The sequence below is a fragment of the Symphalangus syndactylus genome, chromosome 22, assembly GCF_028878055.3.
Source record: "Symphalangus syndactylus isolate Jambi chromosome 22, NHGRI_mSymSyn1-v2.1_pri, whole genome shotgun sequence".
NCBI lineage: Eukaryota > Metazoa > Chordata > Mammalia > Primates > Hylobatidae > Symphalangus > Symphalangus syndactylus.
The window spans coordinates 11,243,338-11,313,495 of NC_072444.2; the positions used below are offsets into that span (position 1 = coordinate 11,243,338).

The 70,158-nt window shown below is 46.6% G+C and overlaps 3 protein-coding genes and 1 pseudogene across 15 annotated transcripts; 1 reads left to right on the plus strand and 3 right to left on the minus strand.

Moving 5' to 3' along the window:
- Window positions 1–977: 977 nt before the first annotated feature.
- On the minus strand, window positions 978–5,493 carry HMGN2 (high mobility group nucleosomal binding domain 2). The gene is made up of 6 exons (XM_055261218.2): window positions 4,316–5,493; window positions 3,421–3,465; window positions 3,216–3,245; window positions 2,811–2,861; window positions 2,287–2,382; window positions 978–1,839 (listed from the first exon to the last, which is right to left on the minus strand). The coding sequence occupies exons 1-6, from the start codon at window positions 4,328–4,330 to the stop codon at window positions 1,804–1,806; spliced, it is 273 nt and encodes a 90-aa protein (XP_055117193.1). The 5' UTR covers window positions 4,331–5,493; the 3' UTR covers window positions 978–1,803.
- Window positions 5,494–5,635: 142 nt separating this feature from the next.
- On the minus strand, window positions 5,636–48,024 carry DHDDS (dehydrodolichyl diphosphate synthase subunit). Of its 12 annotated transcripts, none has more exons than XM_055261202.2 (9): window positions 47,843–48,024; window positions 47,210–47,327; window positions 41,590–41,706; window positions 36,679–36,821; window positions 33,122–33,238; window positions 31,900–32,001; window positions 19,302–19,416; window positions 16,784–16,891; window positions 5,636–8,058 (listed from the first exon to the last, which is right to left on the minus strand). In XM_055261202.2, exons 2-9 carry the CDS (start codon window positions 47,270–47,272, stop codon window positions 7,822–7,824), a joined length of 1,002 nt encoding a protein of 333 aa, XP_055117177.1. In that variant the 5' UTR covers window positions 47,273–47,327; window positions 47,843–48,024; the 3' UTR covers window positions 5,636–7,821. The 12 variants fall into 12 exon arrangements, with proteins under 12 accessions (XP_055117177.1, XP_055117174.1, XP_063487585.1 ...); XM_055261199.2 differs by having other exon boundaries at window positions 5,636–8,061; window positions 47,843–47,932; XM_063631515.1 differs by having other exon boundaries at window positions 47,701–47,867.
- On the plus strand, window positions 22,310–22,886 carry LOC129471985 (large ribosomal subunit protein uL22-like; annotated as a pseudogene).
- Window positions 48,025–50,485: 2,461 nt separating the features above from the next.
- Window positions 50,486–69,393, minus strand: LIN28A (lin-28 homolog A). 2 transcript variants are annotated; one of them, XM_063631142.1, is made up of 5 exons: window positions 69,262–69,292; window positions 68,601–68,797; window positions 54,726–54,910; window positions 53,742–53,968; window positions 52,240–52,965 (listed from the first exon to the last, which is right to left on the minus strand). In XM_063631142.1, the coding sequence occupies exons 1-4, from the start codon at window positions 69,290–69,292 to the stop codon at window positions 53,752–53,754; spliced, it is 630 nt and encodes a 209-aa protein (XP_063487212.1). In that variant the 3' UTR covers window positions 52,240–52,965; window positions 53,742–53,751. The 2 variants fall into 2 exon arrangements, with proteins under 2 accessions (XP_055117190.1, XP_063487212.1); XM_055261215.2 differs by having other exon boundaries at window positions 50,486–53,968; window positions 69,262–69,393.
- Window positions 69,394–70,158: the final 765 nt, after the last annotated feature.

The window sequence follows — 70,158 nt, forward strand, 5'->3', positions numbered from 1 at the left end:
ACCTAGAATGAATGACTTCAGCAATAATGAAAGTAAATGGCTGGTAATTGGCTAAATGGACAAATGGTATTTTATTCTGAGTAAGTCTCTCAGAGATGACTTTTGTCTAGTTGAGGGTCTGAATCCTGACTCTGCTGCTCACTAGATGTACACATAACCTTCAGCAAGTATCATCTGTGCCTGATTCCTCATCCGTGAGTGTGATACGTATATTACACAAACATCTCAACACTTGAGAGAGATAATACACAAAAAACCTCAAGAACTTAGCGATACTTTTTTGACTAAGGGAATGGACAAGGCAATTATGGTCTCCAATTTACTTTATTCCTGTCCAACAATACAGCCAGGTCTGTGAAAGCAAATTCAAGGTGCAAACATGAGTTTGTCACCAGTTCCATATTCTAACAAATAACTTCTTGCCATTTCACTTAGAGAAACGTTGGGTTCTCTGCATCTCCAAACTAAAGGAATCAGGAAAGACCCCACTGTCTTTGTTTGCAGGTCTACTTAGGAGCAAAGCATCATCTACTTTACAAATGGACAATTGTGTACACATTCAGAGACACTCTCTGACATGAGTCTATTAATTTGCTAATTTTATGGAGGTCGCAAATGCAGATGGAAGTAGAGAGGCTCCTGTCAGCTACCCAGCCAAAACCTCACATCTACCAAAAATTTGCATTTAATACACTTCATGTATTCGGAGTCATGCAAAAAACAAACACTGCAGGGAATGCTGCATAACCAAGTACAGAAATCATTCCATACGCCCAGCCTTTCACCATCAGCTAAGTCTACGCCTGGAATCCTTCCTAACTGCACCTAGCACTGTGTGTTTTGGAAACTGACTATAATGATCAGTGAAAGATCATCATTAGACTGTACACGGAGTACCTCAAAGGAGAACACACCCTGTTCCAAGAGACTTGGATAAACCAGGTTACCCCACTTGTGGGAAAAGATCAGAGGCAGCATTCCAAGCCAAACTGTATCCAGCTTTATTAAAGATACTTTCCATAAACAATCATGGTATTTCAGGCAGGACATGGGCAGACAATCGTTAACAGTATACAACAACTTTCAAACTCCCTTCTTCAATGGACTACCAAAAATCAGAAAGCCACTATAAAACCCAATGAAGTCTTCATCTGATGCTCTGAACAGGGAAAGTTTAGAGTGAGGGTTGACATTTCACATTTAGCATGTTGTTTAACAACTTTTCACAAGCCGACCCTGACTTTCAGGAAGTGAAATGAAAATGGCAGACTTTATCTGAAGATCCACAATCTAGAAATGGAACCACTGCTCTTTTGACAGGTGCCATCTCAGTGGCATCAGTGGAAAGTCCAGATTGCCTGACACACTGGTAACCAATGACTAGGGGTCAGGTCCCAACAGATGTCTGGGCTTAAGGGAGTTAAGTCTATGCTGAAAGATGGAAAGGGAGAAGAGGACATAAAAACAAATTTGTTTTTCCATACCACAAGGCTTTTGTGCCAAGGTGGCCATGTGTGTCAAAGTCAGGGAATCCCTCCTCCTGGGAGCCAAGAGGAAGTCTCTCAAAACTAGAAGGGAAAGGTGTTTTCTCCACATCAATCCAGCTTTGGAGACATTCTATTAGTGACATATGCCCCTTCCCCCAAAAACAACAATGAAGTGTTCTGTGTGCTAACAACATAGCTTTAAAAAAAAAAAAAAAAAAGTAAAACAAAATTCTGCATTTTTATAAAACTTGATAAAAAATAGTATTTCAAACTGTACAGTCACCAGAAGTACACAGTTATCAAAAATGCACACACTTCACTTGGCATCTCCAGCACCTTCAGCTTTCTGTGCCTAAAAGAAAACAGACAAATTAATGCAATGCGTAGATTTCAAAACTATCTTTGTTCACATTCCACCTACAGCATCACTTTGCTCCCAGGCCAAAGTTCAGGTTTCAGGTACTGAGACTCAGTATTTCTTCTGAGAATGACTTACTAGGTAACTTTGCTAAGTCACCTCTCCTCTGGGCCTCATTGTAAAATTGAGGTAGGAAGAACACCAGAATTAGAGACCTGAGGTTACTCCTAGCTTGAAAACTTGATGTAGTATAAAACACAATGCCCTTCAGCTGACAGCAGAGATTTCAAGAATCCAGGATTTAAGTTAACAGGAAAGCCACAAGCAGACTCTGGACCAAATGGTACATTTGAAGTGATGCAAGAAAAGGGCAATTAAATTTTTGATATCAGCAACTAACTGAATGAGCAAATCTAACAAAGGGTGAAACAGGAGTTATACCTGGTCTGTTTTGGCATCTCCATTTTCTGCAGGATTATTCCCCTCCTTGCCAGCATCAGCTTTTCCCTTTTTCCCTTTGGGTACCTTCTCTCCCTTCTGAAAAAGGGGAAAAAATAGAACTGTTTCTCCCCATTTCATATTACTAAGGTATGGTCTGCAAAGTTCTGCACAAGGTAGGATTGCTTACTCAAGACAAAACACAAACCCTCACCCATTTGACAAGAACAACTGATCAAAACTAGGCTAAATTATCTGTAATTTGCTATAATCTTTAGTACTTAAAATTTCCTAACAGAAAAATGAATCAGTTTAAACCATGGGGTATTTAATATTTAAATGCAGATTTTCCTACAAACTAACGACAGAATTCTTGATCAGGAAACCAACGTTATGAATGACAGGGACGAAGAAAGCTATCCACACAGTTTATAACCTCCATTAATGGAGGCACCATTATGCTAATTAAGTTAAGGCACTAAGGACAGTCCTCATTCTGTGAAATCAGTTCCAGTGTTAGCACTTACCTTTGCAGGGGCCTTTTTAGGCTTGGGCTCTGGCTTTGGAGGAGCAGGTTTCTTTTTTTTTGGCAGGAAGAGAGGAAAAAGTGAACATTAGTACAATGGACTGAAGAAAACCACCCACAACCAACCAAAAGTACCAAGAGTAGAGAAGTTTCTCCTCCTCCTCAAAGTTTTTGTGATTGGCTTTCTTCTAGAATGTTGGATCTCCAGCAGCCCACTCAAATGTCCCACTTTGGCTACAGGCATCAGAATTTCAGAACCAGCAAAACCCAAAAGGGCAAGAGTCCCAAGTAGAGGCAATCATTCAAAACCAGGCACTAACCATAATTCATGGGAAGCAAAGGGAATTGTTTTTTGATGTTTTTTAGTTTCAGGGACAAATACGAAAATTCAAAAGCATACACTTACAGCAGACAACCTCGCGGATCTTCTCTGTGGCTATTAAAGACAACGAGAAAGTTAGAAATAGGACAGGTAAGTCGCTTTGGAAGTTTGGTATCAATTTGCTCTAGATTATAGGAGTGTAAATTCAGGACACAGGTTACAGTTAATCACCGAGTCCAGTGGCCTCTGCTAGTCCAAGGCTTTGACCCTTGAAGAGAGAATGACTTACTTCGTCCTTCACCTTGGCTTTATCTCCCTTAGCATCCCCTTCAGCCTGTAATAAGAACAAAAAACTGCAGCTTTTGAGGTGGTTCTTAGTTATTTCCTAAACTTTAGAGTGCTAACAATGAAAATTAAAGCAGTCGTCCACACAACTTTTCTAGGACATAAACAAGTGAGTGAACCCGACGTTCGTATAAGAACGAAGCGCGCGCAGGAGCCCCGGCTCGCCGACCCCGAGAAGCGAGGGCTGAGCCGGAGCGCAGCCGGGGAGGGCAGCCGAGCCCGCACCACCGCGCCAGGCAGGAGCAACAGCTGCAGATGGCGCAAACAAACCCCCTCCGGAGGCGGAGCCCAGCGCCGTTACTATGGCAGCCGTCGAGGGCGGGAGAGGGAGGCGCGCGCAGCCCGGGGAACTCGTGGGCGGCGGCAGCGCGCGTCTCGTGCGCGGGGAACGTGGGCGAGGGGGCGGGGCTATACCGCACAAGCCCCGCCCCCTCACGGCGGCGGTTTTTTGGCGGCAGCGCTTTCCCCCGCCCGCCAACCCCGAGCGCCGCCTTCCCGCCCTTTCGGGTTTGAATTGCCCGCCCGCAGGGAGGGGAGGGAAGGGGCCCTGGCGATGGGGGAGGGGGCACGGGGCGGGGGCGGCGAGCCCGAGGAGAGCGGGATAAACAGCCGCCAACATGGCTCCTCCCGCCGCGGCCGCCGCTCCTCCAATATGGCCTCTGGCGCCCGCGGGCAGCCGAGCCGCTCAGGGTTAGCCCCGAGCTGCCCGACACCGCCTCGAGCCCCCGCGCGGGGAGGCTGCGCTGGCTCCTGCTCGGCGCCGATTCTCGCTCCCTGCACCAGGGAGGCGGCGGCGGCGGTGGCGGCGGCCCGGCGCCTGGGGCCCTCGCGCCACGTACCTTTCTCTTGGGCATGGTGGCGACGGCGGCGGGACGTAGGTGCTGGACGCGGGATGCAGCGGCGCGCGGGCTTTGGTCGGTCCGGGGGTCGTTCTCGCCTCTTCTTCTTCACACTGCTCAGGCTCCGGGGGGTTTATAAAGTTTTTATAGCGCTGGGAGCCCCGGACCGGTTAGAACCGGATTTCACCTCCCGCCGCCGTTCATTGGCCCAGCTGGGGTCACGTGGGCGGGGTTTAAACTCACCTCCTCTGGAGGGAGTGAGGAGGGGGGTGTGTGTGGGGGGTAGTGCGCGGACACGGCGGCGCGCCGAGGGGGTGGGGGCGCAGTCGGGGAGGCGCGCGTCGAAGGCAGTAAATGAGGAGGGGTGCGCAAGTCGGCGGGCTCCGGGTTCCGGCTCCCGCCAAGAGCTGTCTTTTGCAAACTAGCAAGTTCCTTCCACCTTATGCAACCCAGCAACCCACTTCTCCAAGCCGTGCGACACTCAGGGCGCATCTCAGCGGCTTTCCTTCCTGCTCCCGCTGGGGGCCCCAGAAGAGGGGTTTGCGAGGCCTGGCTGCACTGCCCTGCTCCTCTGGAAGCAGGAGGAAGCGCGCGGCTGGAGGCACAGGCTGCAGTTCCCAGGGCCCAGGCTGACGCCGAAGTGGGAAAAAGGCGGGGAAACGAGCTTGGCGCAGCCGGACGTGCATCCTTCCGAGCTGCCACTTCGGGAAAGCCTTTCGTGCACCTCACCTGAAAGACGGTCCCACTCGAGGTGGGCTAGGGGTTTCAGGGGGAGATTTTCCATGCAGAGGTGCCTTTTGGGTGCCGTGGGTCAGGTAGGAGCTGTCCTTTCAGCACCCGTTGCGCAGCCGCCTCCCCAAATGCTATCGAAGCCCCCACCCCCAACGCCTGTCGGGTAGCTCCCTTAAGGTCCCTGTATTCCCAAACCTCCGGACCCCGCCACAGTAGGGTGGAGAGCGGCCGTCGAGGTCTACCAGCACTCCCCTCCCCCTACACTCTACCCCTCTCGGAGACATTTTGCCCAGCTGCCCCAACCCAACGCGACCACCAAGCCTGGGCACTGCAGCCGCAGCTGGCGAAATCCCTCCTTCCACACTGTCAAGCTGGCTGCCTTTCACTTGCGCGAGGAAAAGGAGGGTGGAAGAAAGCGCCCGGGGATTAGGAAACAAGTAGAGGAACAAGTGGTGTGATGGCAAAAGGGCTCTTCCAGTGCCCCCTAGTCCAAAGCCAGGGTCTTGGAGCTAGCCAAGTGCACCTGAGGGAGGGTAGGCAATTGCAGCAGCAAAACAAGGTGTTCTTCCGTTGCAGTTAGCAAACAAGTTTTACATCTAAGAATCTTTAAAAATTCTATTTGAGACCCAGAACACAAGAATACGATAGATGTCCTCAAATGGGGGCTTGGCTCACAGGTGGAAGGACACTAAATTGGTCCCATCTGATTTCTTGAGGCAAGGGTTGAACCTGGCTTGTACAAATCATACCTCTCCAAAGCAACCACGAGTTCTACTATTTTGCAGCCCTTGCTGCTGGGCGACGACAACGACCTCTCTGCCTCTTCTTTCCACCCCTGCATCGCCTCCTGGGGCAGCTTCTCCCTACTCCACCCTGTGTACCTTTCCCAGAATACAGAACCTCAGGCCAAAGAGAGATGCCAGCCCCATTAATCACCTCTACTGTACCCCAATCATATTACGGAAAGTCAGACCCAGGAGACAGGACTCAACAGCCACGCTCATAGGGCAGATTCCGTTTGCTGCCTCCAGCCCCTCATTCCCGCCTTAATTGTAGGACTCTGCATTATAGCCGCATAATTCATGCCTCCCTAATTATGGCTGTCAACAGCCCCATTGTAAAGCTGGAAAATGTACAGCACCTGCTCTCCAGGAACCCTGTGCCAGGGACTGGTAGAGGGGAGTGCCAGGTGTGGATGGGGGCTTTGCCAAAGGGTGCATTGACTGGCTTCTCAATCGCCGCGTCTGGCATTTATGCTTGATTCTGGGAGCATGGACAATAGCCAAGAAGTCTCTTGCCGCCAGGTATCCAGGGACAGAAAGGGGAAGAGGGGGGGTGGGGTATAGGAAAGTTAGGGGTTTCCTGTGTGCTCTTGCTACTGCTTGCAAGATTTCACCTCTCCCCTAGAGGGAGCTGCTAGGGAAACAGCTTGCAGAAAGTAAAATGGGAAGTCTGGCACGGTGGCTCATGCCTGTAATCCCAGCACTTTGGGAGGATGAGGCCAGCGGATCACCTGAGGTCAGGAGTTCGAGACCAGCCAGGACAGGGTGAGATGCTGTCTCAAAAAAAAAAAAAAAGTAAAAGTAAAATGGACTTTACTAAAGAGAGTAGCATTTGGTTGGTGTTTCTGGCTGGTACTTGCCGGTGTGGGGCACCTGAAATAGAGTTGCTCAGGCAGACAGCTCTTCAAAGGCACTAATCCTCTCAGCAACTCTGCAGCAAGTCCTAGCAGAGGGAGGTAAGGGAAAGGACACAGCTTTGACCCTCACAAGCAGAGGACCTAGAACAAGCTTTGCCATACCAAGAATAAATCATCTAGGGGCCTACTTAGGGAGTCCAGGTCAAAAAGCTGAGAGAAACCTCGAAGAGTGGAGTGGGAATCAGAGTTTGAGATGGTGAGGGCAGGGAGCAGAGTCAGTTGGAAGAAGTGTTTGGTTCTGCTCAGTGCTGTTGTGTTACAGGGGAGAAGGCCTGTGCTGGATTCGATTCATTCACCAAGGCCTACAGGCCCTTCTGTTACCCTGTACCATGGAGGGGGCCGGTCTACACTTGGGAGTGGAGCCTGGACCCATGCCCTCAAGAGGAGGAGAAAAGCTTGTGTGGGCTGAGTCGACAATAGGTAATTGGATTGTAATCGCCCGCCTGGCTTCCGCGCACCATTGGGGGCACTGAGTCTTTCAGTGAGCAATCAGTACTGCGTGGTGGGAGAGGGCAGAGCTTCAATAGCAAATCCCAGGTGGAGAGCCAAGGGGGAGGAGCAGCAGATGGGCAAATTTTCTGTCTCTCCCGCCCCTTTTTTCCTTACCCAAATAACTGGCTGCCTATTAGTTATTTACTAGCAGATCCAAGGTAGAGCCAAATCTTTTGTGGAAGCTGGGTGGAAGGCTCAAATGGATGGGTAAAGAGCTAGGGTTTTGGGGAGATCTCTTCCCTGAAATTCTGTGTGTTGAAGGATGTGCTGGTGGAAAAAGAAAGTGCATCTAAGAGACAGGCAGCTGATGAGTTGTGGTCCTTTGCTCCCCAAACCTTACTGGTGGCCAGACCTAGGTTTAGTGTACTCGTGGGAGACCCTTCACCCTCAACCCTCCTCAGGAGCCTGTCCCAGGCAGCCCAAAGGTATCTATGGCCAGCAGACCTGGCCTGGGGGGCTCCCCAGCCAAGCAAAGGGAACACAATTCATTATCAGGAAAGGAGGTGCCTTTCACCAAGAAAAGGAAGGGGAGTGGAGCCCTGGAGGCAGAGGGCAGGGCAAAGTGGCAGGTGGCCAGCCTCACTCAGGCTGATGCAGTGCCCAGACGGGCCAGCCAGTCAGCTCGCTTGAGTTCCAAGGCCTGCAGGAAGCCTTGGACTCGCTCTTCCCGTCTGGCCGAGAGTTTGTGCAAGCGTGTCCTTCGGAGCTGGGCGTCCCCACTGGCTTGGAGCCCCTCTCGCAGCAGCTGCTCTGTCACTGTAGCCTGGTCCCTCTCCAGCTGCTGCCTCTTCCGCTCCTCTGCATACATGTCTCGGGCCTTCTGCTAGAGAAAAGTGGGGATTGGGGTGGGGAGATCATTTTTAAGAGTGGGTGAAACTGGGATGGAGGAGGTAGGGGGTGGGGCACAGGGTGGGCCAAGTGGAGTGGAACAGTGGAAAGTAGGTACCAGATTTGAAAAGGCTTGGGAGTGGGTATGCAGTGGGTGGTGCTCATGTTGTACAGGCAGGGCAGTGGCAGTTCTGGGTCCATCTTGGTTTGTTTTGTGTGGAAGCGTCTGTACTTCTTAAAGTTTTTCTCATGCACTTGGAAGGGAACCAAGCAAATGTGGGTCTGACTTCTGATTCCCCCATCAACTGGCTTTGTGGCTTTGGGCAAATCCTGTCCTAACCTCATTTCTTCATCTGTAAAGTGGGGGCTGTGCCTACCTTGAAGAGTGGTTTTAAGGATTAGAGATAACATGCAAAATCCTCTCTAGGATATTAGCAGGCTCTTAGACAGAAACAGCAATTTTACAAGTTGTTATTGTCTATTCTCCGCTGCAAGAAAGGTCCTATTCTTGTCGGGGACATGTCCCTTGGGTCACTTCCTTTGATCTCCCCAGGTTTTCCTCTGAGGGTCCCATCCTCCCAACTCCCTAGGCTATTTTTCAGAGCTCCAGACTTGCCTCCTGTATGAGGACCAGCCTGATCCTTCCAGCAAATGACCCTCCTATGAACATTCTGAGAAGCAAGTTCAACTCTCTTAAGCCACTTATTGCATTCTGCATAGTAGAATAAGTGTTAGTGTTCATAGTCCACTCTTTCTGTTAGAAAATAAGCCCTTGGAAGTTTGAGAGCCTCCAGGCCTCTTGGAACCAGCTCTGACACCAGGTGGTGATCATACTCCCTGGCAGCAGTTATCATCCCAAGTACTAGAGGGCAGAGACTGGGCTTCTTCCTCCCCAGCACTTGGGGTGCCCTGTACATGTGAAACACTCAACTGACTGACCACGTGATCCCAGGAGAGCAGTGAGGATGCTCCTGATACAGGAGAGTGGAAAATCCCTTTGGAGCAGAACCAAGGCTTTCCTGTGCCTCACTGATCCTCTCTGTTCCTGCCAGTCTAACTGACCTGCAAAGCCTTTGCACAAGAGCTCCTCCTGCCAAACCTATTCCATGTGTGAGAAACTCTATTTTCCTATGGTATCCTATACCCTGATGACCCTTCCCACATTCTACCTTGTATTACGGTAAACTTGTATACATGATTTTGTCCTAATCAGCCTGTAAGCACCTTGACTGCTCTGTCTTCATGGTTTAAAGAATATCTTATATGTGCACAACCACTTCATCTGTTGCCTCACTTGACCCTCACAATGGAGCTGTGAGGGAGGTACTTTCTGCTGCAGACAGACATGGAGCAGGGACCTGATTTGCTGTCTCTCAGCGATAAAGGTTTACTGCATGAATAAGGATGACAAATGAGAATTCTGGGCTATCCCCCCCGGCTCCTGAATAATCCCAGGCATTCAAGGGGACTTCTCTTCTGCTATTATAATGAATTACATGTGGAGCTATGGAGACCTCGGGCTTGAACAGTTGCCGCTAGAGCTCGCCATCTTGCTGGAAGGGCATCTTCCAGGCCTTGGTCAGGAGGCTCCCTGGGTGCTACATACAGGATTTTTTTTGAGGATATGGAGATGCGCAGGACACAATCCCAGCAATCCAGGTGCTTTCAGGCTGATTATACAGCCATGCACACAGAGTGCCACGATGCAAAACAGGATGTGGTAAGGGTCATGCAAGTTCAGAGGAGAAAGCAAGTGTGGCTGATGAACATCACGGAGCAGTGACCTTCATGGACAGACAGAATTTGAGCTGGCCCTTCAACCAATGAGGAGGATTCAAACAGAGGTGAGGTGTTTGGGGGGCAGGGAGAATATTCCGGCAGTGGGAGTAATGAGCAAAGATGCATGGAACCAAAGAGCCTGTTGAGGCCAGAGTAAGTCCACCTGGAGCACTGGGGTTTGAGAAGTTCCTGTCTAAGGCCTCCCTCACCTCTCTAAGGCTATTTCTTACTCTGCAAAACTGGGATAAGAGTACCCACCTCACTGGGTTGTTTGAGGAAAAATGAGATAATGCATTTCCAGCCTACTGCTTGGCTATTAACTGTTAGCTGTTCTATCACCACCACTTGTGGACTGGGCTAAGTAGTCTAAGTTTCTGGCAGAACAGAAAGGATGGGGGACACTCAGCAACAGAGGGAGGAAATACGGAGCTAGCTAAAGCCACTTCATGAGGCACAAGCTTCTTCCAGATGGTATCAGAGTGCATGCCAGCAATGGGGGCTGTAGCCCAGGCAGGGCCTGGCCCCTGTCTTCCAGGAATTAGCAGTTCACTGTTCAGATAGCAGAATGGGGAGGGTGTCTGCTCATCATTTTACAGAAAATGACAGCGAGGCTGAGATGGCTGAAGTTCCCTTGGCTTCTCCATTAAGGTAACTTCTTGAGAGGGCAATGTGAAGTGTATCTCGTGCCTGTTAGTATAAGCTGTACTTTCTAGGGGTGGAAAAGCTGGCAGCCTGTATCTGAATACCTGTCTATCCAGCTTCCACATGGTCTGGATCTACCCTTTCAATCTCAGAGGTGTTTCCAGTTCTTCTCAAGTACTTACTCTTGGGAAATCCAAGCTAACAGAAGTCCTAGCGGTCAACTTTTCTCTCCCTGACCATTTGTCTACTCTCCTTGTATAATGACCAATCAGGGTAAGTGAGGGCATTAATTCTTTCCTTAGAGACTTTTTGTACAGACCTTATCCAATCTTGGTGCAAGGGCTCCAAGAAGCTCACTTTGAGAAATGTGGTTCTAACCTATGAATCTAAATTCCTCCTGGGCATTATCCCTCTCTGCTCTTATTCTCTCCTTGGTAGAATCAGAGAACAAGATGTAATAGTCCCTCCAGTACTTAAATCTAAAAGTCCTCTACCACTCTGTTGGCACCTGGAGAGAGGCTGCAGGTCCTTGGCTTCAAAACATTAGCCAATGAAAAGTCCTTCCCCAAGGTGCAACCAGCCAGCCCAGGTCAGCAGCATGAGGAATGCATTTCTGAGGGCTGCCCTCAGGCAGAGAAGGACACCTCCTACCAGAAACATGATGTTCTGAAGCACCCTCAGAGTCTCCTTGCCTGAGGAGTTGTACTGGGGACAGGATGTGCAGGGTGCTTTTCCAGAGACAGGAGTCTGAGGAAAGGCCAAGAGACACACATGTGGGGAACAATATTGGCCACCATTCTTGGAAAATGAACTCTGTTCCAGGCACTGTACTCAGCACTTGACATGTGTTAGCTTACTGAATCCCTATCACAAACCTGCAAGGTAGGTATTACTGTAAACGCTACTTCTCTCATTTTACAGGTGAGGAAAATGATACTCTGAGGGTTAAGTAACTGTACAGTCATATAGCTATGTAGGCAGTGCCAATATTCAAAGTCATGAATGTCTGAGACATTAACTCAAGCTTTTAGGCTAAGGCGGGAAGCTCGCTTGAGCCCAGGTGCTCAAGACCAGCCTGGGCAACATGGCGAGACCCCATTTCCACATACATACACATATACCTACATACATAACTCAAGCTTTTATCTTGAGGAGAAGACAGTGACAACCTGAAGAGCACAAGAAATATAATGTTCAATCCAGCCTGTTTAAATTGTGACAGATGTACTACAGGAAGCTTCGTGGGAACATGTGTCTTTTCCCTCTCTAATATCATCCTTGGAGATGAGGTGAACACTTTTTACTCATCTCCATCAATGACCTCTCAAGGACCTACCATCCATGCAACTTGTGATTGAGGATCAGCTGCTCTGCACTGCCACACACCCCCTCCCTGGCCTGATTCTCTATTTGTCCCTGCCTCCTTGCTGACAAGTCCTACTGCATCATAGTCAAGATCTCCCTTTGCCAGCCTTTAAGACTGGCTAGGTGACCACCTGGAGACTGTCATGGTCCATTCAGATACCAAGGTCTGGCTCCCAAAAACTGGTAGCCAAGTCCCTGCTTCCCTTACGATCCACCCGCTGCCTTCCTCCCAGTAAGCTACTCTAGGTCCAGAGCCTAGCCCCTTGCCCTGGCTTCCTGCAGAGAATAGGGACACATTGGGCAGGGCCTAGAGACAGAGCATCTCAGATTTTAAAATGGGAATTTGGGTGATAGGGCAAGAGCACAGACATACAGGTAGGAAACTGGAGGGCATGGAACAAGTAACTGGGAAAAGTCCAGTTTGGCCACGATACAGGGTCTGTAAAAGGGAGACATGAGAAAAGCCTGGAAAGACCTCTCTGGTCTGAGAACAAACTGGTGAGGATGCTGTTAGTCTGGATTCTCCCCTTAGTGCATCTGCCAAGGTGATATGATTTCTAGAAACAGAGCTTTGAAGCCTCTGGGGTAGAGAAAGCCTGGCCAGGACCTCCAAGGGCTCCTGCTGGAGAAGCCTTCAAGATAATCAGTATCTCTATTATAACTTTGGATTCCTTGCTCTAAAAACAGAGGCAATAATAATAGTATCTGCCTTAAAGCAGTTCACAGAATTTACTGAAAGGATGCCTGACATGTGGTAAGAGCTCAATAAAAGTTTGTAAATATAGGCCGGGCTCAGTGGCTCATGCCTGTAATCCTAGCACTTTCGGAGGCCAAGGCGGGTGGATCACCTGAGGTCAGGATTTTGAGAGCAGCCTGGCCAACATGGTGAAACCCTGTCTCTACTAAAAATACAAAAATTAGTTGAGCATGGCGGCACGTGCCTGTAGTCCCAGCTACATGGGAGGCTGAGGCAGGAGAATTGCTTGAATCCGGGAGGCAGAGGTTGCAGTGAGCCGAGATCACGCCACTGTGCTCCAGCGACAGAGAAAGATTCCGTCTCAAAAAAAAAAAAAAAGTTTGCAAATATGATCCATAGGTAAAAATGGAACACTTAATAGTTGACCTCAAACACCTTCCACCCCATCCCAGGAAACAGCAGAACTATACAACCAATTGCTATGGCCACAACCTAAGTGTCTTGGTTCCTAATAACATTATTATTTGTACTTATTTGTTTTAGCCTACAAGAAACAAGAGTTTCAGGCCGGGCGCGGTGGTTCACACCTGTAATCCCAGCACTTTGGGAGGCTGAGGTGAGCAGATCACCTGAGGTCGGGGGTTTGAGACCAGCCTGACCAACATGGAGAAACCCCGTCTCTACTAAAAATATAAAGTTAGCCCGGTGTGGTGGCGCACGCCTGTAATCCCAGCCACTCGGGAGGCTGAGGCAGGAGAATCGCTTGAACCCGGGAGGCGGAGGTTGCAGTGAGCCGAGATCACGCCATTGCACTCCAGCCTGGGCAACAAGAGCGAAACTCCATTTCAAAAAAAGAGAAACAAGAGTTTCATAATTACATTATCAACATTGCCACTAACAATAAACCTCTTAAGTAATATTTAAGTTTGTGTTGCAGTTTGTATTATCCGGAGAAGAAATTCCACTAAAGATGAATAGCAGAGAACTGTGTTCAGGTAAGCTGAATTAATTCCTTTCTCTGGGGAGTTATGTTATCACCTTGATATAGTTAGTTTTACTTGTTTCTATTTCAACGTTTGTTTTTATCCCATCTTCACTCCTCCCTTTCCCTACTGCCACCACCCTACCTCGAGGCACATCCTCTCTCACCTGGACTACTGCAGGAGTTCTGTCTCTTGGCTTTAACTCCAGCCCCTTGAAAATTCTGAATGATTTTTACAAAATGCAACTCAGATCCTGTCATCCCCTGATTAAAGTCCTTCAGCTTTGTTACCATGACCTACAAGGCTCTATATGAGCCAAGGTCTGACTCTAGCCTCATTTCATGCCCTTCTCCCTTGGCACATTGACCTCTTTTTTGTTCTTCCAAGACCCAAACTTTAACCTCAGTCTCTTTGCATTCTCTTCATTACTTTCTAGTACATCACTCTGTATTCTTCACTGCCTTATTACAATTGGAACTTATATATTTGTTTACTTGTTTATTTCTGTCTCCTCAAGAATACAAGTTCCACAAAGGTAGAGATCTTGTCCCTCTGGCTAACTGTTGACTCTCCTGTGCCTAATACAGTGCCTGATTCATACTACTCAATAAATACTTATGGAATGAATGAAACTTGAGTTAACTCCGCTGACAACCATATGCAAAGTATCTGAGAAACGTGAAATTACTATAAAAGACTTCTGAGCAGCCCAATTAGAGATAAAAACACAAAAACTCATGCACCAAGCTCCTCTGGGCTTCATGCGGAGCCAGTTCATGCTCATTTTATATACATAATTCCAACAAGCTTGACTAACTGGTTTCCTTGTCTATAGCTGATTTAAAACGGTAAATACTATGGAAGAGGAGAGATACTGTCAAAATTAACTGTTGACAGCAGTAGGAAATGAAAGAGGGAGGACACAGAAAAATATACATGAAATCTCAAACCCAGGTATTCTGGGACCATCTAACTTAGAGCAAACAGCCCTGCCCCTCAAGGATATTGTTGTACAATGAAGTGTTTAAAGATGATAATTACTATTATCATAATCATTAGAATATGACGGCCAGGCATGGTGGCTCATGTCTATAATCCTAGCACTTGGGGAGGCCGAAGCAAGAGGATCACTTGAGCTTAAGAGTTCAAGACCAGCCTGGGCAACATAGTGAGAACTTATCTCTACAAAAAATACAAAAATCAGCCAGGCATGGTGGTGTGTGCCCATAGTCCTAGCTACTCGGGAGGCTGAAGTAAGCCAAAGTTGCACAACTGCACTCCAGCCTGGGCAACAGAGTGAGACCCTGTTTCTAAAAAAAATAAAAAATAGCATGTGATTATCCTAATCATCATCATTATTAGCAAGTGCCTGGTATATAGATTTCAATGAATTATGTATAAGATACATTTTAGAACTTTTTCCATCAAAAATGGGTAAAGTTTTAGTTTTTAGAGGGAGCTTTGGTCATAGGGAAAAATCTGATATTCATTCCCCACTGACAGTGGATAATTATGCCTTTGCTGTTTTTCTTTTCACTAATTCTAAACTTCTTTCAATTTCCTCATATTCTGAGACTAAGTAATTAAATACATGATCAAGTCTTTGTGATTTGATTTACTTATACCAGGAGTTATGGACTTGGGATTCAGGGGCAGATTTCAGCAGTTATGTGAACCCCCTTAAAGTATTCTATGTGTGACCGGGCTTGGTGGCTCATGCCTGTAATCCCATCACTTTGGGAGGCCAAGGTGGGCGGATCACCTGAGGTAAGGAGTTCAAGACCAGCCTGACCAACATGGAGAAACCCCATCTCTACTAAAAATACAAAATTAGTTGGGAGTGGTGGCACATGCCTGTAATCCCAGCTACTCGGGAGGGTGAGGCAGGAGAATCACTTGAACCTGGGAGGTGGAGGTTGTGGTGAGCTGAGATTGCGCCATTGCACTCCAGCCTGGGCCGCAAGAGCAAAACTCCGTCTCAAAAAAAAAAAAAAAGTATTCTATGTGTTTCCATGATAAGTTTACAATTCTATGCAAAATTCCACATTTGAGCGATCTGCAATTTTTCTAGGGAGATGGTCTGTGGCTTTCATTAGGTTATCCAAAGGGACTCCAATACCAAGGAGATTAAGAATCCCTGACTCACATCATTATTTCCTCCTGGCATTATCTCTCCAGACTGAAGCAGCAGCACCAGCTTTGATTTTAAAATTCAGGCTCCTTAGGCCGGACGTGGTGGCTCACGCCTGTAATCCCAGAACTTTGGGAGGCCAAGGTGGGCGGATCACCTGAGGTCAGGAGTTCAAGACCAGCCTGGCCAACATGGTGAAACACTGTCTCTACTGAAAATACAAAAATTAGCCAGGCATGGTGGTGCGTGCCTGTAATCCCAGCTAGTTGGGAGGGTGAGACGGGAGAATCGTTCAAACCCAGGAGGGGGAGGTTGCAGTGAGCCCAGATCGCACCACTGCACTCCGGCCTGGGCAACAAGAGCAAAACCCCATCTCAAAATAAGTAAATAAATAAATATAAAATTCAGGTTCCTTGGGACAGTTACTTAAGTCTCTCTGCCCCTCTGGTTCCATATATGAAAAATGAGGACACCAAAACTGTTGGGTTGTTAGGTTAAATAAGAAAACTTACATGAAATCACCTTAGTGCCCTCATAGATCTTCATATGTTAGCTACCACTACCATTATTATAAAGAGACCTAATCATATACAGGTGACTGCTAATAAAATCTGTTTCAAGATTTGGTGACGAAAACTGAAAGTCAAACTTCAAGTCTTGACACAACATAGTTTTACACAATGGAAAGACAATGCTATTTAGTTCTTAATCCCTACTGCTACAATCTTTTATTAGGGTAATACTTTAAAGGAATAATGGCCAGTTTCTGAGAAGCCTTTTCCTCCTGAGTCTTTAAAAGATAAAAGACCTGTAGCTCAAATCCTATTCCTACCTCTTACTGATTACATGTCCTTAACTAAATCATTTCTATTTGCTTACTTACATAAGGCAGGGGCTAATAAGACTTCCCTCATTGGGTTCTTGGGAACATTAAATGAGTCGCAGCATGTAAAATGTTCACAGTGCCTGACAAGTAGTAGATACTCAGTAGGTGGTGGCTACTATCATCATTATCATCATCTTATTAGGAAGTGCCTGGTATATAGTAAGATGGTTGTCAATCAATGCTAATCTTTTCTTCCATCCCATCCCGTCTGGCCGGCCCTGAACTCTTTCTTACCTGAAGCACGCTATGGTTCATCTGGAACTGCAGGATGGCCTCGAAGAGGTTCCAAAATGTATACTCTGGCCACAGAACGGGTTGGAACACCAGGCAGGAGTGAGAGGTCTGGGAAAGGTAGGGAGGAGAGTATGATTTAGTAACATGTTGCTGGGCCGCATCCCTGGTCAGTCCTCCAAGGAGAAAGCAGGCTAAGCAGGACCCAGAAGCCCAGAGATGAGAATGTTACAGGCATCCTGAGCTGTAGCTGCAGCTGCTGCTAGCCCTGATTCATTCACTAGCAGGGGGAGGAGTCACTTGAGGCAGCCAGATCACCTGCCTGTGGCAAAGCAGAAGTAAAACGAGACTAGATCAACATTTCCACCAGGATTTTTCTAAGAGCCAATTTTAGGACTATGAAATAACATCTGGATTATGTTATTGGCTCTTGGCCCTTAGAGGGCATCTGGAAGACATACTGTCTGATAAAGGTCAGCAATGAACAAATGGTAGCTGCCATTGTTATTTTTAAGTACCAGCAGCAGGGCACAGTGGTTGAGAGCATGGGCTCTGGAGCCAGACTGCCTGGCTTTGAATTTTGGCTCTAACCATTTACCATTTATTTGAGCAGGGGTAATCTCACCTGGGCCTGAGATTCCTCAAATGTAAAACTGGATAACAGGAATACCTAATTTTCAGGGTACTGTTTAGATTAAATGAGATAACATATGTATAGCAAAGAGCCAGGTGTACTTTAATAATAATCACTGATGAAGAATCCCCTTTGGAACACTGCCTGATATCTCTAGTGCTGAGGAATTCAGTACCTCCTGGGGGATAACTAGTTAGTCAGATAGCCTGTTTGGCTTTTTATTTATTTTTATTTTTATTTTTTTTTTTTGAGACGGAGTCTCGCTCTGTCGCCCAGGCTGGAGTGCAGTGGCACAATCTCGGCTCACTGCAAGCTCCGCCTCCCGGGTTCACGCCATTCTCCTGCCTCAGCCTCTCCGAGTAGCTGGGACTACAGGCGCCCGCCACCACGCCCGGCTAATTTTTTTGTATTTTTAGTAGAGACGGGGTTTCACCATGGTCTCGATCTCCTGACCTCATGATCCGCCCGCCTCGGCCTCCCAAAGTGCTGGGATTACAAGCATGAGTCACCGCGCCCGGCCTGTTTGGCTTTTTATGCTAAACCAATGTCACCTTCCCTACAACTTCTACCAAGGTCCCAGGTATTTTTTCTGGGACAAGTTTGTTTCTTCTTCAAAGTGACATTCTTTCAAGTATTTCAAGGCTAGATGAGAGCTGCCTGTTATCAGTTCCCAAGGTTGTAATGACTTGTTCAGAGTTTGTCTTTGCTAGCAAACTATAAGTTTCAAGACAGTAGGGATCATTTCTGACTCAGTCACTGCTATATTTCCAGCATAAAGAAGGAACTCAACATTTTTTTCCAAGGGAATACATTGTCACTTACTTCCCTTTTGCAGACCACTATCCTTTCCTCATTTTTTGTAAGACATGAGATTCCTTGCTTTCCAGTTTGGCCTCTTCCAGTAAGTCCTCAAGTTTGTCAGTGTAACTAGTTTGTACACTGAGTAACTGACTCTGTAGTCTCTTAAAATTCAGCCCATCATTAAACTTCCCAAATGTGATCTGAGCAGCACAGTGGGCCACAGAACCAATAGGTGCACACTGTACTTATTTTTTTCTTTTTTTTTTTTGAGACAGAGTCTCACTCTGTTGCCCAGGCTGGAGTGCAGTGGCACGATCTCGCCTCACTGCAACCTCTGCCTCCTAGGTTCAAGTGATTCTCCCACCTCAGCCACCTAAGTAGCTGGGACTACAGGCACCTGCCACCATGCCAGGCTAATTTTTGTATTTTTAGTAGAGACAGGGGTTCACCATGTTGGCTGGACTGGTCTCAAACTCCTGACCTCAAGTGATCTGCCTGCCTCAGCCTCCCAAAGTGCTAGGATTACAGGCGTGAGCCACCACGCCCCACGTTAGCTCACTTTTAAGATTGTGGTCCATTAAAATTTCTAGAGCTTTATCATGTGAGCTGCTTCCAAATGGAGTCTCTCCCAGAACAAGGACTTCCCCTAGTTATGTGCTATCCAGGGACCAAGTTAACAGGGGATGGAGACTTGAGTGTTTGCATATTGTTTACCTGGCCCTTTATCCTGAAGGGGAGGGACTAGTAACTGCAAGGCAAGCTTCCAACCCAGAGGGGCTAGGGTCCCTGGCAGGTTACCAAGGCAAGAGCTTATGCTTAGGGATGCAAGACAGAGGTCCCATTCCCTGAAAAAGGGCACAATGAAGTTTTCACTACAGTTGGATTCGCAAAGCCGGCGACAGATGAAGAATGAACATCAAGTATTATCAGACACAGCCTAGGGATGCTTCTCCAGATTTTAGCTTTCCCCAGAAGTACTCTGGCCCCAGCCTGTTTGGGAGTGGGGATGGACCACTCTAATCCACTCTGTGGATACAGTTAGTTTTCCCCATGACACAAACATAATAGTACTTAGAAATGACCTACCTGCCATAGCAAGAAGTCACTCAGCCGCACTTCTCCAGAAGTCCGTATCAAGATGTCAGGATGAGGAGAGCGGTTGGTATAGAGGCACTTATCAAGCAGAGACTCAGAGATATCACTAAGATGAGCAAGAGGAGACAAAGAGAGGCACATATCCTGTAGTATTCTCTTTCTGTAGTATTCTCATGGTGAACTTCCATATATAGGCTTCTCAGTTTATACAACACCATCAAATACACTAGCCAATACTACACAGAAGGCCCTCAACAAATGTTTGCTAAATTAATGAATGAATTTAAATCTTCACAACTACATAAGGTATTTCATTTTTTTTTTTAGAGAATACAATGTAAAATTCTTTCTTTTTTTTATTTTTTGCCTTTTTCGACATGTTCTGATACATAAGGTATTTATTTATTTATTTATTTATTTATTTATTTGAGATAGAGTCTCACACTGTTCCCCAGGCTGGAGTGCAGTGGCACGATCTCGGCTCACTGCAAGCTCTGCCTCCCGGGTTCACGCCATTCTGCCTCAGCCTCCCGAGTAGCTGGGACTACAGGTACCCGCCAGCATACCCGGCTAATTTTTTTTTTTGTATTTTTAGTAGAGACAGGGTTTCACCGTGTTAGCCAGGATGGGCTCGATTTCCTGACCTCGTGATCCACCCACCTTGGCCTCCGAAAGTGCTGGGATTACAGGCATGAGCCTCCATGCTCAGCAGATACATAAGGTATTTCTATCCTCATTTTATAGATAAGGAAACTGAGGCTCAAAAATGAATAATTTGCTGAAAGTCATTTAGCCTCAGGCCTAAAACCAGATGCACCCACAAAAATATCTGTTGTCTTTTGCTAAAAACATCTTGTTTTTTAAAATACATACATACATCCTATGGCCCAGTATTTGATGAAATACTATGCAACTGCATTCTAAAAATAAAGATAAATCTAAATGCACTGATTTGGAAAGATGTCCAAAATCTAATGTTAAATGTAAAAGGCAAGTTTCAGAGAATATATAGTATAAAACACACACACATTCAAACATTCACACGTGCATATAAGTATACATAAACAAAGAACAAAGTCTAAAAAGATACATCATACTATTAACAGTGGATTGGATAAGAAGTAAGGAAGAAAAGACTATTTCTTTTTACTTTATGTACTTCTGTTATTGTTTGAATTTATGTAAATAACTTTTTTTGGCCAGGCGTGGTGACTCATGCCTGTAATCCCAGTACTTTGGGAGGCTGAGGCAGGCAGATCACCTGCGATCAGGAGTTCGAGACCAGCCTGGCCAACAAGGTGAAACCCCATCTCTACCAAAAGTACAAAAATTAGCTGGGTGTGGTGGCGCATGACTGTAGTCCCAGCTACTTGGGAGGCTGAAGCAGGAGAATTGCTTGAACCCAGGAGGCAGAGGTTACAGTAAGCCCAGATTATGCCACTGAGCTCCAGCCTGAGTAACAGAGCGAGGCTCCGTCTCAAAACAAAAAAAACACAAAACATATTTTATTTTTTTTCCAGACAGGGTCTCCCTCTGTTGCCCAGACTGGAGTGCAGTGGTGTGATCTCAGCTCACTGCAACCTCCACCTTCCATGCTCAAGCAATCCTCCTACCTCAGCTTCCCAAGTAGCTAGGACCACAGGTGTGCAACACCATGCTCAGCTACTTTATTTTTAAAACCTTATTTAAGTCATATGGACCCTGAAACATTGCAAAAATTCCACATTACACTGGATTTTAAATAAATAGCAGTATGATCAGTTCTCCTGTGTTTGATAAGAGCTACTTTCCCAAGCGCACAGATGGTCAGAAAGGAGATAGAATTGAAGAAAACTGGTGACTGGAAGCATTTATCTGAAGTAAAACTATCCTGTCCACAGAAAGAGGGTATGTGCATGGCTGGTGTCTGTTGGCTCCAAGAATGCTGTTTACCTGTCCTACCAACTACCCAGAAGCAGAATTCAGAATGTCCAGGTAGTTAGAGTTACATCTTGGAAAGGGTCCAGAAGACAAAAATTTCTTGGTGGGAACACGTTTCTGGATGCATGGTCAGGAAAGCAGAAAGATCTGGGCTGGCCGGGCGCGGTGGCTCACGCCTGTAATCCCAGCACTTTGGGAGGCTAAGGCGGGCGGATCACGAGGTCAGGAGATCGAGACCATCCTGGCTAACATGGTGAAACCCCGTCTCTACTAAAAATACAAAAAATCAGCCGGGCGTGGTGGCGGGCGCCTGTAGTCCCAGCTACTCGGGAGGCTGAGGCAGGAGAATGGCGTGAACCCCGGGGGGCAGAGCTTGCAGTAAGCCGAGATCGCGCCACTGCACTCCAGCCTGGGCGACAGAGCGAGACTCCGTCTCAAAAAAAAAAAAAAAAAAAAAAAAGAAAGATCTGGGCTGAGTGTTCAAAACCAGACTCTACACTTACTAGTTGTGTGTCTTTAGGCAAGTTATTGATCTTTTTTTTTAGAGATGGAGTCTTGCTCTGTCACCCAGGCTGGAGTGCAGTGGCGCAATCTTGGCTCCCGCAACCTCCACCTCTTGGGTTCAAGTGATCCTCTTGCCTCAGCCTCCCAAGTAGCTGGGACTATAGGCAGCCACCACCACACCCGGCTAATTTTTGTACTTTGAGTAAAGATGGGATTTCACCACATTGGCCAGGCTGGTCTTGAATTCCTGAGCTCAAGTGATCTGCCTGCCTCGGCCTCCCAAAGTGCTGGGATTACAGGTGTGAGCCACTGCAGCCAGCCAAGTTACTCATCTCTCTCAGTCCTCTAAGGCAAACCACAGAGAGAGCTTTCTTTTCCGTGTCATCATCACAGAGGAAACAGTATTCACTTATAATTGAGCAATAAGAAGAGCTCTGGTTCAGATTTCTCTGGTAATCTGACAGCTTGTCTTGGTCTTAATTCTCCAAGTTATGTGAGACTCTGGACAATCCATATAATTTCTCATTCTCTTATCTTTAAAATGGGCCCATTTGCTCTTTCCCTAAGCGGCCTGAGGTAATCTGTGAAAATGGTTCGCTATTCACTTAACCCAGAGAACCTCATGATATCATGCAAATCAAGAGGTTCCAATCTTCGTGTTTACTTTAAGAACATTCGTGAAACTGCCCAGGCCATTAAGGGTATGCATATACGAAAAGTCATGAAGTACCTGAAAGATGTCACTTTACAGAAACAGTGTGTACCATTCCGACGTTACAATGGTGGAGGTGGCCGGTGTGCCCAGGCCAAGCAGTGGGGCTGGACACAAGGTCAGTTTGCTGCACACGCTTAAAAATGCAGAGAGTAATGCTGAACTTCAGGGTTTAAATGTAGATTCTCTGGTCATTGAGCATATCCAAGTGAACAAAGCACCTAAGATGCGCCGCTGCACCTACAGAGCTCATGGTTGGATTAACCCATCCATGAGCTCTCCCTGCCACATTGAGATGATCCTCACTGAAAAGGAACAGATTGTTTCTAAACCAGAAGAGGAGGTTGCCCAGAAGAAAAAGATATCCCAAAGAAACTGAAGAAACAAAAACTTATGGCACAGGAGTAAATTCAGCATTAAAATAAATATAATTAAAAGGAAAAAAACAACAGGGCCCATTTGTCCTATCCACCTTATAGGTTATCATGAGGGTCAAATCAAATGAAATAATAGATTTGAGTGCACTTTGGGAACTATAAAGTGCTATATAAAGAATAATAATAAAAAATTATTTTCAGTCCCACCAACTTGCAGTGTGACTTCAGAGACTCAGTCTCTCTGAGTTTACAATTTATCTGCAAAGAGTTTCTTCTACCTACTTTAGGCAGTGCACAGAATTCTTAATGGAAAAAGCTGAGATTGTGCCAGTGCATTCCAGCCTGAGTGATACAGCAGACTGTCTCAAAAAAAACAAAAAGGGGGGGGGGTGTTGGCCAGGCGCTGTGGCTCACACCTGTAATCCCAGCACTTGGGAGGCTGAGGCAGGTGGATCACGAGATCAGGAGGTCGAGACCATCCTGGCTAACACGATGAAACCCCGTCTCTACTAAAGATACAAAAAATTAGCCGGGTGTGGTGGCGGGCACCTGTAGTCCCAGCTACTTGGGAGGCTGAGGCAGAAGAATGGCGTGAACCCGGGAGGCGGAGCTTGTAGTGAGCCGAGATTGCGCCACTGCACTCCAGCCTGGGCGACAGAGCGAGACTCCATCTCAAAAAAAAAAAAAAAAAAAAAGGGGGTAACTCTAGGGTGGAAAGATGAAACTGACAAAATCAAAATGGAACATCTGTAGACCTTGGCCAACAAAAATCCATCCCTAAATGGAATGGTGAGTTAAAGCAGTCTACGTGAAGACTTTTCAGAAATGATTTACATTAAATAACAGTAAAATATCAGTTTTTACCTATGAGAATAGGTTTATTTTTTTGTTTTATTTTTTGAGACAGGATCTGGCTGTTACCCAGGCTGGAGTGCAGTGATGTGATCTTGGCTCACTGCAACCTCAGCCTCCCGGGCTCAAGCCATCCTTCCACCTCAGCCTCCCAAGTAGCTGTGACTATAGGTGCATGCCACCACACTCAGCTAATTTTTGTACTTTTAGAGACGAGGTTTTACCATTTTGCCCAGGCTGGTCTCGAATTCATGAGCTCAAGCGATCCAACCCACCTGAGCCACCTAAAGTGCTGGATTACAGGTATGAGCCACTGCACTTGGTCAGAACAGTTTACATTTAAAAAATCTTGGCAAGAATAACGTGAAATGAGCACTTTCAAACTCAGATCCTGAGGAAACAATAAAAAATGCAGACAAGTTCAGTCAAAGATTTAATTGTGGCATTATTTGTAATAATGAAATATTAAACTGCCTATATACCCAACAAATAGAAGACTGGTTAAATAAATTAACACAAGGTATATTTTACAGCCATTATAAATAATGATATGAAGAATTATTAAAAACATGGGTCATGGAGGCCAGGCGCGGTGGCTCAAGTCTGTAATCCCAGCACTTTGGGAGGCCGAGGCGGGCGGATCACGAGGTCAGGAGATCGAGACCATCCTAGCTAACACGGTGAAACCCCGTCTCTTCTAAAAATACAAAAAAATTAGCCGGGCGTGGTGGCGGGCGCCTGTAGTCCCAGCTACTCGGAGAGGCTGAGGCAGGAGAATGGCGTGAACCCGGGAGGCAGAGCTTGCAGTGAGCCGAGATCGCGCCACTGCACTCCAGCCTGGGCGACAGAGCAAGACTCCGTCTCAAAAAAAAAAAAAAAAAAAAAAATGGGTCATGGAAAAGTACTCGTGACATTGAATGAAAAAAGCATAATTCAGAGTGTAAACTATTCATTATGTGATTTCATGTGTTATAAATATTTATGTTAAAAGTGAGTGTGTGTGTGTGTGTGTGTGTGTGTTTGAGACAGGGTTTCACTCTGTTGTTCAGGCTAGAGAGCAATGGCACAACCACAGCTCATTGTAGCCTCGACCTGCTAGGCTCAAGTAATCCTCCTCACTCAGCCTCCCAAGTAGCTAAAGGCATGTGCCAGCATACCCAGCTGTTTTATTTTTGTAGAGACAGGGTCTTGCCGTGTTGCCAGGGCTGGTCTCAAACTCCAGGGCTCAAGCGATTTTCCTGCCTCAGCCTCCCAAAGTCCTGGGATTACAGGCGTAAGTCACCATGCTCATCTAATTTTTTTCTTTTTTACTGCCTTATTGTTCATTTCAACTTTCCTATGAGGAAGTCAGTATACCACAGGGAATGAGAACACAGGCTCTGAAGCCAGGTTGAAATCTTGGCCCCAGGGTTTGCCAACTATGTGAACTTGCACAAGTTACTTTCCCTCTCCATGTCTCAGTATTCTCATCTTTAAAATGGGCATAAAAACAGTATCTACCTTATAGGGTCTAAGGATAAATGTATGTGGAATACTTAATGCTTGGAACAGAGTAAATGCTAAGTGTTAGCAATTACTATTATTATTAACACTGTTGTTTTATAAGAAAGACAGAGGCCTACAGGGAGTCAAGTAGCCCATTCAAGGTAACAAGGTGGAATAGAATTTATTAACTATTCTTTGGTCTCAATCTAGTTCCTTCTTCTTTAATTTCCAGACTCACAAAACAATCTATTAATTTAACTGCTAAAAAAATACATATATACCTCGGTCAGGTGCGGTGGTTCAAACCTGTAATCCCAGCACTTTGGGAGGCCAAGGCAGGAGGATCACTTGAGCCCAGGAGTTTGAGACCAGCCTGGATAACATGGCAAGACCCTGTCTCTACAAAGTCAAAAAATTAGCCAGATGTGGTAGCAGTATCTGTGGTCCCAGATACTCAGGAAGCTGAGGTGGAAGGATCTCTTGAGCCCAGGAGGTCTAGGCTGCAGTGAGCCATGTTCATACCACTGCACTTCAGCCTCAGCAACAGAGTGAAACCTTGTCTCAAAAACAAAACAAAACGGGCCAGGTGCTATGGCTCACACCTGTAATCCCAGGACTTTGGGAGGCCAAGGCGGGCAGATCACTTGAGGTTAGGAGTTTGAGATCAGCCTGGTCAACATGATGAAACCCCATCTCTACTAAATATACAAAAAATAGCTGGGTGTGATCCCAGCACTTTGGGAGGCCGAGGCAGGTGGATCACGAGGTCAGGAGATCGAGACCATCCTGGCTAACATAGTGAAACCCATCTCTACTAAAAATACAAAAACATCAGCCAGGTGTGGTGGCAGGTGCCTGTAGTCCCAGCTACTCAGGAGGCTGAGGCAGGAGAATGGCGTGAACCCAGGAGGCAGAGGTTGCAGTGAGCTGAGATTGCACCACTGCACTCCAGCCTGGGTGACAGAGCGAGACTCTGTCTAAAAAAAAAAAAAAAAAATAGCCGGGTGTGGCGGTGTGCACCTATAATCCTGGCTACTCAGGAGGCTGAGGCATGAGAATCGCTTGAACCTGTAAGGTGGAGGTTGCAGAGAGCCAAGAGCATGCCACTGCACTTCACCCTGGGCAACAGAGCAAGACTCCATCTCAAAAAAACAAAAATACACACACACACACGCGTGCGCGCACACACACACACACACACACCCTGGAAGAAAGAAAAATGAGGAGTTGGATAGTGATAGTGAGAAATCAGGAAAATTCCAGCTATTAGAAGCATAGAACCTAGTTGTAATTAACGCACTGACTTTGTTATAAATGTAGGTTTGTCTAAATTCAAATAATATAGTGTACAGCCTCAGGCCCTGATTAGCCCAGTCTGAGCTTACCAAGCTTCAGGAGTTGGTGGGTTGAGACACTGGCCTCCTGACCCTGGTGATACTGCCCAGCCCACACCCTGTCTGCATAACTAGCCCCATAGAGGCAAGTTACTAAACCATGCAGGACAGAGAAGGATATGGAAAAACTTGCTGGACAAGAAGCAGGAGATAAGGTCAGTGGTTACTGCAATGTGGTATGAGGGTAGAGCATGCTGGACTAGGAGTCAAGATCAGAGTCCTAGGCATAATGCATATTAGATCTGCTTGTCAAATGGCTTCCTGTCATTCTAGTGTCAACGCTTGTGCCTTAATATTTATTTCATACATATAAGAACATTTGAAACATATTCATTATAAAGCACAAAAATAATAATGAACTACGAAAGTACCTCCAAACTAAGAATTTTAAAATTATCGAAAACATGCTTCTATTTCTATAATCCTTTTCTGTCTCATCCTCCTGCCTGCTCTCTACCTCTGCCAACTCCACCAGTCTCTTAATTGTTTTAACAACAGCTGATTTTCACTCTACATCTTAATTGACCTCTCTACAGCATTTGACACCATTGTTTCCATGAGTGCCCTACCCTTTCCCAACCTGCACCAACAAACTCCCTCTTTTCTTGGCTTATGTAATGCTGGCTGCCCTGGTTTTCCTCTTGTTTTTCTGTTTTTTTCGCTCATAAAGCTTATTCTCCTCTACCCAGCCAGTAAACGGTAGAGTTCCTCAAAAATGCCATCCTAGGCTCTTTCTTCTTCTCACTCTAGACTCCTTAACAGGCAGGGCAGAGTGGCTTACACCTGTAATCTCAGCATTTTGGGAGGCCAGGGCAAGAAGACCACTTGAGGCCAGGAGTTCGAGACCATCCTGGGCAACAAAGTCAGACCCTGTTTTTACAAAAAATAAATATAAAAACTTAGCTGGGTGCAGTGGTGCATGCCTGTAGTACTGGGTACTTGAGAGGCTCCTTTGAGACCAGGAGTTCCAAGCTTCAGTGAGCTTTGATTGCCCAACTGCACTCCAGCCTGGGAGACAGTGTGAGACCATCTCTAAATAGATAAACAGACAGACAGACTCTCCTTAGCTTTCTCATCCCCTCTTTGCTCAGGTTAACTTACACACAGATGGCTTCCATACTGGTGACAGAGATAAACCCTGTCTGAACTGTTGACCTGACATCTCTGTCTGACTGTTGACCTGACTATACCAATCCGTCTCTGAACTATTGACCTGACATCTCTGTTCAACACTTACAGGAGGCCGGGCGCGGTGGCTCACGCTTGTAATCCCAGCACTTTGGGAGGCCGAGGCGGGCGGATCACGAGGTCAGGAGATCGAGACCACGGTGAAACCCCGTCTCTACTAAAAATACAAAAAATTAGCCGGGCGTGGTGGCGGGCGCCTGTAGTCCCAGCTACTCGGAGAGGCTGAGGCAGGAGAATGGCGTGAACCCGGGAGGTGGAGCTTGCAGTGAGCAGAGATTGCGCCACTGCACTCCAGCCTGGGCGACAGAGCGAGACTCTGTCTCGAAAAAAAAAAAAAAAAAACACTTACAGGATATCCAAAACCAAACTCCTGACCCTTTTCAACTGGATTTTCTGTCAGGGTTACCTAGCACAGTGAAGGGCACCACTATCCACTGTAATATAAGTCTAAAACCCTGGAGACACCCTTAACACATTCTTTCCCCAGAGTCAGTCAATTAAATCCTACTGATTTTAGCTACTTCATAACTTTTTTTTTTTTTTTTTTGAGACAGAGTCTCACTTTGTCATCCAGGCTGGAGTGCAGTGGTGCGATCTTGACTCTCAGCAACCTCCGTCTCCCGGGTTCAAGCAATCCTCCTGCCTCAGCCTCCCAAGTAGCTGAGATTACAGGGGCGTGCCACCACACCCAACTGTTTTTTGTATTTTTAGTGGAGACAGGGTTTCACCACGTTGGCCTCAAACTTTTGACCTCAGGTGGTCTGCCCACCTCGGCCTCCCAAAGTGCTTGGATTACCACATGCCCAGCCGCTACTTCATAACCCGTCACATAGTCTATTACGTCAGCGCCACTACCAGCACCACATTAACGCCTCCACCATAATCCAAGCTGCCTTCCAGGTATTCTCTACTTAAATTGTTCCAATAGCCTTTCAGCAACCAAGTAACTCCTCACTCTCCCGCCTGTTACCCTGGTTATTGCTTATTCTTCCTCCTTAGGTCAGTTATCATTTTCTCAGGGAGCCTTCCCTACCAGGTCCATTCTTCTTATTATAAATTCTTGGTTAGCTTGCAAGTAGGGTAAAAAAGCAAAAAAAAAAAAAAGGGTCAGGCGAGATGGCTCATGCCTGTAATCCCAGCACTATGGGAGGCCGAGGTTGGCGGTTTGAGGTCAGGAGTTTGAGACCAGCCTGGCCAAGATGGTGAAACCTCATCTCAACTAAAAAATACAAAAATTAGCTGGGCGTGGGGGTGGCTGCCTGTAATCCCAGCTATGTGGGAGGCTGAAGCAGGAGAATCACTTGAACCTGGGAGGTGGAGGTTACAGTGACCCAAGATCACACCACTGCACTCCAGTCTGGGCAACAGAGCAAGGCACTATCTCAAAACAAAATAAAACAAAAAACAAAAAAAAAGAAAAAGAAAATTCAGAAAGAAAAACTATTGTACCATGCACCACTACCTTTATACCAATTGTCACCATTATAATTTTATGCTAACTTGTATAATCTTCATTAATGTTTTTTTCCTTTACCAGAGCTCCACGAGGCAAGAAATATGTATTTTTATCCCCTATGTATAGCACTGTGCCGACCTATAGTTCACACTTAAAAATATTTGAATTAAGAGGCCAGGCATGGTGGCTCACGCCTGTAATCCCAGAACTTTGGGAGGCAGGTGGATCACTTGAGGTCAGGAGTTCAAGACCAGCCTGGCCAACATGGTTAAACCTCAACTCTACTAAACACACAAAAATTAGCCTGGCGAGGTGGCGCATGCCTGTAATCCCAGCTACTCAGGAGGCTGAGGCACAAGAATCACTTGAATCTGGGAGGCAGGTGTTGCAGTGTGCTTAGATCACCCAATTGTACTCCAGCCTGGGTAACAAAGCGAGTCTCAAAAAAAAAAAAAAATTGAATTAAAAAATTAGCCGAGTGGCCAGGTACGGTGGCTCATGCCTGTAATCCCAGTACTTTGGGAGGCCGAGGTGGGCGGAATTACCTGAGGTCGGGAGTTTGAGACCAGCCTGGCCAACATAGTGAAACCCCGCCTCTACTAAAAATACAAAAATTAGCCGGGCATGGTGGCATGCCCCTGTAATCCCAGCTACTCAGGAGGCTGAGGCAGAAGAATCGCTTGAGCCCAGGATGTGGAGGTTGCAGTGAGCCGAGCTTATACCATTGTACTCCAGTCTGGGCAAGAGTGAGACTCTGTCTCCAAAAAAAGAATTAGCTGAGCATGGTGGCACACACCTGTAGTCTCAGCTACTTGGAAGGCTGAAGTGGGAGGACTGCTTGAGCCCGGGAGGCACAGACTACAGTGGGCCGAGATCACACCACTGCACTCCAGCCTGGGCGATAGAGTGAGTCCCTGTCTCAAAATAAAAATAAAAACAGGCCAGGAGTGATGGCTCATGCCTGGAATCCCAGCACTTTGGGAGGCTGAGGCAGACAGATCACTTGAGGTTGGGAGTTCAAGACCAGCCTGGCCAACATGGTGAAACCCCATCTCTACTAAAAAATACAAAAAATTAGCTGGGCATGGTGGTGTGCGCCTGTAATCCCAGCTACTTGGGAAGCTGAGGTGAAGAATTGCTGGAACCTGGGAAGCAGAGGTTGCAGTGAGCCAAGATCTCGCCATTGCACTCCAGCCTGGAGACAGAGCGAGACTCCGTCTCAAAAAAATAAATAAAATAAAAAAAAAATAAATAAAAAATATGTGTTGAATGAGTGAACTATGTGACAGAGAAATGTCACCCAGCTGTTAGGAAGGAGAGGCATTCATAAAATAGCCTCAAAACTGTCTCCTCTCCTTTTTATCTAATTCTATTCTCACCAAGTAACTTTTTGATTTTTAATCTAGTTTCCTAGGTCAATCGAATGGGGAAGGGAACCAGAAAAATTCCTGGTTCCCAAGCTCCCACATAATAGAGGTAAAGGATAAGAACCCTAAAATCAAACAGCTTTAGATATGAGTCCCAGCTCTGGCACTTACTAGTAGAGTGACCCTGGGCAAGTCACTTCAATGCTGAACTCAGTTTTCTCATCTACAGAATGGACAACAGCCTTGAATCTCTCACACATAAGGTTAATGACTTAATGAAATACAGAACACAACACATCTCTTGGGTTATTTTTTGCTACTATTATTTTACTATTGCTGTTAGTCTACAAATATTATTAAAAGTTACATAAATAATAACATGACAGGGATGAAATATTTAAATGGCTTCAAAAGTCCCTCCACCTCTAATAGGATTCCACTATGTTGACAACAATTAATAATTTTCTTTTTGAAAAATACCTGAATCGGCCGGGCATGGTGACTCACGCCTGTAATCCCAGCACTTTGGGAGGCCAAGGCAGGCAGATCACGAGGTCAGGAGTTCGAGAACAGCCTGGCCAATATGGTGAAACCTGTCTCGACTAAAAATACAAAAATTAGCCAGGCATGGTGGCGTGCATCTGTAGTCCCAGCTACTCAGGAGGCTGAGGCAGAAGAATTGCTTGAACCTGGGAGGCGGAGGTTGCAGTGAGCCGAGATCACGTCACTGGACTCCAGCCTGGGCGACAGAGTGAGACTTTGTCTCACAAAAAAAAAAAAAAAAAAAAAAAAAAAAACAAAGAAAACAAAAATACCTGAATCTTGTGTGAAACTAGAACATGGGAGACCTAAAGAACTCTAGCCCCAACAAACTGCATTCATGAAAATTCATTCTTAGAAAAACACTACCAAAGGGCCAGGAGGGTGTAATTTGTAAAGGAATAATAACATGGCTTTGTTATCTGCTTTGCTCTTTCTCTGGGGTTTCTTGGTGTGTGGTGAACTCTAGTTCTGAAGCAGGTTGTGATAAGCCAATCCTAATCCCTAAATTTGGGAGATCCCCTTAAATCTTTCCACATGCTCCCCTAATTAGACCTCTGGCCAAGTACACGGCACAGAGGGGCTTTATGGTTTGGTACAGGCCTGGTTTTTTGTTGTTGTTGTTGAAGAGAGGGAGTTTTGCCATGTTGGCCAGGGTGGTCTTGAACTCCTGGCCTGCCTCAAGTGGACTGCCCACCTCGGCCTCCTAATGTGCTGGGATTACAGGCGTGAGCTGCCATGCTGGCCCAGGCCTGTTTTCCTTAGCAATTACCATGCAAAACAACTCGGGATACCTGGGATCCAACAGGCCTTGCTCCACCCCCCAGGCCATCTCTCTCACAGCATTGCTGATCTCATGACGGGATGTGTATGCAAAACAGACATTCAGGAAACACCTGAGGAGGGAAGAAGAGAATAATTTACCAAAGGGGAACAGGGACTGATGATTGAAGTCACTGATTACAGAGCAGCCCTTCCAGCCTTTCCCTAGAAAAACAAATACACATCAAATGTTAACTGTGGATACCTCTGAAAGGTGAAATTATGAGTTTTTTGTGGTTTCCAAGTTTTCTTGGAATAAATATGTAACTAGTTTTATAATAAGACAAATACTAAATGGCTCGGTTTTTTTTGAGACAGAGTTTTGCTCTTGTCGCCCAGGCTGAAGTGCAATGGCGTGATCTCGACTCACTGCAACCTCCGCCTCCTGGGTTCAAGCGATTCTTCTGCCTCAGCCTCCCAAGTAGCTGGGGTTACAGGTGCGCACCACCACACCTGGCTAATTTTTGTATTTTTAGTAGAGATGGGGTTTTACCATGTTGGCCAGGCTAGCCTTGAACTCCTGACCTCAGGTGATCCACCCGCCTAGAATTACAGGCGTGAGCCACTGTGCCCAGCCACTAAATAGCTCCTATTGCCATCCTAACCCTCTCCCCTTCTACTGTACACCAGCTTTCAGAGGAGGACTCTACTGTGATACTGGCACAAACAAAGGAAAATAGGAAGGAGATTTGATGTAAAACAAGTCCACTGCCAAAATATACGTTATATTTCAAAGCTACACATCACAGAGTTTGGATTATTGAACTCTATTCCCCTGTACGTCTGTATGACCTCCCAAGGTCATCCTATCCATAGGTTAAAGGAGTGGAACAGAAAAAGAATTTCTTGAAGGATCTGTCTTCAAAGACAGGGATAAGAACTGCTGTATTCTGACCCCATGCCCTGTCAAGTAAACACACACACACACACACACACACATATTTATTTGGTGGGGGGTGGGCAGAGAAAGGAAAGAGAAACTATGCGTGTCAGTATACACACATATAACATGTTATTGCAGAATCATGTCTGGTGTGCCCTGCAGACAGAAGGAGAAAGTCTCTAAGCTGCTCAACCTACTCTTTCATTGAGCCTTGCACCAATCCAGACCAAGGAAGGCCCAGGACATCTCCCTAAAGCCAGCAGGGAATCAAAGATTGAAACAGCTCCCTATAGGGAAATCTGAGAACTTACTTGTTGTAGTTCTTCGTGGCCTGTACAGCTTGTGCAATCAGCTCCTGGAGATCCAAGGGCAACAAGTGCAGATCGCCCAGGACCCGGATACACACCCCATGCTTCTGCAGTTTCTCCCTGATGAGGGAAAAGAGGCAGCATTGGGATAGGGCCCCTGCTAAGCTGGAGAGAGTAAGGTGCTTAGGTAATAACTGACCACCAGTTTTTTTAGTGCTTTTCTGTGCGCCAAACCCTGTTCTACATGCATTATTTCATTGCATCCCTTCAACAACTCTGAAAGAAACTTACTTCAGTGCCGAGGCTCAGACAGGACAGTCAGATAGGGACTGCCCAAGGTCATATAGCCATCAAGTGCTCTGTCAGGATTGAAACCCAGTTTGTCTGATTTGAGAAACCAAATTCTTTTTCTTGAGATGGAGTCTTGCTCTGTCACCGAGGCTGGAGTGCAGTGGCGCGATCTCGGCTCACTGCAACCTCCGCCTCCCGGGTTTAAGCGATCCTCCCACCTCAGCCTCCCAAGTAGCTGGGATTACAGGCGCCCGCCACCATGCCTGGCTAATTTTTGTATTTTTAGTAGAGATGAGATTTCACCACGTTGGCCAGGCTGGTCTCGAACTCTTGACCTCAAGTGATCTGCCTGCCTCGGCCTCCCAAGTGCTGAGATTACAGGCATGAGCCACCACGCTCGGCCCCAAACTACATTTTTTTTCTTTTCCTTTTTTGGAGACAGGGTCTTACTCTCACCCAGGCTGGAGTGCAGTGGTATACTCATGGTTCAATGTTAACTTCCAAACCCTGGGCTCAAGCGATCCTCCTGCCTCAGCTTCCCAAGTAGCTGGGACTAAAGGCGTGCAGCACCATGCCCGGCTAATTTTTGTATTTTTTGTAAAGATGAGGTCTCACTATGTTGCCCAAGGTGGTCTCAAACTCTTGGCCTCAAGTGATCCTCCTGCCTGAGCCTCCCAAAGTGCTAGGATTACAGGTGTGAGCCACCATGTCCAGCAAGAACCCAAACTCTTTACTATACATTACACGACCTCATGTGTCCTTTTTGGGAAGTTGCATTTTAAGTATCTTTGAAGTTTGTCCCATCTGAGAAGTGAGTAAACTCCTCAAGGGAAGGAGCTGCATTATGGGGTACTTTTGTTATGTTCTAGTGAAATATTATGATAATGGTGACAGCTAACATTCTATGTTTACTTAATGCCAGATATTGGTCTAAGTGCTTTACATGTACCAACACATTCCATCCTTACACCAACCTCTGAGTTATATACCATTATTATTCCCCTTTTACAGATGAGGAAACTGAGGCACAGGGACATTAGGTAATTTGTTCAGACAGCTGATGAATGGAGAAGCAGGATTTGCACGTAGGGAGTCAGCCTCCAGAGCTTGTCTTCTTAATTATGACATTATATTGCTTCCATACAATAACTCCCAAACTCTGTGTACAGTGAGAATGAATTCAACCAGCTTCTCTCATCTGAAAATGCTATGAAGAAACCGAATGCTTCACCTTTGGAAAATGAGAGCTTAATTGAAGGAAGTATACTAGAAGACCTTGATTCAGCTCCTCCTGATAGCTTGTGGTATAGTTCTGCCACTAGTTTGATGTGTGACCATGTGTAAGCTCTTGTCTTCTGTTTTTTAAATTTTTAATTTACTTATTTTTATTTTAATTATTTTTTCTGAGACAGGGTCTCGGTCTGTTGCACAGGATGGAGAATAGTGGATTGATCACAGCTCATTGCAGCCTCAACCTCCCCAGGCTCATCACAGTGATCCTCCCACTTCAGCCTCCCGCATAGCTGGGATTACAGGCATGTGCCACCATCCCCAGTTAATTTTTTTGTATTTTTTTGTAGAGATGGGGTTTTGCCATGTTGCCTAGGCTGGACTCAAGCAAATTCCTGGACTCAAGCAATCCGCCCTCCTTGGCCTCCCAAAGTGCTGGGATTACAGGCATGAGCCACCTTGCTCAACCTCTTTACTAGGGTTTAGTTTCCCAACTGATGAAACAGAATCAGGCCAGTGGTCTTCCCACTTTGTTTTAGCCAAAGAACCCTTTCTTCAAATCAAATTCTACACCGAAGCCCAATACATAAAATAGGTAAATGCAACTCAGCACCCCCTATCCCACTCCCACTAGGTTCTTTCTACACCTCCTCAGGCCTTGGGGTTCTGTGGCACATTAATGGAAAAGCACCTCTGAGTTTCTTCTTGCTTTCGCCAGGACTTCATGATAAACGAAGACCATCTTCTCTACTACTAACTGATCAGCACAATCTCATTAGCATCTCTTCTGCCATGCATTTTGATCTTGCAGGAATTGTAATATGGCCTGTCTCTCAGAGCACAGTGTAGTAGATGATAGCTCAGCTCTGGAGTCAGAAAGATCCAGGTGTGCACCTTGGCTCTGCCTGTCTGATAGCTGTGTGACCCAGGATATATGCCTTAACTTCTTTAGTTTCTACTTTCCTTCTCTCTAAAATCGGCTAATAGTATCTTTGTCATGGTATAATGTGATTACAGGATGAGTAAGAATATATTTTAGGCTCAAAGCCTGGCATATAGTAAACACTTTAAAAAGGTAAGATTAGTGGGATGTGCCCCCTATGCCTCCATCCCCGGCTCCTTAGGTGTAAACTCTGAGCCACACAGGCTCTGCTGGGGACCGGGGAGCAATGTCTGTAGCCCAGAGTCTCACCATCCTAATATAGACAGAAGGAAGCCTGGCTACCCTCCCTACCACCCATTGTTCTAGGCTCATCTTCACTGGAGTTCTAGGCTCACTGTTCTCTCATCTTCCTGGTATAGGTAGGAGCTGGGCACACAACAGTTGCAACTAAGACTTTTGGGCAATTCTGGCTGGTAAGGGCTCCATACTTTGAAGCAAGCAGTCTCCACTGAACTTCGTTTTTGCCCCCCTCTGGCTTTATTCCCTAAGTTAAGCCTAAACTTACTGACAGCTAAGAATGGTACTGATGCTTCCCCATAAACGTCTCTTATGCATCATCCTATCCCTCCCAAAAGACTATGCAGGGGGAGTACAGTAACTTTTTAGGGTTCGCTGTGCAGCAGAAAATGACTTCCTCAATGTTTTAACTCCACTTCCTTGGCCATAGTTTATTGGTTCTGGGGTAGAAATTTAGGGATCCCAGTTAAGGGATTTTATTGATTCTGGGCTGCTCTTTTGAAGCAAGAGAAAACTGGTCTGCAGAGAGAGGTGGAAATAAATGAATACAGAGGTTCTACCTAGTGGGTTTAATTCCTGGTTTCAGTTTTGCTTGAGGCTGGCTGTACTTGTTCTTAAATCATGTGACACACCTCAATATCCTCAAATAAATGCCCCCTTTATTAAAAAAAAAAAAGTTAGAAATAAAGAATGAAAGACTATCTTGTATTTCTGATATTTGCCACCCAAGATATCTAACGAACATTAAAAAGAGTTGGAAGCCCCTTAAGTAAGCCTCAGATAACAGAATTTCAAGGGTTAGGATAAGGCTGGGGGTGGTGGAAGAACAAACATGCTCTCCCCTCTGATAGCATCTTACTGTTCTTCCATCAAGCGGCTGAACTTCTGCCGGGCCAGATCCATAAGCCCGTCTACCTCACTCTTGGAGCGTTTGAAGTTTTCAATGCTGAATGCGTAGACCGTCACCTCTAGGATGCCCAGGTTCAAACACCACCGCAGAGTCTGAGAGGGGAGAAGGCAAGGAGCTAGGATACAAGGAAGAGTGGGAAGGGGAAATAAGAGATACATTTTGGTCCTGACTCAGAGTTGGAGATAGGAGACAGACTTTTCTCCTCCCCAAAGCTGGGTGAAGCTAGGATAACATCAGTGTTTATGTCAGAATTAATGCATCAAATAAGCAGAAAACCACCATTGAAGAAACTGAAAAATGTGATCTTAGTGAATGCTGATGGCATTGTGCATTACAAGAAAGAACTCTGCACTGAGAGTGTAAAGACGTAGGTTCTAGTCCCTGACTCCAGCATGCACTTATGTGACTGGAATCAAATCATTTAATTTCTCTAGGTTCAAGTCTCCTTACCTGTAATATGGGATCACAATCCATCCCTTACAAGGTGGCTAATGAACAATATAAAAATACAAGGTGTTATTACTCACAGCATAACTTCATTATTCTGGTAGGTTGAGAGGCTGATGAGTTAAAAGAAAAAAAGCAACAACTGGACAGCTGTGTAGCATTTAATAGCCTGCAAAGGGTTTTCCCATAATTTCATTTGATTCTTTTAACAACCACTTTAAAATGACACTACTGTTTTCATGCCTACTTTACAAATGATAAAACAGGCTCAGAGTTGAAGAATATGTCAAAAATCCTCAACTGTCTGATTCCATTATATGGAGTTCTAGAATGGGAAAAACAAATTTATAGTTACAGAAATCAGAACGGTAGTTGCCTAGAGAGGAAAAGGAGGAGGTAGAACAAAAGTTGGTTGAGAAAGGGCACCAGGGAACTTTTTGGAGAGATGGAAATGTCCTACATCTTTTTTTTTTTTTTTTTTAAGCTGGAGTCTCGCTCTGTCACCCAGGCTGGAGTGCAGTGGTGCAATCTTGGCTCACTACAACCTCCACCTCCTACGTTCAAGTGATTATCCTGCCTCAGCCTCCCGAGTACCTGGGCCTACAGGCATGTGCCACCACACGCAGCTAACTTTTTGTATTTTTAGTAGAGATGGGGTTTCGCCATGCTGGCCAGGCTGGTCTCAAACTACTGACCTCAGGTGATCTGCCTGCCTCGGCCTCCCAAAGTGCTGGGATTACAGGCATGAGCCACTGAGCCTGGCAAGAAATGTCCTATATCTTGACAGGGGTATGGGTTAGATAGATGAATGCAATTGTCAAAACCTAAAATCTGTGCAGTTCACCATATGAAATTATAACTCAAAAAGAAATGAAACTGGCTGGGTGTGGTGGGTCTCTCCTATAACCCTAGCACTTTGGGAGGCCAAGGTGGGCAGATTACCTGAGGTTGGGAGTTCAAGCCCAGCCTGGCCAACATGATGAAACCCCATTTCTACTAAAAATACAAAAACTTAGCTGGGTGCAGTGGCACACACCTGTAATCCCAGCTACTTGGGAGTCTGAGGCAGGAGAATCGCTTGAACCGGTGAGTGGAGATCTCACCATTGCACTCCAGCCTAGGCTACAGAGTGAGACTTCAACTCAAAAAAAAAACAGGCTAGGCGTGGTGGCTCACACCTATAATCCCAGCACTTTGGGAGGCCAAGGCAGGCGGATCACGAGGTCAGGAGTTCGAGACCAGCCTGACCAACGTGGTGAAACCCCGTCTCTACTAAAAATGCAAAAATTAGCCGGGTGTGGTGGCGCAGGCCTGTAATCCCAGTTACTCAGGAGGCTGAGGCAGGAGAATCGCTTGAACCTGGGAGGCGGAGGTTGTAGTGAACTGAGATCGCGCCACTGTACCCCAGCCTGGGTGACAGAGCAAGACTCCGTCTCGAAAAAAAAAAAAAGAAAAAAACTTAGTCCTTTGGGGCTGCTCTAATCCTGTACCACTAAAGGTGGAGAACAATGTTGAGAGGTAGAGAACAATGTTGAGAGATGGAGAGTTGGAGGTTAAACGTAGACAACAGAAGACATTCAAGACATTCAAACAGAACAGAAGAAACAAGCTGAAGAGCTACCTCTCTAACCCCTTAACAAACATACAAGCAAACAAATCTACTGTCATCTTAGGAAAATTACCAGTTAGAACCTGACACTTGAATAGCCTCAGGCCCTAAAGACCTTGCAAGGCAGCCACTGTGGATGGCACATCTGGGTTGGAACCCACCACTGACATCAGTCAATACAGTTGCTAATAACAAGTTTCAATTGTTTGAGCACTTCCTTTAGGTCAGGGCCTGTGCTACATGCTTTTCATTGTGCCATCTTATTTATCTTCGAATAATCTACTGAGATAGAGATTGCTAACTCAATTTTATAGATGAAGAAACTGAGGCAAAGGGAAGCTACATAACTCGCTGCAGGTCACAAAGCCAGACAGTGACAAAGCAGGGGTGCCAATGAATTCTGAGTGACTCCAGAGCTTAAGCTCCTAAGCATTAGGCAAAACTGCCTCTCAGTTACAAAAGAGAAGCTGGAGTCAACAAATGTAAAGACTTCTACAAGGTTCTGGTGAGAACCCCACTGCCACTCACTCAAGGAAAAAAATATCACAGCCCTGGCATCAAACTGTCCCTGTGCTAGGACACCTGTGAACTACAGACCATATTTCCATTCCTTTTTTTTTTTTTTTTTTTTTTGAGACAGTCTTGCCCTGTTGCCCAGGCTGGAGTGCAGTGGCACAATCTCGGCTCACTGTAAGCTCCGCCTCCCGGGTTCATGCCATTCTCCTGCCTCAGCCTCCCGAGTAGCTGAGACTACACGTGCCCACCACCACGCCCGGCCAATTTTTTGTATTTCTTTTTTTTTTTTTTTTTTTTTTTTTTTTTTTTTTTTGAGACGGAGTCTCACTCTGTCGCCCAGGCTGGAGTGCAGTGGCGCAGTCTCGGCTCACTGCAAGCTCCGCCTCCCGGGTTCATGCCATTCTCCTGCCTCAGCCTCTCCGAGTAGCTGGGACTACAGGCGCCCGCCACCACGCCCGGCTAATTTTTTGTATTTTTAGTAGAGACGGAGTTTCACCGCGGTCTCGATCTCCTGACCTCGTGATCCGCCCGCCTCGGCCTCCCAAAGTGCTGGGATTACAAGCGTGAGTCACCACGCCCGGCAATTTTTTGTATTTTTAATAGAGATGGGGTTTCACCGTGTTAGTCACGATGGTCTTGATCTCCTGACCTCACAATCCGCGCACCTCAGCCTCCCAAAGTGCTGGGATTACAGGCGTATGCCACCGCGCCCAGCCCTCCATTCTTCTTAAAAGTTTCACCAAGATTGTCATATTCCATTCTTTTGTTAATGTTTTCCAATTTATAATATGCATTATACCATACAATGTTCATGACATCTGTGTAGAGTGATGTCCTGGTTTGCCAGGGACTTTCACCAGTTTTAGCACTGAAAGACCTGTGTCCTGAGAAACCCCTCAGCCTTGGCAAAGCAGAATGAGTAGTCAGTCACTCAATGTTCGTCCAGAAATGTCACTTCTAAGAATTTATCCAAAAAGAGTCCTTTTTTTTTTTTTTTTTTTAGACAAGGTCTTGCTCTGTCACCAGGTTAGATTGCGGTGACGTGAACACAGCTTACTGCAGCCTCAACCTCCAGGGTTCAAGTCATCCTTCCACCTCAGTCTCGTAAGTAGCTGGGACCACAGGCATGCACCATCATGCTTGGCTAATTTTTTATTTTGTAGAGACAGGATCTCACCATGTTGCCCAGGCTGAAACAGTACTATTTATAATGTTTATTGTAATGTCAAGTAATAGTGGAGCAGTTAAATTATATCAGATCCTCTTGATAAAATGTTCTACAGTCATTGAAACATACAGATAGAAAGCTTATATATACACCTTAAAAAATGCTTCCCCAAATGTTGGCCAGGCGCAGTGGCTCATGCCTGTAATCCCAGCACTTTGGGAGGCTGAAGGGGGTGGATCACCTGAGGTCAGGAGTTCGAGACCAGCTTGGCTAACATTGTGAAACCCCATCTCTACTAAAAATACAAAAAAATTAGTCAGACGTGGTGACGGGTGTTGAATCTCAACTACTCAGGAGGCTGAGGCAGAAAATCACTTGAACCCAGGAGGCGGAGGTTGCTGTGAGCAGAGATCATGCACTGTACTCCAGCCTGGGCAACAGAGTGAGACTCTGTCTCAAACAAATAAACAAAACCAAAATGTTAAGTGAAAATAAGGTTACTGAAGCTACAGATGCAATTTTATTAATGTTAAGTCACGTAGAGCATACAATAAAGATTGGATGAGGCATAAAATATAAACTATTGATTTATTAAGATAAGAATTGGCAATTTTTTTTCTTATTTCCAGTATTTTATGGTCATTCACTGGATGATTACTTCTTTGTTAAGGTCATTTTTTTTTTTTCTTGAGATACTGTCACTCTGTCACCCAGGCTAGATTATAGGGGCACAATCTCTGTTCACTGCAGCCTCAAGCTTCCTGGGCTCAGATAGTCCTCCCACCTCAGCCTCCTAAGTAGCTGGGGGCACAGGTGTGCACCATCAAGTCTGGCTAATTTTTAAATTTTTTTGTAGAGACAGGGTCTATGTTACCCGGGCTAGTCCTGAACCCCTGGGCTCAAGGAATCCTCCTGCCTTGGCCTCCCAAAGTGTGGGATTACAGGCAAAAGCAACCACGTCTGGCCAATGTCAAGATGAGACCTATAGCTAGCAAGCAATGAAACACAGAGACAGATACAAAAAACACTCTCCAACCACAGCAAACTCAGAGCCTGGTTTTCTAGCTATAATATACCTCTCCACAGACTGTTCACTTTGGGCTCTGCCATACACACCCACCTCAGCTAGCTTGTTGAAGCCCTGTGAGTGGCCTTCCTGCCGCTCCACCTGGCACTTCTTGGCATAGCGACGGTTCCCATCCATTATGAATGCAATGTGTTTCGGCATTGGGCCTGCCTGTAGAATAGGAAGACAAATGATGAACAGGTCTCATATTCTTCAGGGATAAAGGAAGACACTACACACCCCAAGGTGATAGGTTTGGGCTACGTGATGAAAACCCTGACGAAGGGAATTGGGTACTTTGTGCTTTTAACTCAGTAAAAAGACATTAAAATTTATTTACTTAGTTACTTACTTTATTTTGAGGCAGGATCTCACTCAGTCACCCAGGCTGGAATGCAATGGTATGATCACAGGTGACTGCAGCCTTGGCCTCCTGGGCTCAAGTGATCCTCCCAGGAGGCCCTCCCAGGGCTACCAGCACATGCCAGCACACCTACCTATCGTTTTTTCTTTTCTTTTCTCTTTTAAGAGATGGGGTCGGCCGGGCGTGGTGGCTCACACCTGTAATCCCAGCACTTTGGGAAGCTGAGGTGGGCGGATCACTTGAGGTCAGGCATTTGAGACCAGCCTGGCCAACATGGCGAAACCCAGTCTCTACTAAAAATACAAAAATTAGCTGCGCATGGTGGCACATGCCTGTAGTCCCAGCTACTCTACTCGGGAGGCTGAGGCAGGAGAATCGCTTGAACCCAGGAGGTGGAGTTGAGATTGTGTCACTTCACTCCAGCCTGGGCAACACAGTGAGACTCTGTCTCAAAAAAAAAAAAAAAAAAAAAAAAAGATGGTGTGTTTCCCTAAGTTAACCAGGTCTCGAACTCCTGGGCTCAAGCAATCCTCCTTCATCAGCCTCCCAAAGTGCTGGGATTAAAAAAGGCATGAGCCACCATAGCTGGCTACTTATTTTTATTTACATGTTTACTGAGCACTTACTACATGCCAAATACTATGCTGGGCTTCTTATACTTCATCTTATCATACAAGTCTATAAAGTAAATAGTATTATCTTCATTTTACAGGTGGAAAAACAAGCTCAGAGAGTTCTAGTGACTTGCATAAGTCACACAGTTTTTGTTTCTTTCTTTTTTTTTTGAGAAGGAGTCTCGCTCTGTCGCCCAGGCTGGACTGCAGTGGCGCCATCTTGGCTCACTGCAAGCTCCGCCTCCCGGGTTCACGCCTTTCTCCTGCCTCAGCCTCCCGAGTAGCTGGGACTACAGGCGCCCGCCACCACGCCCGGCTAATTTTTTATATTTTTAGTAGAGATGGGGTTTCACCATGTTAGCCAAGATGGTCTCGATCTCCTGACCTCGTGATCCGCCCGCCTCGGCCTCCCAAAGTGCTGGGATTACAGGCGTGAGCCAGCAGGCCCGGCCCAGTCACACGGTTAAGAAGAGGCAAATAGGGATTCAAACTGATGTCCATCTGCTTCCAGAGTTAATCTTTCAACCATATGCTCTTAAGTACAGGCTTGGTTTAGTTGGTCTCCAACTAGAAAGCAAAAGGAAAAAAAAAATTTTTTTTCTTTGGAACAGGGTCTTACTCAGGCCAGGCATGGTGGCTCACGCCTGTAATCCCAGCACTTTGGGAGGCCGAGGTGGGCAGATCACAAGGTCAGGAGATCGAGCCCATCCTGGCTAACACAGTGAAACCCCGTCTCTACTAAAAACACAAAAAGTTAGCCGGGCGTGGTGGTGGGCGCCTGTAGTCCCAGCTATTCGGCAGGCTGAGGCAGGAGAAAGGCGTGAACTCGGGAGGCGGGGCTTGCAGTGAGCCAAGATGGCGCCACCGCACTCCAGCCTGGATGACCAAGCGAGACTCCATCTCAAAAATAAATAAATAAATAAAATAAAATAAAATAAAAAACAGGGTCTTACTCTATTACCCAAGGTGGATGGAGTGTGGTGGTGTTATCTCAGCTCGTTTGCAACCTCCACCTTTTGGGAGGAGAAAGGTCCTCCCACTTCAATTCCCCAAGTAGCTGGGACTACAGGAATACACCACCACACCCAGCTAATTTTTTTATTTTTTGTAGAGACGGGGGTCTCACCATGTTGGCCAGGCTGCTCTCGAACTCCTGGGATCAAGAGATCCACTCGACTTGGCCTCCCAAAGTGCTGGGCTTACAGGTTTGAGCCATCGTGTCTGGCTAGGAAAAATTTTGATGGGCATAGTCAAATAAAGATGGTACCTTCTACAGAAAAAAGGAACTCATAGGGCTGGGTGCAGTGGCTCACGTCTGTAATTCCAGCACTTTGGAAGGCCAAGGTGGGTGGATCACTTGAGGTCAGGAGTTCAAGACCAGCCTGGCCAACATGTTGAAACCCCATCTCTACTAAAAATGCGAAAATTAGGGCTGGCACAGTGGCTCATGCCTGTAATCTCAGCACTTTGGGAGGTGAAGGCGGGCAGATCACGAGGTCAGGAATTCAAGACCAGACTGGCCAGTATGGTGAAACCCCGTCACTACTAAAAATACAAAAATTAGCCAGGCATGGTGGCAGCTGCCTGTAATCCCAGCTACGTGGGAGGCTGAGGCAGGAGAACTGCTTGAACCTGGGAGGCGGAGGTTGCAGTGAGCCAAGATCATGCCACTGCACTCCAGCCTGGGTGACAGAGCAAGACTCCATCTCAGAAAAAAGAAAAAAACAAAAACAAAAATTAGCCAGGTGTGGTGGTGGGAGCCTGTAATCCCAGCTACTTAGGAGGCTGAAGCAGGAGAATGGCTTGAACCGGGGAGGCAGAGGTTGCAGTGAGCCGACATAGCGCCACTGCACTCCAGCCTGGGTGTCAGAGTGAGACTCTGTCTCAAGAAAAAAAAAAAAAAAAAGGCACTAATTCCTGACCTCTAGCCAACTGCTGACACACAGGAACTGGGGCGCAATATTGCTGGATCTGGTGATCTTGCAAGAAAACCAAACATCAGGATTTTTATTAAAATTTTGCTTTTCAGCCAGGCACGGTGGCTCACGCCTGTAATACCAGCACTTTGGGAAGCCGAGGCGGGTGGATCACGAGGTCAGGAGTTTAATACCAGCCTGGCCAAGATGGTGAAACCCCGTCTCTACTAAAAATAAAGAAAAATTAGCCGGGCATGGTGGCAGGCGCCTGTAATCCCAGCTACTCGGGAGGCTGAGGCAGGAGAATTGTTTGAACCGGGGAGGCAGAGGGTACAGTGAGCCGAGATTACGCCACTGCACTCCAGCCTGGGCGACAGAGTGAGACTCTGTCTCAAAAAAAAAAAAAAAAATTGTTTTTCAAAGCAAACAAAAAAGACCTTTTTTGAGCCAAACAAAACTTACTTGGGGCCGGACGCGGTGGCTCAAGCCTGTAATCCCAGCACTTTAGGAGGCTGAGGTGGGCAGATCACTTGAGGCCAGGAGTTCGAGACCAGCCTGGCCAACACGGTGAAACCCCAACTCTACTAAAAATACACAAAAAAAATTAGCCAGGCAAAAAAAAAAAAAAAAATTAGCCAGGCATGGTGGCGGGCGCCTATAATCCCAGCTACTTGGGGAGGCTGAGGTGGGAGAATTGCTTGAACCCAGGAGGCAGAGGTTGCAGTGAGCCAAGATTGCACCACTGCACTCCAGCCTGGGCAACAGAGTAAGACTCCATCTCAAAAAAGAAACCACAAAAAACAAAACCCTTATTTGGCTTGGAGCAGCTTTGAGTTGTCTCCCATAACACAAATGGACTCCTTAGCCTATTTTTCCTCACCTGGGAGGGCTCTTCCCTGACTGCTTCCTCATCAACACTTCTTTTTCTACTTCTGTCTCCCACATACAGCCTTTCCACCCCCCAAAATCCATTCAAGTTATGCAGCTTGTTCTTCCAAACATACCACTGCAGTGGCTCCCCAAGGAGATACTTCCCATTTCACGGACTGCTTGAGATCACTTGGCATTTGTTTGTGAGCATGTGTGGGGCTTGTATAAAGGTTACTGATTCATAAATTCATTACTACCTGCTGCTTGACAGCCCGTGGCTGAAAAACAAAACCAAGCTGACTGGCCCCAATCTCAAACCTGTCTTAGGCAGATATAACATTGCTGTGATTCCTAGAGAAAAAGCTGAGGGAAGATTTGGGGAAGATAGGAGATAATAGTCTTCAAATGTCTGAAAGACAATCCTAATAATAAATAAGAACTGCTAGGCCGGGCGCGGTGGGTCAAGCCTGTAATCTCAGCACTTTGGGAGGCCGAGGCGGGCGGATCACGAGGTCAGGAGATCGAGACCATCCTGGCTAACACGGTGAAACCCCGTCTCTACTAAAAATACAAAAAATTAGCTGGGCGTGTTGGCGGGCGCCTGTAGTCCCAGCTACTCGGGAGGCTGAGGCAGGAGAATGGCGTGAACCCGGGAGCCGGAGCTTGCAGTGAGCCAAGATCGCGCCACTGCACTCCAGCCTGGGCAACAGAGCGAGACTCCGTCTCAAAAAAAAAAAAAAAAAAAAAAAAAAAAAAAAAAAAAAAAAAGAACTGCTAGACATTATGCTAACTGCTTTATATTAATGTTTCATAAATTCTCATAACAATTCTACAGTTGTTAAAGTCACATGATTACTAAATGATAAAACAGGACTTTCAGGCCAGGTGCAGTGGCTCAGTCCTATAATCCCAGCACTTTGGGAGGCTGAGATAGGTGGATCACCTGAGGTCAAGAGTTCGAGACCAGCCTGGCCAATATGAGAATCCTATCTCTACTAAAAATATAAAAATTAGCCATGTGTGGTAGCACATGCCTGTAACCCCAGCTACTTGGGAGGCTAAGGCAAGAGAATTGCTTGAACTTGGCAGACGAAGGTTGCAGTAAGCCAGGCTTGCGCCATTGCACTCCAGCCTGGGTGACAGAGCGAGACTCCATCTCAAAATAAGAAAAAGAACAGGAATTTCACCGTGTGCCTCTAGAGCCCAAACTCTTTTTTTTTTTTTTTTTTTTTTTGTTGAGACAGAGTCTCGTTCTGAACTCTTTTGAGACAGTCCTGTTCTGTCACCCAGGCTGGAGTGTGGTGGCACAATCATGACTCACTGCAGCTTTGACCTGGGCTCAAGAAATTCTCCCACTTCAGCCTTCTGAGTAGCTGGGACTACAGGTGCACACCACCAAGCCCGGCTGATTTTTTAATTTTTTGGAGAATCAGTGTTTTACCATGTTGCCCAGGCTGGTCTCAACTCCTGAGCTCAAACAATCTGCCCACCTCGGCCTCCCAAATTGCTGGGATTACAGGCATGAGCGACCAGGCCCAGCCCCCAAACTCTTAACCATTGCTCTACTGCCAGATCAAAGAATATATCAAAGATTAACCTATTTAAATCAAGAGGACAGTACATGGAACAATGGATCAATGTTCTAGGGAAACAAATTTCAGTTCTCTATAAGGAATACTTAGCAGTCTAGGCTGCCCAATGATATTGAGAGGCCTGGGCTTCCTGAAAATGTCAGAGTTAGGACGAAAGTCTACCAGAAATGTAGACCTGGAAGTTACCATTCTAAGACTCTTTGGTTTCCTTGCTAAATTCCACTTAACATCATGAATTGCTCAACTTTAATAACAGGTTTTGATATAAGATTATCCAACTGAGCAGAAGGCCAACTGGTGCTCTGGGCCATTGCTCACCTTTATGATGTTGGCACAGAACCGCTCCCAAAGTGACAGCTCTCCTTCCTTGATCCATGACATAGTTCTTTTCCAGTCAGAAGATCACTCCAGAACAACCAAACACCAGCCAGGTAATCTTGGATAAACAAGAAAGAAAATAAGTAGTCACCAAGGTTTGCAAAGAGCTATAACTGACTTCTGGGGAATCAGATGGACTATGAAGAGCAGCCAGCATTAGAATCCAAAGACACTGGTCTAAGCCTATAATCTTTTACCACCCAGAGTTTTATAAGGCAATGAGACCTCTGGAGGGCAAAAGCCTTTCCTGGGTTCTCCTGGCTTTGCAGACTTGTTTCCATTCCCATTTCCTCCGTATCTGCACTGACTTCTTCTGAACATCTAAGTCGGTTTCCTGCCACATCATGGTGCCCACATCTTGATCATTCCCCGTTTCTTCCTTCTCCATCTTCCCCTAAGCTGCTTCCAACTCTGCGCTCCCAGTTACTAACCCCTTCAGTTATCGCACCCCCGGTACTTCACGCCTCAGTGGTCTCTTGATTATTCCCTCAGTCGTCCCTTTGCTTCCCCCGCAGCTGCTCCCCGCCCAGTCACCCTCTTCTCCTCTAGTTCACCCCTTCAGTTCAGTAGCACCTGATTCGCTCCGCGGGGCGCGTCCCCACCGCTTCAGTGGGCCGGCACTTCCTCACGACGTGGCGCTAGAAGAACACGTCATCTTTGGGCGCTGCGACACGCCCCTTCCGTCACCCAAGTTGAGGGGGGGCCCTGCCCTGCGCCTGCGCCTACGCCTGCGAGCCAGCGGGAGGGCGGTTCTCGGTCTCACGGGGTGTGGAAGCGGGCGAGGGTGAGAGCCAGGCTCACGTGACCGAGCGGGGCGGGAGGCTGGGCTCCAGGCCACGTGCTGGGGGACCAGCTGGGGAAGACGGTGTTGAGCCCAGCGTTGGGAGGGGAGGGGTCGGTAGACTCACAGATTGGGAGGCCTCTGGAAAACGCGCCAGGGAAATGAGCCAGGGGCAAGAATCGAGGCGCTTCTCGGCCTTCGAAGGCAGCTTAGGACTGCTGAGAAACTGGGTAAGGCAGCGTCCTTAGCTTGGAATGCCGCAGAACCGGGCTTCATTAGAGCACTGGTGCATACTCTTAAAAATTATCTCGTTACCGTTTCGTGTTTTATTTAGTGGATTTAATCGTCTGGGAAGAAGTTTCTAGCCGCAGCCTATCTTACAGACGCGCAGAATATTAATCTATTTTGTGCCGACGTAAGGCATGCATATTTTAGGATTTGTGGATTCCCAAGACCTATCCCAACGAACTCAAGAGAAGGGGTAAGGCCAGAAAGACCTCTGCCGTAAGAATGACTTCTAGGCCGGGCGCGGTGGCTCACGCTTGTAATCCCAGCACTTTGGGAGGCCGAGGCGAACAGATCATATGAAGTCAGGAGTTTGAGACCAGCCTGGCCAACATCGTGAAACCCCGTCTGTACTAAAAATACAAAAAATGAGCCGGTCGTGGTGGCGGGCGCCTGTTATCCTAGTTACTCGGGAGGGGAGGCAGGAGAATCGCTTGAACCCGGGAGGCGGAGGTTGCGGTGAGCCAAGATCACGCCACTGCGCTCCAGCCTGGGCAACAGGAGCGAAACTCCGTCTCAAAAAAAAAAAAAAAAAGTGACTTCTAAAATAACAGAAAGGTGCTCGCTTTGGCAGTACATAAATGAAAATAACAGAAATTAACCCTGATAGAAAAGTTAAGGGCATTAGCTCTACTGAACCTTTACGAAAAAATGGGTTGCAAGAATTCTAGGCTCACAAAAGAAATTCGCTGTTCAATTTTCTCAAACTTGAAAAAGGAGGAAAAAATTCTTTACAGATTCTTATACAACCAGTATTATTTTTATTTTTTTATTTTGAGACGGAGTCTGGCTATGTCGCCCAGGCTGGAGTGCAGTGGCGCAATCTCGGCTCACTGCAACCTCCGCCTCCCGGGTTCAAGCGTTTCTCCTGCTTCATCCTCCTGAGTAGCTGGGACTACAGGCGCGTGCCACCAAGCCTGGCTAATTTTTGTATTTTTAGTAGAGATAGGGTTTCGATCTCTTGACCGCGTTATCTGCCTGCCTAGGCCTCCCAAAGTGCTGGAATTACAGGCGTAAGCCACCGCGCCCGGCCACAACCAGTATTTCTTGCAAAGCATAATACAACTTTATGTTGTATTATGTTTTGAATGAAATAAAAATTCACAATTGTCAAAGAACCTTTTTGTCGCATTTCACTTTACAATATTATTAAAGAAATGAGGCAAGGAAGAGATGTTTTATTGGCAATTTCTAATTGATTATGTCTTCCACTCTTTCTAATGAAAGGAGTTATTTTAACACAGCAACATGATCCAAAAAAGCCCTAGAGATGAGTAGAAATGAATAGTGTTGAGCTTTTCCATCCTTCCTGCTTTGTAATCTCAGTCCAAGTTACTTCATTTTGCAGCAAGACAATTTAACGAAGTCCACTAGTAGTTTGCTGCTTCATGAGGTTCTACTGTCAGCTTTGACTTTTGGTACAATTAAGAAGCCACAAAGTCCCTGGAGTAGATGTATGAAACTTACCCTTGCTCTGATAATGTCAGGCTTGAGGATTTAAACCAGTTTCCCTGTTTCCTTGCCCTTTGTGTTAATATACTCAGTTTGCCTCCAATCAAGTTTTTTTTTTCCTTTTTAAAATCCTCCTTCCCTTAGTGGGAATAGATGTTTAAAATTCAGTGTTCTTGCTTGATGACTTGTGATATATATAAAAAAATTCAATGTTCATTAAAAAGCTAGCAAATTTTGGCTCAAAGAAAATGTTGCATTTATAGCTAGTCAGTGAATCTCCTCTGGCCTCAATTTCCCCAGTTCCACAACACATTTCTCTCCTTGGGGTCCTGCAAGGGGTTAATTAATTAAGATTTGTAAAAGGCTTTGAGGAGTAGGGGACAAAGTATTATTAGGGTCTCATGCCCCAAGCCATGGCCCCATCCTTTCATCCCAGCCAGTGGCACAGGCAACCCCATTCTTATGCATGCCAAGCCCCTAATCCCCTCTTGAATGTGGAAGCTTCCAAGGAAAGGACAAGAGGCCTTAACTAGAAACAAAAATCCACTGTAATGAGGTGCTAAGAGGAGTGAACTTTCAAGATTTCATTTCTAACAAACTGGTTGAACAGAAAAAACGTAATGGTTCTTCTGTGACTTCTGAGTCCCAATCCAAGAAAGTGGGAGTTATCGGAAGGGCAAAAACATCTGACAAGGGGATGACAGTTTGAGTACCAATAAGTCTTTATTTATTCATTGTATTTTCCCAGGGAAAGGAAAAGGGAAGAGTCAGCATGTGTTAAAAAATGATTAGAAAATGGGAAAGGAAGTACCCAGTACAGCAAAATCAACCATCAAATAAACACACCCCAGTGATGGGGTCACCAAAGCCCAAAGGGGCTCAGTCTCCTGCAGTTCAGGAATGAGGGAAAAGGATCAGGAAAAAAACAGACAGGTACAGGCTTTCCTACCTTCCCTCCCCATAAATTCAAGATTTTACACAAAGCTTTGGTTTCTAGCAGTAAACATGGAGTTACATTCGTTCGTCTCCTATTAAACAATCTTGTGGCCACTTTGACATAAGTTTCTAGCACCTGCATAAAAGTTCCTGAGTGACTTGGATATACATTCATATTCCCTTTCTTGGCCTCCTGACCCCACTTTCTACATGGAAGGCCCCCAATTGCAACTCTTTACTTTAGGATTAGAAATTAAAATTAAGTAGGTTTGATCCATGCAAAATACAGTAGTGTGGTTTTTTTGTTTTGTTTTTTTGTTTTTTTTTTTTTGAGACAGAGTCTTGCTCTGTAACCAGGCTGGAGTGCGGTGGTGCGATCTCAGCTCACTGCAACCTCTGCCTCCTGGGTTCAAGCGATTCCCCTGCCTCAGCCTCCTGAATAGCTAGGACTACAGGTATGCGCCACCACACCCGGCTAATTTTTTTGTATTTTAGTAGAGACAGGGTTTCACCGTGTTGGCCAGGATGGTTTTGAACTCCTGACCTTGTGATCCACCCGCCTCAGCCTTCCAAAGTGCTGGGATTACAGGCGTGAGCCACCGCGCCCGGGCTACAGCAGTGTCTTAAGTGTTTGGCATGAATACATCAATAAATGGTTGGCCCAGCATGGTGGTTCATGCCTGTAATCCCAGCACTTTGGGAAGCCAAGGTGGGCAGATCACCTGAGGTCAGGAGTTCCAGACTAGCCTGGACAACATGGTGAAACCCCATCTCTACTAAAAATACAAAAATTAGCTGTGCATGGCGGGTGCCTGAAATCCCAGCTACTCAGGAGGCTGAGGTAGGAGAATCACCAGAACTCAAGAGGCAGAGGCTACAGTGAGCTGATCATGCCACTGCACTCCAGCCTGGGCGACAGAGTGAGACTCCATCTTAAAAAAAAAAAAAGAAGAAATGGTAATGGTCTTGACTTAGGAGGTTGGGAACAAGGGATGGAGGGTTTTCCTAGCTTCAAGATTTTTGCGTACATCGTTTTAAGAGTTGTGGAGACACTCCAAGCATTAAATGTGTATGTGTGTGGGTGTGTAAGTTTTCTTTTGGGGGTGAACAGAAAAGAGGGCAGGGTAGAAGACAAGTTTTTAGGATGGAAGATCTGGTCTAATAGGTAATAAGGGAAGGGGAATACAAAAGAAAGGATGGTTCAAGATCCCCACTTTAAGAAGAGGGCCCCCCAAACTAATGTTTCAGATCTTTTTACCTGGTGCAGAACCTTCTGTCAAAGATGCTTTGGCTGTTTTTCTCTCAATACAAAAAGAAGTTTGTAAACAAAACCCCCAAAGAACATGGAGAAAGACCAATACATTATATTTACACAAACTAGGCCACCTAGCAATCAACTTAGTGAAGTCCTACAAAGCCCAGACAAATACAGTAACTTGGGGGGCAGCATTTAGGGGAAACAAGAACCCAGGATCAGACACATACCACCCAATGCGTTCTATTGCATTTGTCCCGTTTCAACACAGTGAGGTAGGTTTGCGGTGATCTCACAGCATGTAAACGAAACCCCCTTTTTCTCCTTTAGCTACCATGACACTATTAATCACTACTGCAGCAGGGCAGGACACAGGCCCCAGGCACCACAAAGCCCTCGCTTATGTGTCTTCCTGGAACCCGAGAATTTTGAAAGGTTAAGGATCTTACCTTACTTCATACATCTATCCCTCGACAGCACAGGATTAAGTACAGGGATATTGGTCTTTAAACTTATCCTTAGCAACTCTAGTTTTACAAACACACACACACCCTGTGGTACATGGTAGGCCTAACCTAATCTGGTGAAGAATGGATCTGGAGATGTAAAGCACTTCCTGTGCCCTAGGATTAGACAACCCTCACCTAATCTTGGCTTGCTCTCTGGGCTTTTCACCTGGCCCAGCCTCTCCTAGCCTCTGTGTACCACCATTTCCTGTTTAGACTAATTCCCAATCTTCCAGTAGAAGGCAATCAAGTCACAGGGCAACCCAGTTAAAACCTAGTCTCCCATAAAACATTTTCAAGGCAGAGGGGGTTTCAAGAGGACACTATGGCAGAAAAGCCAGCTCTTATTAGCAAAAATGAGGTAGTTCAATAGGCTGTGCACTCCAAATAGTTGCTCTCCACGGTGGCAAAAACAACAAAAAGTATTCCTGCTGCGCAGACCTGGAGCTGCTGCCGGCTATCCCTGAGATTGCTCATGTACCTGAGAACACAGTGCAGGAAATGAGGGCCTTAGATTAAAATATACAAAAATACAAAACCAGAATATTTATATTAAGGAAAAAAAAGTTAAAATGCACAAGATACGTCATTCGCACACAGCTAGTGCAGTTGGCATCCTGGAGAAAGTGGGACCCAAGGTGCAGTATCCAAGGGAGCAAATAAATAAAATCACATTGGCCCAGAATGGGCGGGGAGGAGCATAGAGCAGCAGGTCTGCAGCTGTTCCCCCAAACACCCTTTTTGCCATCATCATTACCCATTGCTTGGGACAGTTGCCAGCACCTTATCCCAAAAGTGGGTATGAGGATACAAGATGTGAAAAAAAACACTGCTTACTCCTGAGAGATTCCCTTCCACAGAATGTAGTGGCTTGGCTCCATGAATCTGGTCTTATACCTAATCATTTCACTCTGGCACGGGAATTATTATATATCCTTCTTTAAAAGGAAAACAACTTCCCTATCCAGGCCACTTTCAAAAGCTGGAAATTCTGGGGATGGAGACTCAAAGTATGCAGGTTGTAGGGTGATTCCCCCATCCTGGTTGCCCCCAGAACCCTCACTTGCATTTGGACAGAGCATGGTTGGAGTTCCTTTGACTCACCCTTTCCCCCCACCTAGAGGGAAGAAAGGGTGATGGTGTGAACCCAAGCCTGAGATACATGGCAGTGCCAACTAGCCCCAATGCACCCTATTCCCACTTTCTCCACTCTGCCTGCTCCTCGAAATTTCCTGATAGCAAAAGAATAGCCCCCACCCATTGTGGCTCAATTCTGCGCCTCTGGGAGCAGGGCAGGGCTGTGGATTTCTTCTTCTTCCTCCCGAAAGTAGGTTGGCTTTCCCTGTGCACTAGGGCCCTGCTGGGCCTTCAGCGGACATGAGGCTACCATATGGCTGATGCTCTGGCAGAAGTGGCACTTCTTGGGCTGGGGTGGCAGCTTGCATTCCTTGGCATGATGGTCTAGACCTCCACAGTTGTAGCACCTAGTACAAAGCAAGATGGTAAAAGTAAGAGAAAGGAGCAAGAAGAGGCCAGATGCCTCCCATGAATGAGGACACCTGGGCTCTGGTACAGGTTTGTCACTTACTTCCTTTCCCAGAGACCAAACTTCCCACTTACAAAAGGAGGACTATTACTAAATGATCTCTAAGTCCTTTCCACATCTAATTGTCCAGGTGATCTCTTCAGATTCATGTCAACTTGAAAATACCAAGATACCAGAAATAGAAGTTACTGACCCCAACTAGGAACTGCAACTTGGGGAATAGGAGAGATTCTTCCATACCCTTAATATAGGAGAAATTAAACAAGCCAAATTATAGTACCTGTTCAGAGCTAAGGGGCTCTAAGCCCAAGCAAGATTAAGGAAACCAGCCATTTGCAGACCTGGTAAAGCAGCAACAGATACAGATAAGACTGTCTTGTCCCATCATTTGCAAATCTATGATCTCCTTTCATTCTAAAACCATCCCAGGATGTTAGTATCACTGCCTCACTTAACGGCTGAGGCTAGAGACCGCAGAGCAAACTTACTTGTCCCAAGTAGAAGCACTAAGTCACCGCCAGTGGCCTCCTCACCTACTGCCCTTGCCCACACCTATTGCAGGCGCTCAGCCTTCCAGATGCTGCCAGGGACCACAGGCTTCCCTTTGTCTTTTGCAGTGTGACCCAAAAAGTGACAGGATTGGGAGACTGGGGGATGCCCTTAGCAACATATATAAGCTGCCTTCCAATCCATACCTGTCTCCTTTTGATCTGCGCTTCTGCATGTTTTTCCCTTTTGGCCGCCTCTCACTCCCAATACAGAATACTCCACCAGGTCCGGTGACACGGATGGATTCCAGACCCTTGGCTGACTTCTTAAAGGTGAACTCCACTGCCTCACCCTCCTTCAAGCTCCGGAACCCCTCCATGTGCAGCTTACTCTGGTGAAGGGAAATGCGGTAAATTTTAACATTAGTTTCCATTATTATACCAAAAGACAAGGAACACTTATTCCTGTAGGGTAGGAATCAAATGTGATGGTACTCCTATTTTACTGTAAGGAAACTGACTGAAAGAGTCACTATGATTAAGAACAACAAAGTCTACCAGTACATTAACAAAAATCGTAATTATATAAGCAGATGTCATGACATTTTTGTAGCTATTCAGGTTTAAAGTTCTTAATAAAATAGAACAGAGGGCCGGGTACGGTGGCTCACACCTATAATCCTAGCACTTTGAGAGGCTGAGGCGGGCAGATCACCTGAGGTCAGGAGTTCGAGACCAGCTTGGCCAACATGGTGAAACTCTGTCTCTACTGAAAATAAAAAAAATTAGCCAGGCGTGGTGGCGGGCACCTGTAATCCCAGCTACTTGGGAGACTGAGGCAGGAGAATTGCTTGAACCCAGGAAGCAGAGGTTGCAGTGAGCCGAGATCACACTATTGCACTCCAGCCTGAGCGACAGAGTGAGACTTTGTCTCAAAAACAAACAAACCAACCAACCAACAACAACAACAAAAAACAGAAAAATTTCTAAATATAAGCATTTGGAAAAAATCAACAAATATAAAATTACGAAATTTAAAGTGTCACACTATAGAGGTTGCAGTGAGCCAAGATGGCGCCTTTGCACTCCAGCCTGGGCAACACAGCAAGACTTCGTCTCAAAAATAAATAAATAAATTAAATAAATTAAAAATAGCTGGGCATGGTGGCTCAGCTACACACAGTGGCTTACGCCTGTAACCCCAGTACTTTGGGAGGCTGAAGCAGGTGGATCACGAGGTCCGGAGTTCGAGACCAGCCTGGCCAAGACGGTGAAACCCTGTCTGTACTAAAAATACAAAAATTAGCCAGGTGTGGTGGCGGGTGCCTGTAATCCCAGCTACTTGGGCGGCTGGGGCAGGAGAATTGCTTGAACCCCGGGGGCAGAGGTTGCAGTGAGCCGTCACGCCACTGTACTCTAGCCTGGTTGACAGAGCAAGACTCCATCTCAAAGAAATAAATAAATAAAATTAAAATAAAGTGTCATGCTATAAAGCACTGCAATATTCATTTTTCACATAATGCATCACTAGTATTTATACCATCATCAAAAGACCAAATAAGTAGAATACTGGAAAAAATACAAAATCAAGTGGTATTTTTATAATCAAAGCAATATTATATGCCTTATTTAAAAAAAAAAAAAAAAAGGCCGGGCGCAGTGCCTCATGCCTGTAATCCCAGCACTTTGGGAGGCCAAGGCGGGGGGATCACAAGGTCAGGAGAGTGAGACCACCCTGGCTAACACGGTAAAACCCCATCTATACTAAAAATACAAAAAATTAGCCAGGGGTGGTGGCGAGTGCCTGTAGTCCCAGCTACTCCGGAGGCTGAGGCGGGAGAATGGCATGAACCTGGGAGGCAGAGCTTGCAGTGAGCCAAGATTGCGCCACTGTACTCCAGCCTGGGTGACAGAGCAAGACTCCATCGCAAAACAAACAAACAAACAAAAAAACAAACTCAAGATGCTTAATGATTTAAGAGTAATACTAATGGGCCGCGCGCAATGGCTCATGCCTGTAATCCCAGCACTTTGGGAAACCGAGGCAGGCGTTATCACCTGAGGTCAGAAGTTTGAGACCAGCCTGACCAACATGGAGAAACCCTGTTTCTACTACTAAAAATACAAAATTAGCCGGGCGTGGTGGTGGGCGCCTATAATCCCAGCTACTTGGGAGGCTGAGGTAGGATAATCTCTTGAACCCGGGAGGCGGAGCTTGTGGTGAGCCAAGATTGCGCCATTCCACTCTAGCCTGGGCAACAAGAACAAAAAAAAAAAAAAAAAAAAAAAAGAAAGAAAAAGAAAAAAAAAGGAAATCATAATAATGGCTGAAAAACATGTTAAAAAAACCAAAGAAACAGAATAGGCCAGGCACAGTGGCTCATGCCTGTCTGTAATCCTGGCACTTTGGGGAGGCTAAGGTGGGCAGATCACATGAATCCAGGAGTTCGACACCAGCCTGGCCCATGTGACAAAATGCCATTTCTACAAAAAATACAAAAATCAGCTGGGCATGGTGCGCAGACCTGTAATCTCAGCTACTCAAGAGGCTGAGGCAATTGTTTGAACCCGGGAGGCAGAGGCTGCAGAGATGGTACCACTGTACTCCAGCCTGGGTGATGGAGCGAGACTCTGTCTGGCTCACCCCTGTAATCCCAGCAGAGGTGGGAGCAACGCTTGAGCCCATGAGGCGGAGGTTGTAGTGAGCCAAGATTATGCCACTGCATTCCAGCCTGGGCGACAGAGTAAGACCATGTCTCAGAAACAAACAAAAACACCGAAACCCTCAGAATACATTTAACAAGGTAAAAAGCCTATATGAAGAAAAAACTCAAATATATTAAAGGAAAAAATGCAAAAACATACCACGATCTTGGATTGGAAGATTCAGTGATTCTAAAGGCTATGGGAAAATATAAATTGCCAAGAATACCAGATATTACAATTTAAATTGGATATAATCAGCAGTGTAGCAACTACAAAGGGAAAAACAGCAAGTTTATAGTGGAGAAAACTGGCAGATAATACTCTAGTCAAGTTCTTTGAGTTTAGCTTTGCCTACAATGGGACACACATATCTTCTAATATGATGCACTAAGGACTTACGACTTTAAAAGTGCACATCCTGAATCTAACCTTGAGGGACATCAGACAAACCCAAACTGAGGGACATTCCTATAAAACAGGACTTCAAAAATGTCAAGGTCATAAAAAGACAAAGCCTGAAGAACTGAACAGTTCAATGCAATCCAAGATTCCAGATTGAATCTTGAAACAGGAAAAAAAAATAGGACAATTGACAAAATTTGCATATGGTATATAGATAAATGTACCAGTGTTTAATTTCCTGATTATGATTAGTGTACTGAAATGATGTAAGATTGATATTCCCAGCCAGGCACAGTGGCTGATGCCTGTAATCCCCAGCACTTAGGGAGGCCAAGATGGGCGGATTGCTTGAGCCCAGGAATTCGACACCAGCTTGGGCAATATGGCAAAAACCCATCTCTAAAAAATAATACAAAAAAATGAGCCAGGCACAGTGGTACACGCCTGTAGTCCCAGCTACTGGGGAGGCTGAGGTGGGAGGATCCCTTGAGCCCAGGAGGCGGAGGTTGCAGTGAGCAGATCGTACAACTGTGCTCCAGGCTGGGTGACAGAGTGAGACCCTGTCTCAAAAAAAAAGATCAATATTCCCATTCTCGGGAAATACGCACTGAAATATTTAGAGATAAAAGTGGTTATTGTCTCCAACTTACGGTTTAAAAAAAAAAAAAAACTATCTGTACCAAGATAGAGAATGACAAAGCAAATGGGGCAAAATGTTAAGAGTCAATGAATCTGGGTAGAGGTTATGTGCGAGTGTTGGGTATTGTTCTTGCAGTCTTTTTAAAGTTTGAAATTATATCAAAATGTTACCGAAAGACAGTATAACCCAAGCAGATGGATCAGAGGATTAAAATGGAAAATCACAGAGATCTGAGAATATATGGAGAAATCAATATGTAAGGAAAATAATTCAATAAATGCTGCTATAAAAATTAATAATCCATTTGGAAAGGAAGTCATATTCCTACACTTTGTATGATACATATGCAAAATACATTTCAGAGGATTTAAACACCTCATTGTTAAGAAAAATACTGAAAAGTTGGCCGGGCGCGGTGGCTCACGCTTGTAATCCCAGCACTTTGGGAGGCCGAGGCGGGCGGATCATGAGGTCAGGAGATTGAGACCACGGTGAAACCCTGTCTCTACTAAAAATACAAAAAATTAGCCGGGCGTGGTGGCGGGCGCCTGTAGTCCCAGCTACTCAGAGAGGCTGAGGCAGGAGAATGGCGTGAACCCGGGAGGCGGAGCTTGCAGTGAGCTGAGATTGCGCCACTGCACTCCAGCCTGGGCGACAGAGCGAGACTCCGTCTCAAAAAAAAAAAAAAGAAGAAAAATACTGAAAAGTTAAGACAGATAATCAGACTGGTAAAACTACAAAAATATACCATAAATCACTAAGAAAAAAGAATTACACTACATACTATAAGTAGATATCAGTAGGAAGTCTTAGCACGACACATATACTCAGTATCTCATTGTTGCTTTAAAAAAATTGGAAACAACCTGCCGGTTTATTTGAAGGGGAATGGTTGAATAAATATGGTACATCTATAATAACGAATACCACGCAGCCATTAAAAACAATGTAAAGTCTTTGATTTGTTCACAGCCACATTTTGGTACCTGAAATAATGCCTAGCACATTTTTGAATGAATTAATGAAACAGGAGGCAGATTTTTAATCATTCAGCTGAGAAAGATTACCAAATAATATTGTTAAAAGAAAAAACAAAAAGCAAGATTTAGAACAATATGTATGGAATAATCCTATTAGAATACTGCATGTTTGTACCAAAATTTAAGGACACTGATATTTATAAAGCAGTTAGCAAACAGCCAGCAGCCATCAAGAAAAAAAAAAAAGTAGTTATTCATACAGCTAGTTCTGTATCAAAGCCGGGGTCAGATGAACCCAGAGTTCCTGATTTAAAGCCCAGAGCTCATTCTATCATGCCACTTACTGCACCACCAACTTGACATTAGTGGAGGTGACAGCATCTCAGACCCTACCCAGAATAGACTTCATTACAGCTTCATCTATTATAGTAAAACAACAGTGTCAAATATGTCAACAAGGAGTAGTCGTCATAGAAAATGGAGAAGCAAAAGGGATTACTGTGCACTTACCTAGTCCTGGCTCAAGGGAACATGAGTAAGTAGCATTTGTATTTTATGCTGGTGGCTGGGGGGTAATATTCCAAACTGGAACTTAGATGAAACATGCTCTTCATCAAAATGGGAACCACAGATTCCTCATCACTTAATTTTTTTTTTTTTTTTTTGAGACAGTCTTGCTCTGTCGCCCAGGCTGAAGTGCAGTGACACGATCTCAGCTCACCGCAACCTCCGCCTCCTGGGTTTAAGCGACTCTTCTGCCTCAGCCTCCCGAGTAGCTAGGACTACAGGCACACGCCACCACACCCGACTAATTTTTGTATTTCTAGTAGAGACAGGGTTTCACCTTATTGGCCAGGCTGGTCTCAAACTCCTGACCTTATGATCCACCCACCTCAGCCTCCCAAAGTGCTGGGATTACACACCGTGCCCGGCCAGATTTTTGTTTTAAGATGAGATTGCGGCCCAGGTGCAATATCTCTCCCACTATTGCACAGTAACCACCCTGAGTTTAAAGTTAGATTTGTAAGGTCGGGCATGGTGGCTCACAACTGTAATCCCAGCAATTTGGGTGGCTGAGGCAGGTGGATCCTGAGCTTGAGGCTCAGGAGTTGGAGACCAGCCTGGGCAACATGGCGAAACCCTGTTCTCTACAAAATAATACAAAAATTAGCTCAGCATGGTGGCATGTGCCTGTGGTACCAGCTACTTGGGAGGCTGAGGTAGAAGGATCGCTTGAATCTGGGAGGCAGAGGTTGCAGTGAGCTGAGATCGCGCCACTGCACTCCTGCCTGGGTGGCAGAGCAAGAACCCGTCGCAAAAAATAAAAATTATATTAGATTTGACATTTTTAATTGAGTGGGTTGGGACAAGAGATACAATTAGTGGGTGAGGAGCCAGACCAAGAGTCTTCTGGACCCAGGCAGTTCCAGCTTCATTTGCTTGCCCAGCTTGTCTTAGGCTGGGACACTCCTAGTTCTAGCTGTGATTCAGCAGGTAAATTATTAAGAACAAGGGTTGATTGAGTCTGATGGCCTGTTCCCTCCTTTCTTTAATCATCTATAAAATGGAGTAAATACTAATTTCATGGTAGTGCTGTGAGGTTTTATGCATGAAAAGTAGTTAGCCCTTCGCCTGCCACACATAAATCCTCAGGGAGTGGCAATTATCAACCTCTTCACACTGGCTGGCGCAGGTTAACAGAGAGAACTAAGTGCCAAGCATCTGGTTTTATCCTAACTAGCTATAGAAACTCAGAAGAATATCCCCTCTCTAAGCCCCAGTTTACTGGAGAGTAACACCTTCCTCTATGGACACCTCATAGGTTTATTTTAAGAGGATCATATAAATGGGGACATGCAACAAGAAATTGACTAGTCCTCTCGGGTCACTCACTGCATCACTGGAAGATCTGAGGTCTAAGACTTTTACAGAGTAACCCCCCACCTCTGCAGGCACCTCAATGTAACCGGCTGGCCAAGATTAAAACTGGTGGTCTCCGGGGGTGGCTCCCTGCCCTCCTCCCCCGCCCCTTTCTAAAACACATAGTTTGAATTCCTCTCTTATCAGATAGGTAATCAGCGTGCAGCCCCACAGAGCCAGCCTCCCAGGGCCTGCATCTGAAAAGCGCCTGAAATTCTTGTACCACCCCCATTCCACCCCCAACCACACACAAAGCAGGGCCCTGCCCCTTTCCCCATCCCCTCCAAAAAGAAAAGACCTTAGGGGGAGGGGCATGGCCTGAGCTCCCCCAGTAGAGCCCAGCCCCAGGAAACAAAGAGTTGACACTGGCTGGTTCTGGTGGTCAGATTCCTGGAGTTCCAAGGAGCAGATCCCTCTTGCATCCCCCTCTCCCTCCTCCCCACATTCAACAGTTTCTTCCTTCCTCTCTATGTTGGGGTTATGGTCACGGTGAGAGAACTAGATATAAAAAATCCTTCCTTCCCCAGGCAGTCTTGCCAAAGTCACCATCAGCAGCCATCTTCCCTTCTCTGGCTTGCCCACTGCCCACTTCATGGATAGAACCAAACAGGACCCCCTCCCCTTGGGTCTCTTCAGTCCAATCCTGAATTACTGATTCAGATAAATTATTTTAAAGGGGAGGGGGAGAGGAGGCATGACTCACATCATCCTTTCCCAATTTCTTCAAGTTAGGACTGGGGAGCCTACATGGGCCTACTGTGTTGGGGAATGTGGCATCAGACAATAGAAAGCATTTCTTTTTCTTTTTTTGATGGCAGGGAAGGAATCTCCCCAGTTAAAGTACTTAGGCCTTCTGATCCCTTCTTAATACCTCAGTAATTGCCTGCCTTACCCTATCCAACCCACACCAAGTACCTCATCCCAGGTTCAACGTATGCCTTTACAAGCTTAGAGATAGAACGAGCCTTAGGGGTCACTTAGGAAATGTGGAGTTAAAAACAAACAAAACATTATAAAAGAAAAAAGTATGAACAAAAAAATGGAAGAAAAAACACAAAGGCACCTAAGTGTCCTTCTTTCTACATAAGTGGCAATAGAATTTCAGGGTACTTGCTACAGTTGTGCAGACTAAAGCTGGGGTTCTTGGCTCTTCTGCAAGAGGCTGTTCCAGCTCTTCTTCCAGGGCCATTCCAGCCCTGGAAGATTCCATAGTGCAGGTCTCTACCTCAATTCTAGGTTCCTAGCTTTCACAAGCATTTGTTGAATGTCTAAGTACTATGCAAAATAACTGTTACTAATTGATGCTTACTGTAGGCTAAGTGGCATTCTAACCACTTTACGTGTTGTAACTCATTTAACCCTCGTATCAAACTGGTGCAGTGGGGTGTTATGAAGACCCTCATTTTACAGCTTGAAGACATGGAGGCAGAGGGGTTAATAAGCACCTTGGTTAAAGTCGCAGTAAGAGGCAAGAGCTGAGCTGAGTGCAGCCGGCCTAACTCTCACCAGTGCAGTTCAATATGATGCAAGTCACATATATAATTGAAAACTTTCTAGTAGCTACGTTTAAAAAAGCCGATGAAAGTAATTTTAATGATAGTCCTGTGGTGTCACATCCCTATCTTAGCTTCACTCCTGGAGGTAAGATTTGGTAAGTGAGAACCAACCGGTTCTCCCAGAAGCAGTTATTCGATGGTGTGTGTGTCAAGGAGGGTGGTGAAAGGGGTGTCTGGAACGGAAGGCTGCAGGCAGCCAATCCCTCTGATCCCCTCTGCTCAGCCACAGCCAGGCCCTGTAGCTCCTGCCTGGAGTTCCCCACCAGATGGCGCTGCTCAGCCTGTCTGCCCAAAGGTAAGCCCGAGGGCGCCTGTACCAGGAGGTACTGAGTAGCCAGCTACCTGGTCTGAGCTGTGAACTTAAGTGTTCAGGTAGATTTATCTCCACAGCTCCTAAGGGCAGTCATCTTGTCCTCCCCGTCCCACCCTGCCCCCACCCAACTACCTGCTCGATCAGGGATAAGAATGAAAGGTTCCTAGACTTTTAGGCCAGAAACTCAGTTCTTATATTCTACTGCTTAGAAAAGCCAAGTCCAGTCTAAATTAAATAACTCCACGCTGGGCCAGTTGTGGTGGCTCACGCCTGTAAACCCAGCACTTTGGGAGTCCGAGGCAGGCGGATCACCACGAGGTCAGGAGTTCCAGACCAGCCTGGCTAAGATGGTGAAACCCCGTCTCTACTAAAAATACAAAAAATTAGCCAGGCATGGTGGCAGGTGCCTGTAATCCCAGCTACTCGGGAGGCTGAGGCAGAGGAATGGCTCGAATCCGGGAGGCGGAGGTTGCAGTGAGCTAAGATGGCGCCACTGCACTCCAGCCTGGGCAACAGAGAGAGATTCCGTCTCAAAAAAAAAAAACAAAAAAAAAAAAACAAAAAACCTCAACGCTGAGATCATGTTAAATAAGTCTGTATCAACTGTGTATTCTCCCCCAACTCCTTTGACCTCCCACTCTGACTATGTGGCCAGTGGTTGCTATTCATGCCTGCAGGAAGACAGGAGGCGTAGTTTCACCTAGGGCAGTTACTCCAAAAAACAAGAATTCCAGTAGAGTGTGATTAGCAATGTTCAAAAAACTAAATGGCCCTGGTAAATGTTACTGAAAACCACTTGTAAGGCAGGCAGCAGTGTCAACAACCACAGGGTAGAAACTTCCCATATTTGAAGCTTTGTTCAGGATGGTGTCACAGCCTTTACTTTACACTGTCGCCGGGCATCGTGGCTCATGCCTGTAATCCCAGCACTTTGGGAGTCCCAGGCAGGTGGATCACTTGAGGTCAGGAGTTTGAGACCAGCCTGGACAACATGGCGAAACCCCTTCTCAACTAAAAATACTAAAATTAGCTGGGCATGGTGGTATACATCTGTAATCCCAGCTACTTGCGAGGCTGAGGCAGGAGAATTGCTTGAACCCAAAAGTCGGAAGTTGCAGTGAGCTGAGTTTGTGCCACTGCACTCCAGCCTGGGCGACAGAGCAAGACTATCTCTAAAAATAAAAATTAAAAAAAGACATTTCTAGAAGCATGTCTCAGAAAGAAGAGGACCCCAGAAGATTCCACAATGTCTTCATGAACCTTCCTACCTCTCTACCAACTTTCTGAAAAATCAAGTCAATTTATTTTTAAGCTGCCTTTTCTTATTAAGACAGAAGTAACTCATGGATGGCCACTAAATCCGTGGCTTCCACTCTATCAACAAAGATGAGAGGAACCTCTTTGGGCTCAGAGTTGTGATCTACCGATATTCACTCCACAAACTTTCATAGTGCTATATTGTGCCCAGGCCATATTCTATGTTGTGCCCAGCCCAGAAAGCGAGCAGCTACAGTTGACACCCCTCAGTATTTCTAGTCTTTTTCTGTGAACAAAGATCTCTGCCAACATGGACCCCAGACTGCTAAGTGTACTTCTGATTCACCAAGGTCCTCAAGATGCCCCTTTTCTTATTCATTCCTCAGCCCACCAAGTGCATACTAGAAAATTAAGTAGGCAGCCAAGTTCCTCCCTTCAAAGAGCTTATGGGTTACATAGAGAAGGGTATAAGACCAGTACGTCAATAACTAGACATGAGGTGAGTAATCAGAGGTGCAGTGTTACAAACCAGAAGGAAAGATTCTGTATATTTCCCCACCCGCCCCCACAACCCTGCCACCAAACCCAGCAGTCCTAACCTAGACCCTGAATAAGGTTGCTCTTACCACCTCCTCACTCATGGCTTTCAGAAAAAGCAGGCCACGTGGCTTCAGGGCAATTTCAGCAGTTGTCTAGGTATTGAAAACCTTTTCTCCTAACCCAACTTGGTCCCTCGGTCAAATCTGGGCTTTTCTTTTGACTCCAAGTCTTCCAATATAGTATTTTAGCCAGAAAGCCAATTTAAACATATTTGAGATTGAAACATATCTGGGTCCTGAGGAGTTATGGGAAAGCAGGGAACTTTCCTTATTTCCAAATTTCTATAAATCTTGAGAGTTTGCAAACTGAGCCACAGGACACATGAGTTAAGCCAAAATGCTTAAAATGGCCCAAAATGAGGATTTTTGAATTCTTGATGAATCTCAGGAAAATAGTTGACAGTTTAGCTTTCTTGCTCCAGCTTTCCTGTATAACTGTGTTTCTCAAGCAGGGATGAGATTTTGACTCCAAGGGGATGTTTGACAATGCATGGAGATGTTTTTGGTTGTCACACCTGAGATGCAACTGGCTTCTAGCGAGTAGAGACCAGGAACACTGCTGTACATCCTATAATACACAGGACAGACTCCCCAGAACAAATTATCCTGCTCAAAACATGTCAATACTGCTGAAGTCGAGAAACTCTAATTTAAGGGCTTGCTATCTATTTCCCTAACTCTAGAGACAGGCAGATTTCTAGATCTAAAGATGTGTACCTCAGGAAAAGAGTTGTTACAGAAATCTCTTTGCTTTGTGTTTTGTTGTTGTGTTGCTTAGTTTTTGGCTAGGGGGTGGGCTTTTCCCCCCACTCATCTACTCTTGAAGAGGATATTACAGCATTTGGGAGAGAGCATAAAAACATCAGTTAACAGGGCATTGGGATCCTAATAACCCCAACTTTGGAAGGGAAAAGAAAATGTTTTTAAATTGCCTTTCCCCCTTCCTCTACTTGCAAAGGGGCTCCCTGACCCCCTCCTTCTGGTAGATGCTATCTTAGGACAATTACCTTCTCACCAGCCCACCCCAACCCCAGGGTGCCCAACCCCAGCAGCCAAAGAATGGGAAGTTTTGTTAAAGATTTCTTACTCTCCGCTTTGGGAACACTTTCCTCCTCTCCCAGTAAACAATTTATCATGTGTTTACTAAATTCCTTTACCATTAGATTTCCAGAGAGTCATTTCTAATTTCACAAATGCAGAAGGGTGGTGGCTCACGCCTGTAATCCCAGCACTTTGGGAGGCCAAGGCGGGCGGATCATCTGAGGTCAGGAGTTCGAGACCAGCCTGACCAACATGCAGAAACCCCGTCTTTACTAAAAATACAAAAAATTAGCCGAGCGTGGTGGCACATGCCTGTAATCCCAGCTACTCAGGAGGCTGAGGCAGGAGAATCGCTTGAACCTGGGAGGCGGAGGTTGTGGTGAGTGGAGATCATGCCATTGCACTCCAGCCTGGCCAACAAGAGCCAAACGCCATCTCCAAAAAAAAAAAAAAAAAAAAAAAAACAAGTGCAAAGACTGGAATCACTAATCTAACTTACGGTTAAGGTGGGGTTGGAGGACCCCTAACCCAAGCCCTCCCGGCATGCTACCATTATCAGACCTACCAGGTAAAGGCTCAGGGAATTTCCATCCATCATTGTGCTTTATGAGTAGAATGGGAAGAGCTGGGGATTAGAGAGACAAATTCTTAATTCTCTTCCAGCTCAGCTCCCTCTTGACAACTTACTCAACTATGGGTTCCTGGATGTTCCAAGAGCCTAAAATCCAGAGCATTTCCAAGCCAGTACATCTGACCCAGCACAGTGTAATTCAATGCCTGCTCTATGCCACCCAATAGTTTCCCAATTGCTCTAGATCCTAAGGTGAAGCCTGCTGAGGCCCAAGTCCCCATTTGCTCAAACAAACAAAAAAACAAAAAAGCACCTTCCTTGGGGTATGTATATCACCAAGGAACCCAGAAGATGAGGGGATACATTCCCCTCAGCCCCTCCCTATCTGGCAGCCTTTGGATGGGAGATGAGAAGACATTGGGTCTGACTCTTTTATTCCAGCCTCCCAAAGTTGGGGGAGCTGTCCATTCCCCAGACCAGGAAAGATTTTAATCTCTTTGTGATCAGATAAATGGGAGAGTGGGGGAGGCTTGCTGCCCTGCTGAGGAGGGCCATTCAAAACTGGTTCCTGTAATAAAGTGATTTAATAGATCTAAAGAGGCCAATTCCCTTCTTTCTCCCACAATTACTTCCTGTGGGTTATCATTCACATATGTAAATGAGACAGAGAAGGGAGAAAAGCCACCAGTGGGAAACCAGCTGTCTAATGGGGGGTTGGGGGAATAAGGGTGCTGCAAGGGGGCAGCTCAGTATCCTGCTGCAGGTCCTCTTGGCAGATGTTCAAGTAGCCCACTGACCCCATGGCCCCAACAGTAAGTGGTGGCTCCCCATCTCCTTGCATCTATTTCCCTTGTTTGTTCCTCACTGAAGGCTGTGCTCGAAGACGTCCCTGCGGCCTCCAACTAGTCCACCCAGCATCTCCCTTCCCTACCCCTCCCCCAAAGAATGCCATCCCTTCAGGCTCCAATCCTTAATCCTCACATCCTCCTTTCCCCTCCCCCACACCTCCTAAAGCCAACCTCCCTTAAGTAACCCCTCCCTGCCCGGCCTGGGTGTCAACCTACATGATCTGGGATTAGCAATTTCTTCTTTCCAGATCCAGCCCCAAACCTCCAAAGATGGAAGGGCCACAAGCAGCAAGCAACTTCCTTTCCATGGTCTTTATGGGTAGCTGGTGGCCCAGGACCACCGGAATGCCTCTAGGATATTCAGGAAGGGGAAGCCTGGGAGGAGGGAGACCTGAAGTCTCTGGCTCCTTGTTTGAGGCCAGGAATGTTAAGACAGCAATCAATGGCTGTCTGGGGCCATAAATGCCAAGTGGAGAATAGGACCAGAGGCCAGCCTCCCTCCACCCCCTGCCCTGCGACACTGAATTTCACCCCCTACGGTGCTGTCCTGCTTTAACTGAGAACTTGGGGTTGCGACCTACCGACTTCCCTCCCAGCCTGGCCCAGGAATGTAAGGAAGGCCTGGGCTCCTTGGCTTTTCCTTCCTCACGGGAACTGGACAGCAAGGACCCCAGTCCCGAGCTTTCAAGTCCCCACAGGGATCCTTCAGGGATTTGCCAAACCCAGTTTTTAGTGACCAGCCAGGTGAGGTCTGCATTAAAAAGGGGATGAGGCTGACTTCTTGGCTTTACGCCTCTTGGGTCCAGTAGCCAGTTGCCCTCACTCTCTCCCGCCTTCTGAGCTCCATTCAGACGTTGGAGGCGCTGGGCGCCTGGCTCAGGCCCGGCATGTGCTTCCCTGGCCGGCCTGCTCGCCCTCCCCCCACCGGCAGGCACAATACAACCTTAGTTTCTGCCACATGGGGTCACCTCCCTGCCCTCTGCCCCTTCCCAGGGGAAAGAGGTAATATACACGTGGTAAGCCGGAGGGGTTCCCGGAAGGGGGCGGAGGTGCTGATAATTGGTGTTGCCTCCCACTACTCCCCCCGAGATAGTTAACAGGGACTCAGAATTGGGGTGCCGAAGCAAAGACAGGGACGCATAATGAGGGCTCCCGATGGCCCTCAATTCAACTGCGAGCCCGGAGCCCACCCGTGGATATGCGCGCCTAGACGCCCTTCCCTGGGCAAAGTTACCGGAATCAGTCTCACCTGGTGCACAAAGACGTCCACTGGGGGGTCGAGCGCGACCCCGGCGCGGGCGGTCATGGACAGGAAGCCGAACCCCATGCGCACGTTGAACCACTTACAGATGCCCGCACCGTGCAGCAGCTGAGGCTCGTCCGCCTCCCGGGCCGCGTCCTCCGGCGCCTCCTCGGGCGCCTCTTCTGCCGCCTTGGCGCAGCCACCTGGAGAGAGGGAGGGCCGGGCACTCAGCTGGGGGGCACCGAATCGGAGGGCCGTCTCGGGCCCCAGGCAGAGAGACCCGAGTGTCCAGCCCCACAAGTGGACAGCCAGTAGGGTGCAGCTACCAAGCAACAGAAGAGAAGAAACCTATCCCGGTCGCCTCCCGCGCTCCCCTAGCATACACTGGGACGGTAGTGCCCCGAAAAGTTTTGCTCCTCTTCCCACAACGCGTTTCCCGGAGACTCACGGCGGAACAAGCCTCTCCCCTCCATCCACCCACGTAGTCTGGCGCGCACGCCACTGGGACACCAAGGTTCCTTGTCCCAGATACGGCCCTATGAAGCAGGAGGCCGCACCGTCTTGGGGTCCTTTGGGCAGCCTAGGAGTCAGTTCCCCACCTCCCTTCTACGTGGCTCCTGGCCGCCCCTGTATCCTGAAGTGTCCCCGCTAAGTCCCGAGCTCGAACCTGAAAACTGCTGGTTGGACACGGAGCCCATGGTCGTCGGCTGAGCCCGTGGCCCCGGGCCCCTGGTCGGGCGGCTGCTGGCCCCGGAGAAGTCCGAAGGCAAAGGGGAGGTTCGGAGAAGAAGCTGCTACATCTTCCCCCGCACAATAGCGGTGGGAGGGCCCACGGCTTTTCAAAGGCTCCCAAATTCTAAAAGACAATGACCCAACCCCCCGCGGGCAGCCCCCTCCCCTCCCCTCCCTCTCCTTTCCCCTCCCTTTCCCTCCGGCTCCAGCTCCGGCCCTCCCCCACTGCTCCGGTCTCTGACACCTCTAGGGTGTCCCTTCTCAGAACCTTGAGGTTTGACACCCCCTCCCCACATACACATCTGGAGATGGGGCTGTCTGCCCTAGAAGACTTGAGTACCCCGGAATTTGGGATCCTGCACTTTGGACTCAATAGGGGTCCCCAAAGCAGATACAGGTGGGGGACCTGGTGGGGGGGGTAGTTTTAAAACCACGTGACTGCACACACACACACACACACACACACACACACACACACACCACCCCCACCCCCAGCGCAGATAATTATACATTCCAGAGAGTTGGGGGAGGGAGGTGTGAGCCTGGCGGCGCTGGCCAATCAGAAACACAAACCACCTGTCAAGGGAGAAATGAATGGGCCCTCCCCCTCCCCCAGCTCTTGAGCGCCCCTCCCCCTCTCTTCCCCCTCAGGCCTCTGAGCTGACCCGGCTGCTTGGCGCTGACCTGCTCTCACCCCCCACCCCCGTGTGCTTAGATAGACCTGGAGTTCTGGACACTAGGAAGCCCGGGATGGGGGAGCAGGGGAGAGGCTGGGGACACACAGGGCTGATCTGTCCTGACCAAAGCGCTGCCTTCCAAAGTCTGTCTGCCT

Bases quoted from the DNA above. Each gene is read 5' to 3' on its own strand.
- HMGN2 (XM_055261218.2), bottom strand. The intron at 2,862-3,215 runs GTAAGTGTATGC...CCAAAAAAAAAG, and splicing joins GATCCGCGAGGTTGTCTGCT to AAACCTGCTCCTCCAAAGCC. The intron at 2,383-2,810 runs GTAAGTGCTAAC...CCCCTTTTTCAG, and splicing joins CTAAAAAGGCCCCTGCAAAG to AAGGGAGAGAAGGTACCCAA.
- DHDDS (XM_055261199.2), bottom strand. From the start codon at position 47,272: ATGTCATGGATCAAGGAAGGAGAGCTGTCACTTTGGGAGCGGTTCTGT. The intron at 41,707-47,209 runs GTGAGCAATGGC...CCTATTCTACAG, and splicing joins TCTGTGCCAACATCATAAAG to GCAGGCCCAATGCCGAAACA. The intron at 32,002-33,121 runs GTAAGTTCTCAG...TTCCCTCCTCAG, and splicing joins GCCACGAAGAACTACAACAA to GTGTTTCCTGAATGTCTGTT.
- LIN28A (XM_055261215.2), bottom strand. From the start codon at position 69,292: ATGGGCTCCGTGTCCAACCAGCAGTTTTCAG. The intron at 68,798-69,261 runs GTTCGAGCTCGG...CCCTCTCTCCAG, and splicing joins GTCCAACCAGCAGTTTTCAG to GTGGCTGCGCCAAGGCGGCA. The intron at 53,969-54,725 runs GTATGGATTGGA...GCTTTGTACTAG, and splicing joins CGCAGATCAAAAGGAGACAG to GTGCTACAACTGTGGAGGTC.